This window comes from Lutjanus erythropterus, chromosome 9 (assembly GCF_056507025.1).
Source record: "Lutjanus erythropterus isolate fLutEry1 chromosome 9, fLutEry1.hap2, whole genome shotgun sequence".
Classification (NCBI taxonomy): Eukaryota; Metazoa; Chordata; class Actinopteri; order Lutjaniformes; family Lutjanidae; genus Lutjanus; species Lutjanus erythropterus.
The window spans coordinates 42670275-42742363 of record NC_139325.1 but is presented as its reverse complement, the minus strand read 5'-3'; the positions used below and the strand labels follow the sequence as shown (position 1 = coordinate 42742363).

The 72089-nt window shown below is 40.5% G+C and overlaps 1 protein-coding gene across 1 annotated transcript; it reads right to left on the bottom strand.

Annotated features, from left to right (window-relative positions):
• Nucleotides 1–23679: 23679 nt before the first annotated feature.
• nr2f5 (nuclear receptor subfamily 2, group F, member 5) lies at nt 23680–51757 on the bottom strand. Its single transcript, XM_084727673.1, has 4 exons — nt 50509–51757; nt 33450–33730; nt 31116–31362; nt 23680–24513 (listed from the first exon to the last, which is right to left on the bottom strand). The coding sequence occupies exons 1-4, from the start codon at nt 50873–50875 to the stop codon at nt 24194–24196; spliced, it is 1215 nt and encodes a 404-aa protein (XP_084583799.1). The 5' UTR covers nt 50876–51757; the 3' UTR covers nt 23680–24193.
• Between the last annotated feature and the right edge of the window lie 20332 nt (nt 51758–72089).

Sequence of the window (72089 nt, the reverse complement as noted above, 5' to 3'; positions counted from 1 at the left end):
AAAAAAAATCCCCCTAAATGTATAAAGACTGACTTCCTGTAAGTTACAGAGCTGTTTGCTCTCCTGATTTTGTTTGACAGATTTGATACACTAAGCAAAAGAAACATTTCATAGCAACAGAATCACATTAAACGGCTCCTCTTACGGGACAAAACTGCCCCCTCACCTTCGCCTTTCAGCTGGGGAGTAACCTGACTTTTACATTCAGCCGGTTGGTGAAATAAAGACTTTCCTCTGATGACTTATTCATATCCCGCAGGTACAACGCGAGGAAGAAAAGTGCCAGGAGTGGAAGTCTGTATTTCTACAAATGGACCTTAAAAGGAAATGGTAAGTCAGATGTCAGTGTTAGAGAATTCTTTAACCTTTAACAGCAGCTTTCCGAGCATGCATGCTCATTTTCAGCACCACCGTACCTCACGGTTGTACTTTTACTCACATTCACTCCTGGGAGCTGCTCAGCACAACCGCAGCCTACGACTGCGGGCTGCTGAGCAGCTCCAGACAAGCAGCTGGGGGTCAAGGGCATCTCGACGGTAGCTGTTGAGGGGCAGATTGGCATCTTAGTTATACAAACATTTCTCAGAGGCAGAGCTTCTCTGGAGGCAGAGAAAATGTCCTTGGTTGTGTTAAACCTCAAAGTGCAGAGGCAAGGCAAGTTTATTTGTGCGGCAACTTTCAACAATAGAGCAAATCAAGTGCTTTTCATAAAATACAAAAAAGATATCAAGACAAAACATAACAGAAAAAACAGGGAGATAAAAATATATGAAGAGGAGCGTAAAATAAAGCAGATTATATTAGAAGAAAGGATGACAGTGGAGTGAGATATGAATGAACAGCACCACATTTAATATGATAAAAGGCAGTGACACACAGAAAAGGTTTAACCCTTCCAGTTTAGTGGGATTTGTTCCTGATACGTGGTGCAGAGAGCAGGAACAGCACTCACTTTACTTTGTCCAGTATTTGTGTGAACATGCATTCTCTGTATGTTGATCTGTATGTTACTTCATACATTACTCAGTACATTATTCTGTACAGATATATATATATGTTCTGTTCTAGATATTACTCTGCATATTATGCCATATATTACTCTGTGTATTATTCTGGATAGTACTCCATAAATTACCCCATATGTTGCTCTGTACTGTATGTTACTCCATACTGTACCACTCAGGTTGCTCTGTACATTGTCCCATATATTACTCTATATATTACACCATAGCTTACTCTGCATGTTACTCCGTATGTTACTCCACTGAACTTTCAGAATGGAATACAAATGCAAACAGTCCAGTGGGTCCTCATATATTTGGGAATGGGGAGGTAAAATGCTCTGAACAAATGACGCTCTGGGGGGGTGAAGAAAAGATTTAAATATTAATATTGTAATATTAACATTTTCTCTAATTCAGCACTGCTGATCTGTACACACACACACACACACACACACACATATATATATTTTTGAAGCTGCCATTGACTGAAATTATTTTTTCCCTTTTACCTGAAAAAGGTAGAAAACGTACAGATGAAACGTGACAGTCATTGTATTTCTTAATTATTGTTGTGTCGTGTGGACAGCTGCGTGTCAGTGTGTGTGACAGTTCTGCTTTCAAAAGCTACAAACTGCTGGTGTCTTAAGATAATTCTGTTTCCCTAAATCTATATTGTATTGATTTTTTTTTTTTCATCAGAGAAACCGATGACTTCATGGACTCTTGCAGTCAGTCTGCTGGTATCCAAACCAAAGTTCTTCACTAATGAATTATAATATAATCATAACTTTACATATAAAGCCTCTCATCCTTCATTCACTGATCTATTATTACCTGCTGTCAGGTGTATTGGACGTATATCTGCACGTGCAGGTTTATGAAATATCTGTCCTCACTTATTCTGTCCCCTGTCCCCGTGATGAAAACTTCCCGTTAACCCTCTCCTCTTGCTGCAGTCACTGATCGCCCCTGACTGTGGCGAGTCGTTTATTTTCCTCCAAAGTCATTTCATGTCCTCTATTTCATTGTCAGTCCGACCCTCCGGTGACATGACATTAGCAGCACTCGCTTTTCCCATTTCTTTTCTTTAATTCCACTGCTGACGCTGTTAAAATGACAGATTTTTCCTTTATTTATTTTAATAAAAAATAGAAGATAACAGTATATTCAGTATGTTCATGTGTCTGTGTCCTGAAAGTGAAAAGGAAAAGCTTCAGTATATGTTTGTAAACAATGTTTCTAAGCTAATTATAGAGGTTATTGAGAGGTTAGTGTGTGTGTGTTCTAGTTCTGCGATGTTCCCTTTGATTACTCTGTTCTAGAGACTGACGGTGTTAAATCCATTACTTGAAATGATAAACATAAGTACATTTGCATTTGTGACACGTGCTGGTGGTTATTATAGTAAGACGGCCGTGTGCGATGAAAAGAGGATTTCCGATTGATCCCTTGCTGTTTCATAACTCCGCATTACCACTGTTCCCCTGTAAGGTCACAGGGTGTGTCAGTCAGGGATCACAGGGACACTGTGTGTGTGTGTGTGTGTGTGTGTGTGTGTGTGTGTGTGTGTGTGTGTGTGTCACACATGGACCACATGCTGGTGTCCAGCCTGGAGGGCATCACAGAGTTCTGCCAGAACAAGTTGTGTTACTTGTGCTACCACACACATTGCATGTGAAAAGGTCACAGCGCTGTCCCTGGAGGAATGGCTGGGAGACCCTGTGTGTGTTCATAGACTGACACCGTGTCCCAGTTCTACAATACACAAGACATTAATGTGCTGTACCACTTCGTTAGCGTCCCTACTGTCATCAGTCCTCCGCTTTAAATTTGAAAATGTCAGAAGTAACGAAAAAGACACATTTTGAAGGTTAGTTTTTGTTTTGTGAGCTGTATCACGATGAAAATATTTATTTATTTGATTGCTTCAGTCCACCATTTTTTTCAAGTTTTTTCAGTCGTAGGTAAGACACTTTAAAAATATCAGAGGCTTTGTGGGCTCTATCTTTTTTTCATTGAAGGGACAGTTCACCTCACATTCAAATGGTCTGTAGTGATGTTTATCTATCTAGATTTTTTTGTTGTGAGTTTTGGAGATATCAGATGAAGAAATGTTTGTTTTCTTGCCAATATAATTGAACCAAATAGCTCTAAGCTTGTGTATTTTTGATTTTGGGGTGAACTGTCACTTTAATTTAAGGTAAATGTACAAGTTTTATTTATTCAAGTTCAAAGTTAAAATTTACAAGTATTTAAACACTTTAGAACTAAACATGAGGTCTTTGTCTTGGACGAATGTGCTGCACTGAGTTAAATCATCTCATTAAATTAAACTTCCCAGCATGCATTTGACATTTTAATAAATTCACTGGGGAAGTTTCACATATTGTCTTTGTGTCAATACTGGAGCAAAGTAAGTAAGCAGCCGTACGTTCTTTGTGTGAAATTAAGAACTGACTTTACAAACTGAGAACATGAAAAAGGAAATGAAATTGTAATGTTGGTCAGTGACTGAACAGCTGTTTTCTTCAACTTAATATCTTAAGTACAGCTGATTTAATATCAAGTTTATTTGACTTAATTTTTTTTTAATCATTACAAAATTACCCCAACTTCAACTTTTCAAATTCAGTCAATTTAAGTCAATTTATTTTAAGGCAGCCCTGACACTAACTTTTTTGTAAGTTAAAACAAATAGTTAGTTTTTAAGAGTGTATGTCTTGTGTGTTACATTGTGTTCATGAACACATCAGTGGTTCAAAGCTGTTTTTGCTTGTGACCTCTAAAAGTGAAGCAATATCTACTCGTGATCCATCTTCACAGGGTTTCATTTGTGACCATACCAGAATGTGATTTTACTCTTTACTTCATTTTAAGAGACCTAAAAGAAAAAATGAAAGAAAGAATAAACAAGCATTTGTTATTTGTGTTCTGGACTTTTTTTCTGGTCCTTTTCCTGCTATTTATCTTGTGACTCCTCAAACTGTAGGGATCCCGACCCCGAGTTTGCAAGTTTGCACTGTCCTCCTTCACCACACTTAAACATGAAGCAGCTCTAGTATACATGTCGTCATTATTAAATATACTTAACATATACATATACATAGAGTCGCTCTCCTGCCCCATTGGAAAAAATATTAATGGTAGTCTGAAGTGAGAGAAACAATAGTTTTGATCCTGTTTGCATTGTGCCATGAATTACACAAAAATGACTGTTTGTGGTAACTTTGTCATTGTCTCACACAATATATGTCATCGGCACCAACATCGCTGTCCCATCATCATCCTACCTGAAGGGTTTTATTCAGCGACTCCTGGTCCGTTTATCAGCTGGGAAGTGCAAGAACGACTAAGAAATGCTGTTGTGTGACTACATCCAGGTACGGAAACACACACGCAGCTCATCGTAGCTTCAGCGGCTAATGTTAGCTTTTGGAGGAAGAAAGTCATGATGTGACACAGACGACTTCTCAGTCACAGTTTTGTGACCGGCTGCAAATTTTTTATTTGACAAACGTCATATGTGTAATTCATCATGACACAAAACAAACAGGATGAAACAAATATTTCTACTCCTCATTCAGCGCTATCTCACAAGGTCCTGTTAATGATCACTGAGTGGAAGAATCCATTGAAGCAGAAACACTTCTGTTACAATTACATGTGATGCAACACACTGGAGTAAACAGCTCAGGGACTTCGCTCCCACGGACAACAAAAAGGATAGGTCAGAAAAATGTCACTTTTCTCTGTCTCTCTTTTAAAACATTCTTTGTTTTTTGAACGAATCAAGAAAATCACTTTACCCAAAACAGCCTCTTCCAACACGATAAAAAAAACAAAATAGATACTTAAAATATATGTATCAGTTATTTCTGGACAAATTGGAATATTTTTCTTCATCTTGGCTCGATGTGGAAAATTCTAGTTTACAGAATAAAATAAATGTAGCTTTTATTTCAAAATTTTATTTTCAAGGGGGTCCTCACACACATGACAGCTGAAACAAACTAAATACATAAATTATGGTAAAAAAAAGAAATTATGCAAATTATTCGTCTGATGATGCTTTATATTTAAAAGCACGCCTCTCAATTTCTACATACATTAAAAATAAGGGGGGTGTTGGAACTAAATTGAATTAAAAACTGTTTTAAGTATAAAGTTAATTGGTCACCAGTTAAGTGTTTTCTTTTTAAGTACAGGCAGATTTCTTTTGATGGCATTGACCTGAGTCTGAACTCTGTTGTAGTAAGTAAATTGGCCCAGACGTGGGTCAAATCCCTGTCAATATCCCTTGTTAAAGCCAGGTCCGTAACATAAAGAGGATTAGTCTTCGTCTGGGAAATCACATCTCTATCTCTCAATGAAGGATTCTGGACCGATCATGCTGAACCACTAGAGACCCGGAGCAAAATGTTTCAAGCTTTAAAACTTCCAAATCCTCCCGTGCCGAGGTCTCGCTCCTGCACTATTAGAGGCTGAAAGAGAAAAACAGAATCGGAGGAAAAAAACTGTTACAGTCAGTCAGTGTTCCCTGAGGTCATGACAGGTGGCGGCGTCCCGGGGCTGCGACACTGCAAACAACTGCCACGGAGACCGGGTTGTGGACTCCCAGGCGTAGACTGACAGGTGGTCAGCTGAGGGGGGGGGGCGGTGTCAGCATCACCTATCATGACCTGGGATGAGGTTTCGCCCCGAGGGCCAAACAGAGGTCACTGTCCTCAGGTCCGAGAAGTCAGTCTCTTTCATTGCGTATTATTTTGTTGGTTCCCGGAGTCTGATTTTTCTATCACTTATATAATCACCTGTAGTCTTTTTAACGTGGTCATTAAGCACCTACATTTGGTGGCCAAAGTACATTTTAGTGGCCCAAATGTAAACTTTTTTCTTCTATATTTTGTATATTTCCTATTGATTATATTGCTTGTTTACCAACTTAATTGCTGTTTATTAGTGCTCCTTTCTATTTGACTATCATCTTTGCTGCTGTAACGGCTGATCTTATCTTATCTTACCTTAAAAGACAATTCCATGGAGGTTTGGTTAAAGGTACCCTGTGGAGTTTTTGACCACTAGTGGCGCTATGGAGCTGTTTTTATGTGTCACATCCTGATGGTGGTTCTATACTATTCCACTGAAGCGACGCAGCAACGAAAGAGGTGAAGAAGATGACAACAAGTATTCAAACATGGATTTAAATACTAGTGGGTGATTAAAAATTGTTTTTAAATATTTAAATTGGGGATTGTTCCTGGTGACTAATTTCCTTGTCAATTAAACGCAAAATTTGATTTAGACCAGTTGACAAGTCTAACAGTAAGAAAACACTCAGAATGCAATTTATTAACTGATGATGTTAAACACAGTCTGAAAAATACTGTCTATTAAGAGCCATTTGAATCACAGTCTACATTCACCAAACTGTATTTTAAATGCATGCCTCTTTGCACTATGTGATACAAACATTAACCAACAAAACATGACAGCAAATGCTTTTCAGACCAAAGAGGATCACAGTGTCTTTAGGTAAATGACCTGCAGCTGGCGTTGGCTGCCAGCTTGCTGCAGGTTAATGTCCTAGTCTGTGCTTAATGTTGTCACATGTTGCTCCAGTCAAGTAATTATTTATTCTGTCACAGTCTACATTCAATGTGTTTTTTTTCATTTTCTAGATTGAAACACTGCCAAACCGTGCTGGTTATTAGAGCTGTCATCTGTCTGACTTTGCTGATAAACACATTCGGCGTTGCGTGGGCCATCGGGGCATGCACGCTTACGGCGTATGGCGAGAGGGGCTGCCGTCTGACGGGTCCACAGCTGCAACAAGTGGTGGGTGGCTGCATAACATCTTAGAGGCAACAGTTAACTGGCATTGTGCATGAATACCATATCGACCAACTACTATTTCTGGTGCCAACTAGCAAAGGTGGCTGCATTTAATTGTGTAGTCGACTAATTTTGCATGTCCCTAATCGAGATATCCCAATGTTCCATGACGAAGGTAAAGCAGTCGGCATGTTTAGTAGAATTAAAGGAAAAAGCACTATGAGAAAAAGATATGCACAACCCCGAGGTCCAACGGTTTGGCTGCTGGATCACAGAATATCAAAGCATAAAGAGAAGAAAAGATCCACGCACCAAAAAAGCTCCTGTATGAAAATTTATTGGCATGACTGAGGAAGAGCTGATAGCTTGAAACGCGATGTAGAGGATGACACTGAGACCAGCTGACCTTTATTATGAAGTTGTCACAGGAAATGCAATGTGTTTATGAATAGGCTTAGGAGCCACCACTATCATCTATCAGAGGCATCTATAAAACAAGGCAGATGTTATTTTCTGTGTTTTTCTTTAAAGTTTTTGTAATACAGCAAGGAGTACTGGGACAGTCAGGAGCAGCCGCACTGAGCTGTTAGATGAAGCGCTGCACACCACCGACTTCTCAGTCAGGTAACATTTCCCAGCTCTTCTCACTGTGGTCTGCTGTGTGCAGACTCATGCCATCTATTGTTTGTTTTAGAAAAATCCTGCATAGTATGCCTTTAGATTCATTTGACTTGGCATGTATCCACATTATCCTGGTTTCTCTGATTTGCCACCCACATTTCTGATTCAGTTCATTCTGGCGCCGTTACCATTGATGACTGCTTCCTCACCACTCACAGCTTAGTAACAGACACATAATCTTCCTCCAAAAATAGCTAGCTATGTAGCTATATCAGTAAAATAAAATAGTGTCAGCATAAAGAAACAAAGGAAGCACCGCCTGCACACAAGCCCATTGTTTTGGACGTGTACACATTTGCAGAGGAAGAGCAAATAACAGCTGAATGAGCAAAGTGTCAGAATCCACAGTGACATCTTCTGTTCCCTGCTTATGGGGAAGAGTTGTGAATGTTTCCCACAGTTTACCTGTTTATTTATACCCTTAACCTTAATCCGGAGTGCCCTTCACCGCTGCAAGTGTGACTTCATGCAGAGAGACACTCAGTAGTGAAGTGCAGGTGGAGAGGAAGTAGTTTGGGAAAGAGCCAAGCTGAGATTTGATCTTTTCCTTTACCTGAGAGTCGTGTTTCTCAGTCTGAATACTTATTTTCACCACATCTTAAGAGATAAAGCAGTGATTGTTAGTGGAACAAATTCCTTTCAGTTCTTAGTATTTAAAATCTAATATGCCCAAAAAAAGGCTCTCAGTTTGTGGAGTTGATGTGTTTTTATCTCATGGACAGAAGAGGGAACTCTGGGACAGACGGTCAGTCGCTAACACTAAAAACACTTCATCGGAAACACAAACACTAGCCTGCAGCAAGAGTACACACATTGCTCATGCTGTCCGTACACAACTTGTGTAATTCAGAGAAATTGTTCACAGATTGTACTGTACCCACAGACACACACACTTACACATGTACACACACACACAGCTGCATCACACAGCACCAATTACCACAGCTGTGACCTCACACGTCCGGGTCAGTGATTCTCACAAAATGGACAAAAAGAAACTTGTCCTGGAATCTCGACGCCCAATTACTCTGCACTGAGCTCCCCAGGCGGACAATGCCGCAGGTGAGAAGTTGGACGGGGTCCTGTCACAGCTTGGCAGTCGCACAATGGAGCGCTGTGGCATCGCCTGGAACGGCTGCGAGTCCGAGTGCCGGGACAGAACTTATTTAGAAACAGAATTCTTCAGATGAGATATCTTTATTCTTTGTTTTTTGTCTTCTTATGCTTATTTTAATGTTTATGGTCTACTTGAGATTAAGCCACACAGTCCAGATGGTTCCACTTCATTTAAGCTTTGACAGACTTCACATGTCTTATGTCACTTTCATCGTGTTACGTCGTTACATTAAATGTAGACTCACAAAACAATAGACTCATAAAAATCCCTTTCAGTCGTCATTTATGACCCATCAGAAATGTGTGGTTGTGGCTGTATCTGCAGAGACTCTGCTCTCTGCCTGTATTTCCTGTTTTTCCTCATTGTTTTGTTGTGCTCAGGATGTTTCACCAACCCAAAACGCCTACTGAATCTACCTTTATAGCATCGCATAACATAACATAACATAGTATAGCATAACTTAACATGACATTACATAACATAAAGTTGTATAGTTTTGATATTGATTAAAATGTGTCTAATTATTTAATCAATTCAGTTCAATTCAATCAATTCAATCCAGTTTAAAAGGGGAGAAACCGCAGCAATGGAGCAGGCTCCAGCAACTAGTACTATGGCCACATTCAAGGCATAGCGATCAGCTGCAGGGTTGTGCGGCAGTGTGTGGGGTGTGCGGATGTTACTTTGAACATAACCACTGTGAGACAATCAGGAGGTAATGTCCTATTTTTCTGATTCACTGGATTTCTTGCTACCAGCGCTCCCACACTTCATTCATACTCTACCTTGGTGGACCACAGCTGTGCTCTCTCTCTCTCTCTGAGACCAAACCAAAAGAAGCTTTGCAGCATAAACTGTAAGACAAACCCAGACAACAAAGCTGGGTACACAAAATAATCAAAGCAAGGACACAACCGAGAGATTACCATCGTTTGGTCCATGAAGGCCTGGATAGCACCCACCCACATATTTCAGGCTGACTGTAGAGAGACTCTGATCACTGGCCCATGATTGGTCACCACAGCATGACATCAGTTGACTCTGTTTAAACTTTTCCACCACTGCTGCAGCCTGAACGCACCACCCCTATTCACAGTGAATGAGATGACTGTCATTTAACTGCAACACCTGATTCTGTCTCAATATGGCCGATGGCAGTAATGACACTAACTGCCAGAAGGGGGAGACAAAAGCGCCACACTACAGGTTTAATTCTAAACATATATTCAGTAAATTTATTAAATAACTTTTTGTGTAGATTTGAATAACTTAATCAACACAATTCAAGCTTTAGTACTTTAAAGGGACAGTTCACCCCAGAATCAAAATATACATATCTGTATCATATCCTTGGTGCGCAGATCTACAAAAATATTGAAAAAACTTGAAAAAAAGATCTCTGCACACCTGAATGTGTGACAGGTGTGTCAGAGGAAGATTCACCCTGAGCAAAACTAGAGAAACTCTGCACACTGTCTTGCTTTCTACTGATATGTTTATTAAACATTGACAGTGTGCGGGAGTTTCTCTAGTTTTCTTCAGGTACACAGAGCATGAAAAAATGACAGCCAATCACTGCAATTGGAGGCTCTTCATAAAGAACCATCACAAAAAGGTATCGAAAGAAGTACTCCACTTTACTCACTTTAAGGCTACTGGTATTGTAATGTTTTAAGTGATACCCAGCCCTAACTGCTGATATCTCCAAAAAGTTTTGGTTTGGGGATGAACTGTCCCTCTAAATCTGTTCGATAATATTACCTGTCACTTTATTGCTGCATATATGAACAATCAAATAAGCGAGTCTGAGCTCCTTGAACAGACAGATAGTGTTGCTGTTCCTCTGGTGAATAGTCTCTCAAAAACAGCAACAGTTTTAACAAAAAGGAAGCAAGAGAAATGAGAAAAAAAAAAAAACTTAACTAGTTGTCAGTCAGCTCTGCAGCCAGACAAAAAAACAAGAATACGGGTCTCATTTAGCTGGACAGTGTTTACATAGACAATGGATGAATACAGAAACAAAGCTCTTTACTATGGTGATACATTAATTCTTATTATTCTTATTTATTAACCAGGGAGCTAATCACAAAGTTTCCAATGAGGTCAAAGCCAGAACATCCTGAATAAAATCAGGGAGAAGTAAAATGAGAGAGAGAGAATAGAGGGCTGGGCGGGGACTCTGTGGGAGCGATGTCTTTGGGAAACAGAGCAGTGGTATGTGTTGCAGAGAACGGCTAAGGTCAACAACAGAGCCCTGCATTGATTCCACATATGTGGTGAGGTCAAAAACTATCATGGGACCTTTGTCCCTGGGCAGTTTCCAATCATTCTGTTTCTCATAATCTGTGGAAAACTTGTCTGCTTTTCACAGTTCAATGACCACTCGTCTCTGCAGCAATTACAGTGCCCTCTTTGCACCCTGACAGTTCAATGCCACGTACAAGTGATCTAATGTCATTTAGCTTTCCCGTTGCTTTAAGCACAATGTGAAGTTAAAGAACGGCGGTGCAGGAGGATTATATTCACATTCAATTGATTAGATGTAAGCAACCTAATAAAGAGTTGTAAAAGATTGGTAATTAATGTGCCTTTGATGCACAGATGGCTCCCTAAGGAACTGTATGGTGTTTTAAGAGTTTTAATGGCTTATTGATTGTCTTCTTTTTGGAAAGGAGCAGACAGTGAAAGACCTAACTGATGGGTTGTGGGTAGATTGCAGCCTAGAATAAAGTACATTTAATGTCAAAAACAGCCAGTACATGTTCTGTGTATTGTTGGAAGTGTTAACAGTCAGTTGGCAACCAATTATGATGGCCTCCTTCTGCACACAACACTCAATTGATAAACCCCAGGGGCCATGTGAAGATGACTTAGTGGGTCAAATGCAGCCTGCAGTTATCGCAGATAGTGAGAGAGATGCAGTAACACACACACACACATGCACACACAACGTGCAGAGCATTCACAAAGTGGAAACAGACGGCTCTAAAAATAAACCATCTGAAATATTTAACTTACTGACCCAGAAAACAGCCTGAGCGTAATATGTTTGCACAAGCAGAGGACACCACGGCGACAGAGCCATGATATCATTAGAGCTGACGAAGACGGTAACTCTTAATAAAACACAAGCCGCATACGGAACTGTTTGCCTCAGGTTAATGTGTCAAAGTCACATGCAAATGAGGCACGTGTGTCATAGTTGTTTAGTCAATTATATAAGGATGATAAAACCATGAAAAGAGTGATTAAATCAGGTCATTTGGCATCATGTGTTCTTAAAACAGCACTCCATCAATATATCACTGCATGTTGGTACACTCTGAGAGTCATAAGAGACTATCCTGATTTTTATTCCCTAGTGTCGCCTGTATCCTACATTTCACATGTTACAACCAACAGCATAAAGTGCAAGTACCTAATGACCCAGAGGCGTCTTATATCCTGACTTCTATAGATGATGTAGATATACAGTATAGAAGGTAAGCACTGACGTCTCTTTCCTACTGGAGAATAGTTACATTGAGTGGTAAAACAGCCTGCAAAACTGGGAGTAAAACACACAATTATCTGCTGAAATTACAACACTGACATGTGGCCAGGGATCGGCTTTCCTATCGGTTATTGATTTTGACGCCAGGGAAATACACAAAGCAAAGATGGCGAACAAAAGCCTGCATGCTTGGTTGTAACGTTAATCGAAGACGGGATTTGATGGTGAAATTAAGGTGATGAGGACACCAAAGGATATTCTGGTTGTACATGGACAGTTTTGTACAGATATTTTTATTTTATTATATTTATATGTGTGCAACAGGGTAGACTTTTGCAGTTACATGCAAGAGCATTGTTCATTGAGCATGCTCATGTTATCGGTGAATGGTGAAGTGAATGGATCAGTTTACTACAAAACCCTTGTTCACTCCCGAGGAAGTTGACGGTGCTCATGTCATCAGCTGTTAAAAAAGGGTGATGCAGACTCGCAGCAGAGAGAGAGAGAGGAAGAGAGAGGCAGATCATGAAAATTATAGAAATACAGAAATGTCAACGACACTTAGCCTTAAAGCTTTCTTTGATCATGTAGCATGAAATGTGTGACCTGGGCTACGCTGCAGACTGGTGTCTCTGTTACATGTGACCATCTTCTCTGTCTCGTCTCCCTCTTCATCTCCTTACAGTTCTCATTCACTAAAGGCATTCAGTTTGAACTGGGAAGGTGGAAGTTCTAGATTTCCAGTTGGAAATTTCAACAGTATGTTGATGTTTGCTGTCTGCTGTAGTGTAAAACATACTCAGTTGTATTTGTAACTGTATTGTAAATTGTTAATAACTATAGAAGTTATCCTAGCCGTTCAAAAGTTGTATAACAAACATGAATATTGCGTTCTAATTATTATATATATGTATATATATATATATATATATATATATATTTTTTTTTTTTTAAAGATTATTTTATTATGGCTTTTGCCTTTAATTGGATGGGGACAGCTGAAGATATGACAGGAAAGGGGGGAGAGAGAGGGACCACTGCAGAGGACCAACAGCCTCAACACATGGGGTGAACACTCTAACAACTGAGCTATGGGAGCACCCCAAAATATATCTATTTTTAATGGTAACATGAACTAGTTCATTTTTGACACTGTGAACTTTGCTCAAAATTCAAATTTGTTAACTATTAACGTGAACTAGTTCATTTGAATCTCCGTGAACTGGACTTTGAGCTAGCTCTTACGCACTGCACACGACAGCTCTTTCCCATTTTAGGTGTGTTTTTTGTGTTGCTGAGATATTTCAGTCTGGACCAAAGTGATGGACCGGTCAACCGTAGAAGGAGCAACATTGCCATCTCTAGAGCCGTAGCTAAAAAGACAAAATATATTTTCAACCATCCTTGTCACAGGTAAGACCCATGAAATGATTTGAAAATGATTCTTGATGGAACATCTTTACTCTGACTTGGCCTGTCTGCAGAAAAATTCATTAGAAGAATAACATCAAATGAAGTGAGAGTCAAAGTTCCTCAATGACCCCAGACATGCCCTTCTTGGGTTGGGCAGGTTGACGAAGAGGACACGATGATTGGCATGGCCCCCTGTCCTGCTTGCAGCTAAACAGCCATGTCCATATTCAGCGGTGATATTGGCCTCTAACCCCCAGCCCAGATGCCATTACCATTTTAGAGTCACACCGAGCGTCCGGGCCGGTGCACAACACTATCAATATTAATGTTCTGTGACTGAGGCGGCTTTGGAAGAACTTTCTCCCACATCAATATTGATGGTGTTGCCATACATTGGAGTCAGGGCCCTTTTTAAGGATTTATAAGAGGAACGCTGGTGGGGAGGGGGGGTGCTGTCTGTATGCGAAGGAGGCCAATGCCATTTTTGGTCTGCACCTCAGCGATGTACATTTTCCTGCCGTTCAGAGCAATTTCCGTGGGCGAGGGGTGACTCCAACCCACGCTTGATGAGATCTGAGTGGAGAGGGGTTGTGCAGGGACAGATCCAATTCCCCCGCAATGCTTTGGCGGAGATGATAGTTATGGAAAAATGAACGTTTCATTTCAGGGGATCTGGGAATGCTAAATGGGGGTCTGTTGATTCTGGAGATGGTGGTATTGCTTTTGGGACATCTTCACAAACAGTCCGCTGTTGGGCCACACACGTAGACACAGATCCAATTCATTATAATATTAGCTTTGGAGATGCATTGCTCTATATATCAAGTGTCAAGAGGGCGTGCTTGGTAAAGAGTTTCAGGCCTGGCTCTTTTGTCATGCATTCAGATATAAATCATACAGAGGAAAAAACGAGAAAATTAATGAAACCCAAAATGAACTTTGGCTTTGTCTTGTTCTCATACACCATTTGCAAAGCTCACGCTGTCCAGATTTTCAGCTGCATTTGTCATACTGCATAAATCTGTTTTAAGCTAAAGAAGGACTCTGAGTGTTTTGTAAAGCAGTGACAGCTGCAAAGGAAAAAAAATTGACCTCTTAATTGAAACCATTGAATTTCAATTAAGTCTTTTTTGGCCATTTAGAGACAGTGGAAAAAGCTGTAAACAGAACACTAACACATATTTATAAAGTGGAAATGGTGGATTTTAGCATTTACACAGTGAGCAATATAAACATATATTTGGAAACATGTTTCTGGCCACCTGTCAAATGCAAATCCAATAATCTGACTTCTTTTACTTCTGGTCTAGTCTAAAAGTGCTACTTCATTCATTAGCCAGTTGCTAACTTTAGGCGTGTTTCCATCAGCATATTTTTTATGAGCATTTTAAGATATTGTCCCTGTAGGGATTCTTGAGCTGCACACACAGGGCTGCTTTCAAAATAATAGTTAGAAAACACAAAACAGAACAAACAAGCAAATATAGATAAAGCAGCACATGCTGTAGCAAATCACAACCTCAATTTACACATATTGCACATATTTTGTTATGCTACATATGTCATGAAGCATCACTGAAGGGATTTGCAAGACAAAAGGCATGTGACATGTCAGTCACATGATGCATGTTTACCTTAAAACTTTTAATAAAGTTTTGGTCATAAACACATAAACCCTGGTATCCTGTGTGGTTGTATGAGCCATCCATCCATCCAACCTCCTCCATGTGCGGACCGCTCCCTCTGTATAACCACATCCAAACCCTGGTGCGTCCCATACAGCTGTGGATGGGTTCATATTGATGTCATCTGAAAGCCCAGTGTGTCCCTTTTAGCTGCTAAAGGATACTGTGCGCGTCTCTACGAGCTGCTGAGAGGCGGTGACGAAACGTTGGTATCTGATGAGTTGGGAGTTAAAAACATTAAAACGGGCAGCATTAATTCATATTGCGATCCTGTTTTCCACATTGTTTTTCACCACTGGAGGTTTCGACTGGCCCTGTTTTAATTACATCATCTTGTTGTGCCCTCTTCCTCTGCAATCATATAAAGGGTTTCCACCTGGAGAATTGGCTCCACCTACTGCTTATATCAATGAACCAACATCGCATAATGGTAGTGGATGGAAACAAGCATTCCTTTGCATTCTGCATTGTTTTCTACCAATATACTTTTGTTTTTTGTTTTTTTGTTTGTTTGTTTGTTTTCTTAAAACTGTAAAACAAGTACCTGAAATGTGTTAAAGTGCAGCTTTAATTGGTTTAATATGACAAAAATAATTAAATTCTATATACATGTTATAGAGGAACTGTTTACTTAGTCTTACCAATATTTAGGAAAACCAATACTGTGCAATGATAAGAAACAGAGAAAAATAAGGAACTTCTTTTTACATTTTAATGCTTATTTTTTATACTTGATAAACGACTAAAACAAACATTTTAATTAATGTAGTTTACGTCCAGTAAATGATTGATTATTCGACTTATCATTAAAGCCTCAGATTGCACTGATTCCTCTCACCTCACACCTGCCGCTTTATTCACTCTCACAAATGTGCATTTTTATTTCAGGCTGAACCGAAAGACTCCACAGTCGGTCTGTTTAACATTTAGATAGAATTAAGTAACAACAGCCTGATCACATCTCATCAGGTTATTGATCCTTCAGAGAACAGACTCCATCAGTTGTCCTTCTCTCAGGACGAGCGAGGATGAACATGTTGCAGAACAGAAAGCCCCGCTGCTCCGACAAGACGAGGGTCACCGCTACAACTGTCCAGCCTCCACCCCCTCCCTTTCATTTAATACCCCGCTACGTTTTGATGGTGAGCCAGTAAGCGGGACCTCTTTGGGGAGACAAAGAGTGACCTCAATTCAGTCTGACATCCCACCTATCGATCTGGGCCGCCGTATTCCCCAGAGATGGACGTCTAGCTCGCCCTTGTGCCGCTAACATTCACATTTAGCAACAAGACAAAACATGCCTTTTTATTAAACAAAATCCCTCCACATGTCTCGCCTCCTCTGCCCGAGTCTAAATTACACACAGAGCGACCTGCTTTCACAGGGCTTCCTCCTCCTACATGGGGCACTGTTCATCTTCACTGGGGCCCTTTTGCTAAATTGAAAGTGTGTCATAACAAATAGAGGAGGTGTCTGGCTTAAACACATGTGACTGGCGCCGATGTCATCTCTGTCAAAGGAGCAGCCCTTGTATTTTTAACAGGGGGACAGTGACACGGACCCAGGACAATTACTGTCAGAGCACACGGGGTGATGAATCTGCTCCCTTATTGTGTTTGTCATCTCGACCTCTGGCTGGGACCTGATTGGTACGGTCGCCTACCTACAGACAGCTCAGACGGATGCATTGTTCCCGTCCTGCATGTGTAAATGTGTGCATCTTAGCACTTACACTGCAACCTAATTGACTCTCACTTGTTTGGAATAGGAGTCAAAATGAGTCATCCATTTAGAGACAAAACCAACACCTATGCTGCCAAAATGACCAGCAGCATACATTTTGGCTTTGAATTTAATTTAAAGCGACTACAAGGAGTTTTTAACTGGTTATGAAGCAGTCTAAATTTATTACTGATGCCTCTGTATGACCTACATAAGTTAACAAGACCACCCAGGAGAAGATTGGCTGTTTCTGTATTCCTTGAGAAGGTCACTTTAAAAATATATTCAGATTCCATTATCTAATTCAAGTTACACAATATTAAAATAATGGAACTTGATTACTTTCTGTTACCTTTGGGTTAGTCTGACTCACCAGATGCACACTGCCGCTATAAATCCTGCCACTGGTCGCTCGCTTCGAGCGGCATCTACATTTATCTACATTTATCTACATTTATCTATCTGCATTTTCAAAATCTCCCAAACGTAAACAAGATACCAGCTGTTACCTTTTCTTTTGCAGTGATTTAACCGTTTTAATGCCAGAGTGCTGATGTTCCACAAAAACAAGTTCCCGATCAACACCATTTTGCAGCAGAACAATCACTGCATCCTGGGCTTATAGTGCCGCCCAAGACGTTTGTGATTGGTTTAAAGAAATGCAAACATGACAGGGATTTTTTTCCCAGATAGCAGAACAATAACGTGCAGAGCCAGACCTTTCTCCAGTGCTGAGCGCTGAGAGAGAGTTCATCTTCACTGTGCGAGACTACCTTTGGATTAACCTCATACTAAATATGGTGAAATTATTTAGTGAAATATAGTGTTTCATGTTTGCTGTTTGCCTGTCCAGCTATTCCCTCCTTTGTCATATGTGAATGCACATTTAATTATGCACTTTTCAATGTACTTCTTAAATAATGTTATGCTATTCATACTTTTCTGACTGAAAGACAAAATAATAGTAAAATTTGCACACACTGAAAGTATTTTTTCACATGTAATCCATTACTCCCCAAGCCTGGTTGTTCTTAATGTCTGCCACTGCATCAGATTCTCAGTAAGATCAGATGAAAGCAGCCTGTCTTCACAGTTTCTCAGGTAAAGTTGCAGTGAGTCATACATTAGCTGGTTAAAAAGAAGTAGGAGGGAAGTTTTTATTTCTCTACTTTTGTTTTTGACATTATATTGTGTGGTCATTGTGGCTTTAAAAAGTACTAACACCTTGTACTTCTGGTGTAAGAAATGGGTGTTCATCATAATTAACAGTCCTCAAGGTCGTCTTGCTACAATAATAGCTGAGAATACATTTCCAAAAATAAAAAATGGAGAACATGCAGAAAAATCCCAGATACGATGCTGATTGCTCAAGTGTCCCTCTAAATAAGTTCAAAAACAGGAAATGATTAAAGTATGAGTCACTGTGATTTCAGTGCAAATGATGCCTTTAAAAAAATCACAGATTTTTTTCATCTGTTTACTGTTTTTTAGTATTCCAGATGAACACAGTCTGTTCCAACACAGCAAGAAATCTGTACTAGATTATCATTTTATACTGTACAATGTAGACCTACAATAACAACCACATATTTGTAATATGCAAAGTAATTTACCCACACACACATAACCTGTAATTGCTGCACCTGGCTCGGATATTTACAGGCTCTGATTTGTCTCTTGGAGCAGCGTGTTTTGCTTTTATGGTTTATGCTGAGCCGGGTGTTCGCCATAAATGGCAGGTGTGCAAAATTGAAGTGCAAAAGTAATTCAGCTGCTGCCATTCAAAGGAGCTATGTCAGTTTGATTTACCTGTACACATAAACACGCACACACACACACGCACACACACACCTTTGGGCCACATGTGTTTTTTATATTCATATGGTGGAGGAAAGAAAAAAAAATGCGCGCCTCCAAAATGGAGGTTGAGGGGTCATGGTGTTTGGCCAGGAGTGACAGCTCTGAAATGAAGGCATAAGTCAATCGGCTACTCTTCATACACACACACACACACACACACACACACACACACATACGGGCTGAGGCGGGAGGCAAGGAGGCGGTGGGCGGTCAGGATAGAGGGTGGGTATTGAGGGATTGGGGGAGGTAGCTGAAGGAGGAGGGGAGGTTGGGTGTAAGGGGCACAAGGTTATTGTGGGGGTAGTGTGTGTGTGTGTGTGTGTGTGTGTGTGTGTGTGTGTGTGTGTGTGTGTGTGTGTGTGTGTGTGTGTGAGAGAGGGTGGGAACTTGACATCATGTTTGAGAGTCTAAATGCACAAACCTGTACGTGTCGATGTTCCAGTCTTTCTTTTGTCGTCTCTCCTCTGGTCTGTCTGACTGTGAACACTGAGAGCCATCAGCAGCTTGACCACACAACTATACACACACACACACACACACACACACACACACACACACACACACACACACACACACCTTGTGACACGTCTTGAACCGAGAGGTCAAAGACCATGTGTGTTCTTTCTCTCCCTCTGTGTCTTCCACACACACACGCAGACACACACTAGGTCATGGTGTTTGTTTACCTTGTGTCACACACTGAGCGGGCCTGTATCAACATTTGGGCTGCATCCCAGCGTGAGCGTAGAGAAACCCCCACATGGTTTAAAGTCATTGATTGATCCACAGTATTGACTGACACATGTGCCTTTCTCCCTCACTGAATCAAATCGCTCTTTGGAGAAAGAAATAATCTGCGAACCAGATATAGAATTTCTTATCCTTAATGTGTTTCAGAAGATTAAATTTCAAAATACCCTGCTACTACGGATAGATTGGCAAAAATAATCTCGGCACAGTCAATAGACAAGACGAAGAACAATCAAGAAGAAGAATATTTGCCTTTGGATTGGTCAAAAGGTGTTTAACAAATTTAAAAAAAGTTCAAGTTAAAGCTACGTCAAGGAACTTTCCTACTGTGTTGATTTTGGAGGCCCTGTTAACAAAAGTGGAAGTTTTCATCTGATCCCAAGAAAACTCCAACCTGGTGGCAGACATTAAAGGACTAGTTCACCCAAAAATGAAAATTTAGTCATTATCTACTAGTTCTACTAGTTCACAAAACTCTGCTGGATTTTCACGGGAAAACGTTGTTGCAGAATCTCCCAAACAATGGAAGTGAATGGTGACAAATGTAAAGAAAAAACAAAAAACATAAAATACCTCCATGCTGCTTGTCTGAAATAATTCAAGTCTCCTAAAGTCCCGACACGCTGTTTGCGCACCGTCGCTCCACACACACCCAGTTCAGACAGTGTGCAAGTTCATGTGAATGTGGCTCCAAGCTAAGGATCGATTCGAGCTAAAAACATCATGTAAATAAATTTTTTTTTTAGTGAACTTGACATGTTTTTACTCTTTTATTTGTTGTTGATTAGGAGATTCTGCAACACTGTTATCCTGTGAAACTTTTTGGGTGAACTATCCCTTTAAGAATAGTTAAAAATGACCAGTCCTCTCATGGATGGTCCAGTTTGCTTATAGGTCATACAGAGGCATCATTAATAAACTGAGATTCTTTCAGTCCTTGCAGTGGCTTTGAAAGATTTTATCATTTAATTCTCCTACATCAGGCTTCCTGGTAGCTTCCAGACAGCGAGCGACAGCCGCTGCCTCCTTTGTTTTCAGTGTAAACACAGCAGCGTGGCGATGAGAGGCAGGGTTGCCGCCGTTCTTGTGACACAGCTGTTTGCCGCCACATTCAGAGTTTCTGTTGATTGAACTTTTTCAACTGGTCGCTGCGGCTGACCATGTGGCCATGGCAACCACAGAAACCTCAGCGAGTGAAATGACACAGGAGCTGAGTTACCGGTTCCTTTAACTACTGAAATATTGTATTAGCAAGGATTTTAAGCTTTTTATGCTCACTTGAAGTATTTTTACCTTTTTTGAAAAAGAGTTCATGTGTTTAATGGACATAAAGACAATTTCAGAATATGTTCTGACATAGTGAGAGTTAAACTCACGACTGATGTCGACTGCTCCATGAAAGAATGATGACAACTTACCCAGTTTAAAAAAAATCCTCTCATACTTACATGTTGTCTCTCATATAAGGTGACTGGTTTTGTTTCTTTCTGTCTTCTTCTTCTACTTCTTCTTCTTCTTCTGTCCCTAATTTGCTTTTTCTTTTTTCTTACGTTTGTGCAAAATTTCAAAAGTTCACTTCAAGTTAACTTGACAGTCAGCTGTGAGCAACATCAGCTTCAAAATCTGATTATCTGGTTTTTGGACAATAAATGTTTACCACAGACCTTTGTTCCATCTTTTATCTCTCCTCATGTCCTAACTTCCTCTGTGCTGTCAAAGGAAAAATGACCCTCCCACCAAAATATAATAATAATCGATTAATACAACACTGTCTTAGCTGATCAAACAAGCATATCTTTTAATGACGCACTCCACAGATTTTACCTCAGCTTGGTCTATGTGACCACAAATTCAGAACAGAAAGTCTGTGTTACAAACTGATAGAGTGGAGTTTATGAGGCCGGCTGGGTCTAACAGAGCTGTGAAGTGGGATAAAAGTCCCATTCATTTTCCCATAGACAATGTAACATGACTCACAGTTGGAGAACTTTCGTGGTTTTGGTGGGTTTGAATCATCAGTACAAAAGATGAACACCTGCATCGAATAATATTTGGTTAGAAGTCAAATGTACGAGTCATGACAGTAAGAGAATCAGAAAACCTTCTGTGAACAACAGAATTTTATTTCAATAAATTGATAATCCATATTTCCAAACAAAAGTAGAGGGGATAAAAACAAACTCATAGAAACTTTCTGTGAATTCTTTGATCAACAGGCAGCTTTCTAAGGTCCCAGATGGCTTTTCCAATACCAATACTTGACATTGATACCACAGTGCCATGTTGGAAATTTGAGACAGGTTCTCAAAACAAACTTGCTTCCATCGAGGGGAAGAAAAACAAAACAAAACAGAAAAAAAACCAACTTAAAATAATCCTAAGCTAAGTCACAGTCATAAGTCCAACTGGGAAAATATTGTAACAAAGACTGAGGTTTTCAGAGGTTAGTGATACTTTTCTCTACGGTATCGGTACGATAAGCTCAAATGACATGAGTCGAGGGGGTTTTCCCTACATGACAATATCATCAGGAGGTGGAAAAGAACTCCCATGAGGTCTAAAACATAAAAGTGCTGTTGATGTTAAAGCAGAAACGTTGACATCATCTATTGATGCATTAAAAATCTCTGTATTTTGCGTCGTTTTATGTGCACGTGAATCGTTTTTACATCACGCGAGTTCATTTCCTCCCCTGACAGGACATAATACCTGTTATAACAGGTAACGAGAGATTATGGCACAGTCATAAGATAAATGCTCAGTGACAAAATCTTTGTTCTAAGGCAAGTACAGCTAGTTTTGAAAAATTCTCCCCCCCAAAAGTCCAAAAGGTCCAATATTGACAATCATGACTATAAAACAATAAGGAGGATGATTTGTGTCATTCCTGTGATAACAACATGGAAAGAGTTTTAAAGGGACAGTTCACCCCAAAATCAAAGACACATATTTTTCCTCTTGCCTAGAGTGCGATCTCTTCATCTAGATGTTTTTTGGTGTGAGTTGCAAAGTTTTGGAGATATTGGCTGCCTTCTCTTCAGTATAATGGGACTGAATGATACTTGGCTCGTGGTGCTCAAAGTGCCAAAAACGATTAATTTCAAAATGTCAAAACCAGCGTCTCATTCCAAAAGTCATAACTCAATTACTCAAGATAATGCACAGATGTTGTTGTGAGCAGTTTCATGCAGGACCTACTTTCATTCTGATAGAAAATAAAGTATTTTTGATTAGATTCTACTGCAGAATGAAAGAATGAAAGCATGAAACTACTCACAAGGTGTGTGGATTATCTTGAGTATCTGGCTCATAATTTTTTGGAAAGAGACTCTGGTTTTGAATTTCAAATATAGTTTTTTGTGTTTTAGGCACCACAAGTCGAGTGCCATTCAGTCTCATTATAGTGGAGAGACAGCAGACATCTCTACAGTTGATGTCTCCAAAACCCGCACCAAAAAAATCTAGATGGATGAATAACACTGCATGTCAGGGGGAAAATATTATTTTAAAAAGTACTTTTGATTTTGGGACGAACTGTCCCTTTAAAGCTCCTGTTGAATAAGTAAAAAGGTAGATTGATCACATGGCATAAGGGTAGCAGGAATCTACCAGTGCTGTGGTTTTACAGGAGTGAGTAAGTGTAGCTTCTGACTAGGTTACAATGCAAGTGCCTAAGCTTTCATTTGTATGATTTCTTTTACAAACTCCTTTTCTCCCCCTGAGACCCAAAATAAGTCAAATTATAGACAAACCAAACAGTAAATTTTCATCACCAACACTACCACAAAAATATCCAAACAATATGAACTTTTCCACTTTGGCACCGGCTGCTGAGAAGTGTAAATTCTGCTGGGTTTGTCTTTTCACTCTTGTACTGATATCGGCATGTCTGTCTGTCTGTCTGTCTGTCTGTCTGTCTGTCTGTCCCATTGAACCTGAGCTTTTCCCATTGAACCCTAATCTGCTATAGATGCCTATGAATCAACAATATACTGTACATGTGGACACAATCATGAGTTTTCTCTCCATATAAACAGTGCTAATACAAACACACACACATTAAAACATGTCCTCTGCAAAAGTCCAAGACATTTTGGCATTTGTCTTTTTTTAATGGCTTCTGGCTTTCTTTTTTTAGAAATTGGTAAATATACAACGAGCCCTGTGCTCTTGGTTGTAGAGTCCCAATGGCAAAGCCCTTGCTCAGTATTAGCTGTACTGGGATGCTCGTACACGGCCTCTGTAAATGCAGGCGTAGCACCAACAATAAAGCAAGTGTTTTGTCTTTTGCTGCCCCTGTTTTCATGGGGTTTGAGACTGACATCTGAAGTGAGTCCAACAGACCTGCTGGTGAACTGCTCAATAACCCGTTCCACCAACCTGTCCATCTCGTGCCACGTCTGTAGACTGAACCATCGACTGAAGGACTGCGATGGGCCTGAAATGCCCGTGGTGAATGACTGGCTGGCTTGTGTAACCGGGACGGTAACAGATGATATTGTCAGTTTGGGTTTTTTTGAGAGGAATGGTGAGGAGCTGAGAAGTTGAAAGGAAGGAGGGAAGGAAGGATGGATGAGTAGTCAGATGGACGTTCAGCCTGAATCTGTCCCGCAGCTTCTCCGTCTTCTGCCTCTCCTTCTCAGGGCCCGTTCTCGTTGTAGTGGAGGGAGATGGGCCGCTCGCGCTGCACGGTCGGCATGTAGGGCCAGTTGTAGCTGGAGCCCGACAGCAGCATGTCGCGGAGCAGCGTCTCGATGGGCGTCTTTCCAACCAGGCGTACAAAAAACAGCTGCTCGATGACCGGGGAGGAGACGATGCGCAGGGAGGGCAGGCGGAGGAGGAGACGTCCGAAGCGGTTCGGCTGGCTCGGGTATTGGTTTCTTACGTACTCCTCCAGAGCGCACTGGGACTTCTCCTGGATGCTCTCCACATGGGCAACGTCTGACAGCCCCATAGCATCTAGAGGAGAGGAAGAGCATATGAAGATTTAGAGTTAATCAGTGGATCAAACAGAATCCTTATTACAGTGTCTGACAGGATGCTGCAAGTAAGGAAACAAAATCTGAGTGTTTTCATTAAATTGATGGAGATGCAGACGATGTGGAGGAGACAGCTTACCCACATCCTGAGATCAGGATGACGAGCATTAGGTTTAAATGGATAAATTAGATCTCAACCACATTCTTTGGAAATGAGGGCTGTCACAATTTCAATATTAAATCAAAAATCAATGGAAATGAGCAGAATCTGTGATTCTTCCAACATTTTTTTCTGTTCTTCCCAGCCTACTTGCAGTGTCCAGCACACTTCTGCAGAAAAAAACACTTTAAAGACGACGCAGTGCAGCTTAAGTATCTTTTTAAAGACGAGTTTGAAAATGTGAATGACAGTCATCAGGGCACAATTGAAAACAAATCGAAAAATCGAAAAATTGAAAAATCGTGACTTTAAAACCGAAAGTACAGTCTTGGGCTAAAGTAAAAATCTTGACACAGGGTTCACACTTCATGACCATTACATCAGTTAGCAAGTACATAGCATGTACTTTTACAAACAAGATATTTGAGAAAGTCACTTTTGGCTTTAGGAAACAGAGATCAACACTTTTCACTCATTTCTGGCATTTTGTTGACCAAATAACTGATTGGTTGATTAATCAAGAAAAATAAAGTGAGAATGAAAGTAATCAACAGTTGCAGCCCTGCAGCATGTAGAAAAGTAGTATCTTAACAGCTGATCAAAAGGCGACACTTGTAAAAGATGTATGAAATAACATCCAACTCTTAACAAGTAAACCTTCATCACTGACAATCATTAACAGCCTGTATCAGGCCTGTAAATTTGTACAGCTGCCTTTTGTTTCTATGTGTTACAGGAAGAGAAAAGAAAGAGATTCTGTTCTAAAACCACCCAACGTTACATGTTTAGCATGTAACAAGAGATAAGAACAATTAACACTGGGACACAGGATTAGAACTTGGAAATTTTTGCTAACCCCATCCAAAGTTAGAGAATTTAGAGCTTGCAGTCTGTCATGATCTATGATGGTGAAAAGGTCATTGGCCAGAAGAGGCCGACTTGTGGGATCAGTAAAGTCAACAACCAACTCACTGAGCACATAAAAAATGCTGTCAAACTTGGCGTCATAGACTCTGTGACACGCCACATTGTACAAATCACAAATTGTCGTGTCTGACGTTTATTTTTGTTCCTGTTATCAGGTGATATTGTACTTGGATGGATGCAGATAACTACATTGTGCAAGACTTTAACTTAAAAGTCAACGTGGGTGGCTCGATGTGAAGTCTTGACCTGCACTTGTACTTTAAATCTGCTGCAGTTGAATGAAAGGTACGAATGAGAAAGATGACACAATATAACGTGTCATCCTTTTCAGATTTCTCAGTCCAGAGAAATCTTTCTCAGACTTGAGCAAATCGAGGCTGTCACTGCAGAGATACGTATCTGCTTCACCCCTGTGGTCTGTGTTCACGGCACACTGCAGCGTTCCCTCTCCACCGCGGCTGGAGGTCATGTTCTGCCTCCCGCCTCCTCTCACCTCCCCTCCCGCCGGCCCCCGCCTTGGCAAGAGTCTCGCACAGCCGAGAGAGTGTGTAACACCGCGCGTGATACTTTTCGCACCCTCTGTGTGTAGGGGAGAGCGCGGGGGATTTATCAAACGAGGTCAGAGATGTGTGAACTCAAAACAAAGACACATCTTACTGTACTCCTCCGCCACGTACTGTACATTCAGCGGGAGAGCTCTCTGACTCTGCCCCCCGAGTGAACCCTCATTTGGGCCACAGGTTCTCGATGAGGGCAATTTCTTCTCAAGCGCGTTCTTTTAGTCTAAAAGCGCTGGCCCGTGTGTTTTAACCTGTCACCTTGCATCGCAGGTCCCCTTTGTCACCTCACACTCTGATCTGTCCCCGGTGTAAACCCAGCCCTGCTGAGCCTCGGCTCCGCACAACAAAAAAAATGTAATTTACCTCATATTTTAATTGAGTGTGTCAACCGCTCCCCACCCCCAGCGGACACTATTCTCATCACTCTGAGTGAATAATTGCTCCCACTTTGGCTGTGTTTCCCTCCACGCAGGAGGGCAGATGGACTGCTTTTTTTTTTTTTTGTCCTGCCGCCATTTTGGGTCCTGCGTGACAAGGCAGTCGCTGCCCGTTTGGGATTAGCGAAGCTGTCTATGTGACTGAAACCACTTCGCATGCCGAAGCGACAGCTCTGTGGGCGCCCTTACACGCCAAGCGCCGTGTTCTTTTGTCTGATCCTTGGGCACACACCGGGTCAGTGGGGGTGAGGGATCAGGGTGGCAGGACTGAGATGCCCGTTCTCTGATGTGGCTTGATGGGACTGGGCTTCGTGGGGGGGAGAAGGAGGGAGGGGACTCAGAGGGAGGTGAGAGACGATTGGTGTTTGTCTGAGCTTGTTAGCTCATCCTACCAGGTCTGCAGGAGTCAGGTTTATTAACGGGTCTATCTAGTGTGTGTGTGTGTATGCATGTCTGTCTCCATTAAAGTCACATTTCGGCGTTAATATCCGCACATTTCGCTAAATGTTTTGTCTTCTTTTTGCAGAGACGTGCAGTTTTTGTGTGTAGACATGTGGGTACATCTGCCCACACACAGCCCAGTCACATGGGATGCTCAGGGCTACAGGGGTTATGTAGGTCATGGTTGGGGCTGTGGCGAATCCTCCGTCTCACTGGATCCCACCATACATAATTCAACTCCTGTGGTGGGGGCAGGGGTCCCAGGGCCTGGGCTGGGCTTGGGGTTGAGTTTGGGGGAGCGTGGGGAGGAGGGGTAGATGACTGGTTTCAATAATAGATGGGATCGTGAAGGAGAGATGGCTGATGAAAGCGAGGAAGAGAAGGGAGAGGTGGATTCACAGCCACCAACATACATGGAGGAGAGACGCGAGGCACACGCAGAGTGAACCTGACAGGCCGTGCAAGGGAGAAAAGAGGGAAAATGCAGTGAAACAAAAAAAAAACACGGTCAAGACATCTCAGCGTTGGCTTCTTCACCATCCGCTTCCCCCTGGGTCACAAAGCATGATCTCTCTGTGAAGTTTCCCAGATGTGACAGTATTTTGGCTGGCACTGGAGCCCAGTGACTGTTGGCATAAACCTCAACGGGGTTTGTGTATAAGCAGTATCACAACAATGGGTTTCCTCAAGATGTAAAACTATTATATTTTGATTCAGTCTCGTCTGCAGCTCAGTGGGAGAGTGCAACATCGTGAGGGTGTTCGGCTCAAGACATGTTCTTCCTTTTAAAGGATGCAAAGAGCTATAACAGCTGTATCTATGCCAGCATGAAGTCATTTTCTTTGTCTAAATCTGACTGAAGAAGGTGGTCTAATTCATGTAAAAAAAAGAAAATAATATATATATATACATATATATATATATATATATATATAAACCCTCAAGAACTCAGTATCAGTTTAAGGATACACTATATCAATAATATTTGTAACAATTTACTTTGCAACAGCTTTTTGTGAAGGGAAACCACCATCACATAAGCAAAATACAAGTTCTGCACACCAACCAAACTCCATATGCAAAATCAGTCATTTTATCTTGCAGAACAAGGGAGATGCTGGTCTACCACTGCCTCCATCTGTTAGTTTGTTTGTGTCATTTTGTGACTTGGGTGTTTTAAAAGAATAGTTTGGATTCACTGAAGTCACACAATAACACAAACTAACTAACAGATGGAGGCAGTGGTAGACCAGCATCTCCACAACAAAATTACTGATTTCACCTATGGAGTTTGGTTGGTTTAGAGAGAGCAATACTTGGCTGACATAACACATATTCCCATCAGAAAAGGTAAAGTAAAAGCAGTGAAAATATTCTAAATATAGTGTACAATTACACTGATATTCATTTTTTTTAGGTGGGCCTTCTTTTAGGGAACTAAAATACAATTTGCTGCTGACCCTGGTCACAGCAGTTAATTTCTTAGCACCCATGCTGGTACTCCTTTCTGCTTCTCCAAACACCAAAGTACCTCAAACACGCCCATGTCAAATAATCCAATCCAATAATCCATTTTCTTCACAATGTCACAAAAACAATGATTGGTGGGCTCAGATGTGATAATGGATCTGACTCTAATTAAACTCTGTTTTGGTGTGATGTAAGTTAAGTAAGTCATTTACTTATCTATCAGTCTTTCCCTGAGATTGATGGGGACATTTTGCTACATGGAAATCAAAATGTAGTTTAGTCTGACAAGCACAAAGATAAATTCAAAGCTAAAAGCTTGTGGCTACCTCCAGCAAAAAAAGTGAATTAAATGAGGCACAAGCAGCTACTCTGTGGGTCAACTGCAGCTTTTTACAGTATGAGATAGAGAGCGATCAAATTACAGTGAAATTCATGGAGGGCAGAGACCATGACTGACTAGTGGGAGGACTGCAGCAGCAGCATTTACATATGGAGCCTGCGAGACAATATCTGCTGCAGCATTAGAGGTCACGTCTCGGTCAGGAGGTGAAAAGGTTGTGGGTTAAGTACAGGTGAAGTCAGGTTCATGCGTCTGGAAGCTCAGACTGGACTGCAACACAGCAGAGGGATGAAATGTTTCTCAGCACGAAGACATTTGACAAGACATTTGATTTCTTTGTGTCAAACAGAGGGAGGTCCTTTTCAAAACAGAGAAAAAAGAACAGGCTTCCAAGACTTATAATAATGCTGCTGGTTGGCTTTTTAGACATTAGTATGTAACATTGCTGACTTCATATATGCATTAAAAGCCTTTGTGTCATTGATACATAGGTGTCTGTCATATAAATGCCATTATGTTTTCTCACAAGCTGCATTACTGATTGATTTTAAAGTTTATTTTGGCATCAAAGCCTTCATATAAAATAATAAAAAATGCTCCAACAAAATCTTCAATTTGATTAAAGTGATTCATCTGATTACATAAATGTAGTTTATGGTAGTCGACCAGCCTGTTAACCCAGGCGTGTGCCTCCCTTTGTGTGCAGCAAGCAGGAAAGCAAACAGCTTTTTGAGCACAGTGAGAATGTTGTTTTCGAAAGGCCAAATCAGGGCTAAACAGTAAGGATTGCAGCTTGTGAGGGGCAAGTAAAATGCCATGTCCGGCAAATAAATCTGGCAACTCATTTGTATGACTGGACAAGGGTTAAACAACTCTTAAAATATCTTGATAATCGATTGTTGTTAAAGTGACTCTTCAGGAGTTATTGTGAATGTTTGGACCACATGAAGAGGAAACAATCCTACACATCCACCGCTGGAATCTAATTCTATAAATAATATACCGGTAATACTAATAATCTTAGTTTAGCCTAATATTTGCAGCTGTGCCAAAATACAGTGTTTAAGTAGAATTAATAGACATAATGGATACGACATAAATACTATATAATATTTTATGCTTTCATTTTATTAGATATTTCTGTTTGTGTAAACCAAGATGTTAAGTTGGATGTTAACATTAACTTCTGCTTGCTCACATTCTGTATATATGTAAAGCATTTTGCAGGATATTCATGCATGTCCTTTCATGCATTCAACATGATTGAATATCTCCTTGACAACTTCATTTGTGTTGTTTCCTTTTATTCATCTGTTACAGTGTTCTTGATAAGGCAGTGCAACATCTGCATTTCACCTTCTGCTGCTGCAGCCTTTACGTCAGTCTGACCCAGTTCAGACTTGAGACCAACATGTTAAATTGCCTTCAGATTTGTGTTCATTCAAAATGCAACGATGAATCAAAGTTGCTCTTTATGAATAACTTTGAGCCTGAATCTTTTTTCCAGAGTTTGTGTTCTTAGTTTTTACTTTTCTATATATTAAACATTTATCTACATTTATTATTTATTATTAAATTCAATGGTTGTCATCCTTATAAATATGTAATTTTATTACCAGCAGGCGTGTACCATGGCTATGTTTAGATGCATAGAAAAACGCACCCATTGACCATTTCTCAAACTCATTTTAAGCCGTTGACATGTACTTTGATACCCTGTGATTAAGTGTCCTCGCTGACATGAATAAACCAATTAACAGAATGTTCCTGCGCCAACGGAAGTCAGATCACCCGCCGGCTAATTCCTCCCGTTCTGCCTGAGCTGTAGTAACGTTATGCACAGGAGTAAGGTTGTGTTTTTGTTGACGAGGATCTACCCATAATCCTCTGTGAGAGGAAGTGAAAGGACAGTCTCCTGTTGAAGATGTGTTTCTTTAACTGTCTCCTCTCAGCTGAAGGTCAATCAACAAAGTTAGTCTCACGAAATACTTGATGTTGTTACTATGAACTGTTACTGTCTGTACTGTTCTTCAGCACTGATTGCATCGTCTGCATCGTTTGGCAGGTTAGTCCCTTTAAATCCTCAGATTTCTCCTCTTCTTTTTTAATGTCTAAGTTCTTTTCTTTTCTTTTCTTAGAGAAGTTGAACTGGGTCAGGAACCTTTACGTTACAGACCCATGACACCATTGATATTTCATGCAGTTTCCCCGCTGTTTACTGTCAACACGTTCTTCATTCAAACTCACCAGAAGTGAAGAGCACGATGGACTTGAGGCAGGAATATTCAGCCGTGTCGACCTGCAGGGCCTTCAGCTTCTCCACCTGCTCCTGGAAGACGCGGATGTGGTCCATGAAAGCCACCACGCGCTCCGCTGACATGGGCGAAGCATGCAGGCCTGCCGCTGCCAACAGGGGGGCCACGTGAAGCGGCATGGAGCACTGGGCGGCGTTGAGGACGAAGAGCTCACTCCATGACATGCGCAACAGCGCCACCTATGACACAAGTAATAGAGAGTTGTTATTATTGTAAAGAAATTATTTTTACACCTGCCCTTCTGTCAGCCAGTTATCTCAAAAACATAAAATCAGATTTAAATCATCTGTGGACGACAGATCTTGAGATTTCTACCCATTTCTACCTGTCATTAACAGGAGCCAAACTGTATTTGAATAGTACAAATACACCATTATAATAAGTGCAGATGTTTTGAAAGTCAAATAATCCAAACCACCTTCATATATGATCAGAATCTGGTCACATTATCAGCAGCAAACTGCAGTGAACACAGGACAGGAGCTTCATTCATGCACAAATTCATCCTAACAAGTGATATATTCATTGACTGAAGGAAAGAGGAAGCACACACAAAGCAGGCCCAGAGAATAAAGCACACAGAGCGCCTGTCAGAGGATGAATCAATGTGATGAAGTGTTTATTGTTAGATTTAAAGGTCATAATTCCAAGAGGATGTGATAAACTGTGTTATTACAGGAAGAAATATCTTTTAATATGAGGTGAGATGAACAACTAACCACAGCTAAAGAGGGTCATCATGAGTCCAGAGCTTATTAGCATTGTCTGTCTTCTTTAAGATAATTAAGAAGCAGCAGTTCAGTACACAGAATGCCTTTTTAAAGTGAATAAAGAATTCCCAAACTGCTCCAAAGCTGGAAAATTAGTTAGAAGACACTTGTTGATGGCAGGTGTAAACAGGGTCTCTGATAGCAGAAAAAACAAAAAGAATCAAGAACCAAAAGTGCCTTTATAGAAACACAGAACTAAACAGTACAATAGTAAAGCACTTACTAAGAGAAAAAGGACAGATATATTCCACGTTGATGTGACGTTAATGATATATTAATAATCTGGTGCAGCTACAGTTCGACATATTCGTGATGACTATATCTGCCCAAGGTGCATGTGAATATTTATAGGTCAGACAGACCGTTGCTCCGTGCCAAGACTTTACAGCCGGTATAAATCTACATGTGCAAATGTGGATTGATTATTGATGTCAGGAGAAATCATATTGAACATCATGAGTGCCTGTTTCTGCCCTCAGCGAACAATAACACAACACATTTCTTTTTATTTGCCACTAAGTGATCATTAACAAATATGAAAAAAGACTTAAAGGCTCGATTCTTTTGAGTATAAGCAGAGAATGACATGTTATAAATGATCTGTTTATAGATCATACTTACAGCTTTCTTTGCCTTGATTAAGTAGAATTTAATTATTTTTGTGGCATCAAATCGTTTTACTTGCTTTCCATTTTCTATAAAGGCAGACATGAACTGAAAAATGTTGCAAAGTTTGGGGTTGATCTTAAATAAAGGCTCCCAGTATATTGTGTAATGTATAAATGGGCAGATCTGTCTGTACACTAAGTATGCAGTCACAAGAATCAGATAATTAGCTTAGCTTAGCTTAGGACAAAGACAGAAAACACGATGAAACAGCTCGTCTTGCTCTGCCTCTGATGAGGTCAGGTACAGTAACATCCAACAGTCATAAAGTGTCCAGCACATGAATCCAAAACCAAAATGTACCTTCCATTATGCTAAGCTAAGCTAACCGGCTGCTGGCCTAACTGTTGGCAAGAAAGCAAATAAGTGTATCTCAAACATGAAGGTCAAACCATTCCTTTAAAGTTGTTAGCAGGATATTTTAAAGGTAGAAAATGCAGGACTGTTTGTAAATGCATGTTTCAAAGTCGGCCCCTCCTCCACGGCTCAGCAAACGAGAGAGAGGGAGAGAGTGAACGAAGAAAGAAAGTGGCGTTAGCGAGAATGAAGCAGTGATTCAGAGAAAAGAAATGTTTCACAGTGATTTTGTTTTAAAACACAAATAAACACACACACACCTCTTCACAATGCTGGATTTTGTGTGAATGCAGCTGAAGCAATCCTCAGTTTGTGTTTGTATGTGTGCATATCTCTGTCTGCAGCTCTCACAGTTAGACAGCAGGTTTACAGGATTATGTTTATGATCCATAGAGTCTATACATTGTTTTTTGTAGGAAAACGCTACATAATATGCCTTTAATTAAACTCAGTCATCAAAGTGGCTGCCTCACCTGATCCATGAGCTGCAGGTCAGGGAAAAAGGGGATGTTCTTGGCCCACTCAACAGCACTGAAGAGCAGCCTGGCTGCCAGCTCGCAGATGTTCTCAATGCCCATCAGGTTGTTTCCCTGCATGCACTGGGCCCCATAGCGGGATGTGGGGTAGGGCTCTGCACGCAGCAGCAGAGAGATGAAGCCGGATAGGTAGGGCTGGCCGTTGTACGGGTCAGTGCCGTTGGTCAGGTACTGTCCTGGGCTGCTCTGAGAGTTCGATGTTCGTCCTCGTTGTACAGCTGATGGAAAACAAGACAAGTGACGATGAGAATTCAGCCACATAAATCTCAACATTTTTTGCATTTTTTTCCCCCTTTGCATATGTCTTCATCTCAGCCGAGCCAACAACTTTTAACAGCTGTTAAATATTTGTCATCACATTATTATTTCACTTTTATGATTTAGGAGGCCTGCTAACAGTACGCCATGCAAATCTGGTCTATATCTGACTGACCTCTGTCTGCATGGCCTGCATGTAAAGTGAAGTGAAAACTAAAATCCTGCAGGAGACACAGAGGGGAGAGGAGACGAAGACAGAAAAGAAAGAGTGAAATTGGGCATGTCAAATGAGTCGGGTGGGGGGTTTACAGAATGGGGTCAAAGGGGGCGAAAAGTGTGGAGACGGGAACATTTCTCTGACTCTTAAATATGTCAGCGCTCGTCTCTTTGGTGCAGCGGTGGAAAGCGGCCGGGCCAAGGCCACTCTGCACCGCTGTTGTGCATCAATGAGTAATGACAAGCAGCAGCTGGTAAAGATATAACACTTTTTCACACCTACATATGTTATGCACCCACAAATGCACACACACATGCACACACCACACATGAATACATACGCTAACATCTCACCCCTCCCTCTGCTGGCAAATGGCTCAGCCTGAGGCGAAAAGGGCACGCAGAGGCCAAGTGTTCGTACACGCACACACACACCCCTGTGGCGCGATGATGATGCAGCGAGTGCTCAAAGGCCCATTTGGAAAACACCTGTTCAGTCAACCCCACTGTCTGACTAATAACTCCATCTACTGTTACACAGAGAGGAGAGGGAGGAGAGAGGCGATGGAAATGCAAAGGGGGAGGGGCACATGTGAGGGAAAGAATGAGGTAAAAGGGTGAAATGGTGAGATAAGGTGGAGAAGGAGAGTGTGAGAGGTGATAAGTTGAGAGAAGGGAGATAGAGGGCAGGGGGAGGGGAGAAAGAAAGAAAAGGTGTGGACTTCAGTATGTTTGAATAGGGGCCGAGGCGAGGCTCCAAATCACTGGTGGAGAAAAAAAAATGAAGCAGAAGTGCCCTCTTTGATGCCCCTAGGGTATAACATTGTAAAGTGCCCTTGAGAGTGCACTGCCAGCAGACAAAGAAGATAAGGTGCACCTAGGGTGGCCTTCCAGTGGAGAAAACGGGATTAAGTGCCTTCTACTATGTGCTTTTCCAGTGGACAAAGTGATAAAGTGTCCTCTAACGTGCCCTTCTAGTGGACAGAATGGGATACAGTGCATCACAACCTTCTGGAGCCCTTTTCACAGTATTTTTTTTTTGTCCCTGTCCCTCAGACAGCCTGAGTCCACCACTGCTCCAGATAGAGTGCAGTGGTTTACATAAAGAGACAGGTGGAGGCGGGAGGCAGCGAGAGGGGGTGAAAGAAAAGGGGTAAGGAGGGGTTTGGAAAATGCTTTTCAACTGTGCATCACCTGTCGCCTCACATGCAGCAGCTGTGTCAATTGAACGCACCGTGGCACGTCTGAAAAACGAGAGGTCAAATCACTCAAGAGTGTTATAAAAATGCCTTTAATTCTAGCCTGTCCTCCGAGCAGAAAAAAATACCTCTGCACAAAAGGTGTTGACCTCAGACTGCTAGTCTTCCCTGCGTACTTGTGTCAACCCGTGTTCCCGGAAAAGAATGTGGTCTCCTTTGGCAAACAGCGCAGTCTCGCTCGACTGAGCTATGAAGAGGTGTTGCATGTCACAAAGAAATTGCACAATGGGACATTCCTCGTCAGTCGCACTCCGGCAAACTTGTGTCTCGCTTTGCAAAAAGACGGCTGTCAGATTAGCCGCACGTGTCTGTCTCTGCTGGAATTCACAAACCAAAGACGACAAAACACTGCTTTGAGCTGCAGGGTGAAAGTAGTCCCAGAGCTTGGTGCTCCGAATTCCACAAAGTTTACCTGGTCAGACATGTTTTAGGTCACTCTGAGGCGCTTTGAGCAAGAAGTGAGAGATGGTTAGATCACACAGTGATGCAAGTTTGTGAAAGACTGAAGTCCTCAACGTACAGAAGCATTTACAAATCACTGTTGAACAGAGGTGTCATGATAGCAGAATTTTAAACTTCGATACAATAACAATGCTCTATACCTTTTTCAGTACCATGGCAAAATGAAAACATAAAATAGGATTTTTTTTTGCATTAATAAGCTGCACACAGTGCTGGTATGAAAAGAGTGACACTGTCGGTCGAAGTTTGTGTTAAAATACACACTTGAAGTTAGGAAACCTGTGTTCTTGTGGTTACAATAATAGATTTGTGGTTATGGTTGTGGTCATGATTAAAGGGTGGGTGCATCATTTTTGTTCGGTTGTTGACATTTCTATATCATTCTGTAGCTTCCCAGTAGTGTTCCATATATGTTCAAATCCGAACAATCAAAGTTTGGTCGGAGTACGTATGTTTTGTACGTCAAAATGTAGGTTTATATGGAAACAAATTACTGTCAGACCAGAAAAAGAAAAACACATCATTATTACATGACATCATGGTTATAGCAAGATATTGTCATGTTATAACAAGACATTCTCACATTATTACAACATTCAAACTAATGACATCATAACAAGAAACTTTTTCTTGTTACAACATAAAGTGTTTCATGTTATAACAATATAAGTTAGCATGTTGTAATGAGAAACTTTCACATTATAACACGTATTTACTCGTGTTCATAACATGATATGTTTGTATGTAATAATAACATGAAAGTATCTTGTTACAACGTAAAAAACATCTTGTTATAGGATGCTGATCTGTTTTACTCTGTCTGCTGTAGGTTTGTGCACGCTGACGATGCCTACGTTTATTTGTAGCAGTGTAGGTGAGGACAACATCAGCGCTGTAACTTATGTCACTGCTTTTTGCTAATGGCTGAGTCTGGGTTTCCATTAGAAAAACCTGGAAAAGAACGCAGATGGGGTCATGCTGACATTTTATTTCCCGACCTACTCCCTACACAAACTTTGCCCCTCAATAATAACATAGCTCATCCTTTGTGTTTAACAGACGACAGCCACAGTTTTTGCTCCCGCTAGAGGGCTTTCTTTGTCGCTTCAATGTGAGCATATGTCATTTTGGGTCACTTGCTGAAAGGACTGATTCTGTCTCGAACAACTCCTCCCCGACTGTCCATATCTAAGTCGGAGCACTTCCATAACCTAAAACTGTCACTCTGCTCTGGCTTGATGATGCATTTCACCTAAAAAAAAAAATCTCCTCTACAGGGGTGAATAACCTGGTTTCTGTTTATTTTGAGCCTCTTGCTGATGCATTGAACAAGTTGTGAAACACACTGTCCCTGACTTTCACATGTGGAATTTATCAGATTAATCAAAATTCAATTGCTCCACAACTTTGACCTGTTCTGACCATCTCATGCCTCTGATATGTGAATTCACAGCTATTAATCTGCTCTCATATCGATTAGCGGTTAATTTTGCAGATGGTGGCGAATCTACTTGATCCACTTGACTTTTCAAAAGCCTCATTGTGGGGTCACTCGTGGCTGAGAGGCAGAGCACTCGAGTGCTTCTGACGGAGACACATCGCTCTCTGTTTGTTCCTCGCCCACAGCTGGCCAATGACAGCGAGGAACAGAAAGGGAAAGAAAAGGGAGAGAGGGGTGATTATGGAGAGGTCCAAAGGAATAGAGAGAAAGACAGACAAGTGTAGAGACAGAGAGATGTAGTATCTTGACGTAGAGGAGGGCAGCGAGAGAGCGGGAGAGACAGAAATGACATTAGAGAGAAACAGATGCCTGAGGATAAAAAAGGGAACGCAGGGTCACAGACGGAGAGATGGAGAAGGGGGTGGGGGGGGGGGGGGGGGGGGTATGAAGTCAGATTTGGGTGATTGCGATGAGCTATTTCCTGCTTTTCAAAGGAATCTGTAATATATTTACTTCCATGATTTGTCAACAGTGATGCTGCAGCGTTCTCTGTTTAGAGTTCAAATTAATGCAGAATGTTTACCAAATGAACAAATGTCTGTTTATGAGTTGCAACAAATCATTAATAATATTTTAGAAGGAGTAGATGTTTGTAATGCTTAAATTAAGCAATATTTTAATTCTCGAAATATCATGATCCTTTGTTTTTTTTACAATTCCTGAACTGATTATTTTTATCACATAATTGAACTAGCATTTAATCAGTTAGCTAACATGCTAACATATAATGAGAATTCCTATTGACACGCTAATAGAAATTAGCATCATATTATCTTAACAAAGGTATCCATTTTACTTCACATACTTTACATAAAATGATGTGTGTTTAGATTTTCAAGCATGTATTTCCTCTAGTCTGCTGACTTTATCTGTTACTCTGGCTTCCACACCAACCAGCTACAGCAACCTACAAGGGTCAAAACTCAAACTTCTATTCATTTTCATGTGGCACTAGCCTGATGAGCAGGTATAGTTAAATGGAGCACTTTACTTCAAAAAGCATTTGATTTACTACTTTTATATGCTGTAAAGCAATGAAGTTGCTGAATTAAACTCAAAGACTGACTGACATGTGACCTGTGATGTGCATTGTTTTTGGAAATATCTTTGATGGTGTCAAGAAGTGGATTCAAATGCAATATCAAACTGTTATACTTGTAGAATCATCTTGTGCTCCTGCAGCCTGCCAGAGCCTCCTGGAGTCTGGGGAGATGGGGGTTGGGGAATATTAAATAGCCTATTTAAAATACACTCTATGGCTCCAGCTCACTATTTGGACTGCAGTACTTGTTTCTGGACAAGTGTTACATTTTGCTCTTTTAATTGTGGCTCTGGGCTTATCATCTGACAGTGAAAGGAGAAAAAACTTAATGATATACAGTCTGATATCAAATTTAGGGCATAAAAAGCACTAAAAAGACCCACAAATCCCTAAAACCCCAAACAAAACAGCATCCCGTGTAGGTAGGGCATAAATTGAGGGCAGGAGAACGAGGCAGAGGAGAAAAGTGCACGCAAACAGAGGTACCACGGGACATTTCAGCTGCGACTTTCAAAATGCCACTTCAGCGAATGGCAGCTGGCAGAGTGCACAGTTCGCTGCCTGGCTGCCCTGGATTAGCCTCTGGGTCAGACTGTTAGTGGAATTACAGCAGCTAAATACAATTAAGGCCTATCAACATTTGGACTAAAAGGTCACGGTGCCAGGGCAACACAGACGCATTATAGATTTGGCTCAGTCTAACAGTTGCGTTTAATAAGTAGCTTTTCCATTTCTAAAGCTTCCACTGGCGAGTGAAAAATAAACACATTACCCTGGATGAACCCGCGCCTGTGTCTATGCGTCACATCTTGCCACAGCTGGGTGAGTATGTGAGTGTGTGTGTGTGTGTGTGTGTGTGTGTGTGTGTGTGTGTGTGTGTGTGTGTGTGAAAGAGCACACAAGAAAATCAGCAAAATATCAAAACACATGGTTGTAAGGCTGAAAAGAGTAGTTTTATCTGCTGAAAAGACATCTGGAAGATAAAAAAGAGATTTATTTCTGTATTTATAGAGGTAATTTTAAGTATATGCTTCAGTGCATATGTCTCTATGTGTCAGTGCGAGCTCAGGTAAAAGTACATGTGTGTGATCGAGTTCAGAGGGCAGTGTGTGATGTGACACTTGGCTCTCGTAGTTTTATTTTGGCCCTGAACTTTGACCTGCAGGTCAGCGCTCTGCAGCAGGCCAAAGCCCCCAAAGAACACCCGACAGGAGCAGAGAGGAGCTAATGTGTAAACCAGGAGAGAGTCGGAGATAAAGAGAGAAAGAGACGAGACAAACACCATGAGAAGTTGAGAGATATCGTTTGGCTAACAGCTCTAGCAGCCATCAGATTGTTATTAAGATACATAAAAAAAACACGTTTTAATATCTTAATCTACAGAAATAGACAATACCCTTTTTGCAAATACTGTTAATTTAAGTTCTGCTTTTGTCTAATAACAACAAAACTGTCATGACACCTTAAAATGAGCCATAAGTCTTTAAGTTTCAGTTTATCTTATATAAATGTAGACGCTGAAATGTAAGGTGATGATAAAAATCCATCTGACATGCCACAGACGAGGTAATATTTAAGTTTAAATTATGTTGTTTAGTCACGTTCGCCCGTCTTTCCTCACTCTCTAAAATATCCAGTGGATCCCGTGTTTTCCCATAAGTTATAGTAAGTAGTAGCTAATAGGAAACACAACATTATCTTGAATAAATTAAGGATTTCTCTGGGTTTGCCAGTTGTTGGAAACTAGAGATGTCTCCATAACATTTTTTCCCTTCCCAATACCAATAGCAGTATCAGAAAAACTCTTTTACACATTTAGGATCATGTAAATACACAAATCAATAAAACATATAGGAAATGTCTAGCATTTTTAGACATTTTAGTGCAGAAGTGTTACATATTACAGCTTTAAGTAGTCCTTGTTTCTATGTGTATATGAAGTAAAGTCTGGTTGAGTCCATGGTCCACAGTATTTGACTCGTTGTGCAAAAGTGACCAAGTTCTTCTTCTGTTTATTCTATAGAAACATTTTGTGCTGCCAGAAAAAAAAACATTTAAAAATAATTACAGCTCCATTAAAGCTGCTATGATCAATAATTTTATATTAACAATAGATCACGTGACTATTTGCATGTGAAAGTGACTGTGACTAAACTTAAAGACCCTTTAGCATCTTTCTGTTCTTTTGTTGTTGTTGTTGTTGTTGTTGTTGTTGTTGTTGTTTTCTGGTCCCAGTCCACTGTGGTGAACATAGTGGGACATTTAGCAGCTGAAGAGCCAGACATTTCCCTCAGGAAATGATGGAAAGCAAAGGCTGCTTTGTCAGATAAGACAAAAGGTTTGCTAACAAGTTCACTATAGCAACTTTTTAAGGAGATAATCTGTCAGCGTTGTGTTTACAGCTTGTGGTGTTAATACTAATATAAAAGTAACTGAATGCTGGTCTGGGAATGTTTGAGGAGAAAACACTGGAAGAGTAGCATTAAATACAAGTTTAAAGGTATAGAAGATGAAGAAAACACTAACTGAAACACTTGACAGAGAAAAAAATAAAAATTAATCAACAACTGATCCTTTCTAAGTTCCGCCCCTTTTTGCTCTGTGCTCCCACAACAGTTGAGGAAGCTCAGCCATCTTTCTCCTTTCCTGTACTTACATACATGCTATGCTATGCTAAGCTCATCTATGTTGAAAAAAAACACATCTTGAAGATGGTTAAAAGATTTTCCTGAGGGACCTGCAAGAGCAAAAAAATAGCTGCATCTTAAGTTAGCAAATGTTAGCAAAATTCTAGCTAACTAGCTTCTGATTAATGTCAATTAGCTAAGTAGTTAGCTAGCATTTCGCTAACATTAGCTAATTTAAGATTGGGTTTTCTTTTCAACATAGACAAACCTAGCACATAGCAGATCTCTGCAGGAAACGGGAAAGGAGAAAGTTGGCTGAGGTATCAAAGGGGGCGGGACTTTGGAAGGGTCAGTTGTTAATTGATTAATTGAGAAACACACCATTAAAAAAACAGATAAATAGAAGTTAAAATTTGCAGGGTTTTTTTTTTTTGTATTTTCAGTCTTATTTTAAGTTGTTCAGCTGTATATGCAGGTCTATATTCTGCTGGTAAAACCACAGTTCTTCTGTTTATGTACAGTTTTCTTTTGTTCACACTTGCTTTGGAAATGTAAACATTTGTCATTGAAGCCTGTGTGGACTGAACTGATAGATAAGGCATAGCAAAACAGATATTTACTCTCTTCCACACATTTTCTGAGAAATTACTGACAACAAGGCGCCTGCACATGTGAAAGAGGACCGACCTCGGCTCTGTGCGTGGAACATGAAACAGCAGAGGTATGCAGGCGGAGACGCAGCAGAACGGGAGAGCAGAAGAACCGGAGGCAGCGCAGGATCAGGAGGGGAGGCAGTGACACAGACAGAGAGAGACAGAGACATGGAGGGCAGAGGAGCTTTGCGTGAGGAACTTTGGCTGCTCTGCTGTCTGGATGCTGTTGCCTCAATCTCTCTCTCTCCCTCTGTGTCTCAGACTTTGATGAAGCAGTTCCTGCATTAATTAGTAAACTCAATTCACCCCACACTCAGGGACTCTGATTCACGCTGTCCTTATTCACACTTACACCTTCTCCTCCCACTCTCATCTTGTCTTTTTTACCACACTGTCCACAGCAGGACTGGCTTCATGTCATTTATGTATCAAGCAGTGTGTGTTCTTTATAACAGCTATAGTTTTTCATTTTGTGTTATGATGATCATCCAGTGAAATTCAGGGACTTTGATTTGAATTTTAAGTCGTGCTGGTGTTTACTTTACTTTCCCACATATTTTTTTTCCAGTGAGAGTGGTGATACATTTAAAGGACCAGCTCACCCAAAAACATATATCCCCACGTTTCCCTCATGATATCCAGTCATGCATGTATATTTTTAGAAGTGAGATATCAGCCGCTGCTGCAACACTATTACAGTGGAAGTGAAAGGATTTTAGTTTTAGCATTTATATGCATGCATTAGCAGTAAGCATTACTTTAGGGCTGCAACTAACAATCGCTTTCATTATCGATCAGTCTGTTGATGATTTTCTCAATTAAGCAATTAGTTGTTTGGTTTGTAAAATGTCAGAAAATGGTGAAAAATGTTGATCAGTGTTTCCCAAACGCCCAGGGTGAAAATACTCACATTTGAGAAGCTTAAGTCAGAGAATTACATTTTTTTCTTTAAAAAATGAGTTATGATAGATGACAACTAAACGATTAATCAATTAATCTTTGCAGCTTTAGTAAAGAAACTAGAAGATATTAATATTAATACATATATAAATAATAAATATTAATATTTGAGGAGCTGAAGTTTTTTGTTAAAAATGACAAAACATGATTAATTGATTAACAGAATTGTTGCTGATTAATTTAATAGTTGACAACTAACTGTTCAATCAACTAAATGTTGCAGCTCTACTAAAGAAACTAGAAAATATCCACATTTAAGAAGCTGAAATCAGAGAATCTGGATGTTAAAAAATTATATTATCAAAACACTTGGCGGTTAATTTTTATTTAACTTTTTTTGCTGTTGTATTAAGATGGTGACACCTTAGAAAATAAAAATGAAACAGATAAAACGTGTCTGCCCGGCTGGAAACTACGAGGGGTTAAGTGGGGAGTTATGTATTTTAGGGAGGAATTTGAGTGAGATTACTCTTTAATAATATAATAGCAGGCAGAGAGCAAACTCCATCTTATTAAGTGGAAAACATGACTCGCTAATATCCCTTATTTATTAAAATATAATATAAAACTGTTGATTCCAGTTGGGGACAAACAAGAAAAGTTGCAGCTGTTATGATGCATTCTTCTGTTTCTTCTCAACTACAGTCCTTCTTTCAAGTAAGTTGGGAAGCTGCGTAAAATGTAAATAAAAACAGAACGCAATCATTTGCAAACATTTTATGAAGTATTTCCAGGCCTGTGTAGTAATATCCATACTGTTTACTGTGAAATGTTCCATACAGGTGCTTTTTTTGGAGCATTTTCTCACTCTTTTGTTGCCCCTGACTCAACTTGTATGAAATGTGTTTCTGGCATCGAATTCAGAATCCACATATATTTGCAAAAATCAAAGTTGTTGAGGTCAAAATTAAATATATTGTCATTGTATCGTCGTCAATTGAGTATATGTCAAAAAGCACTGCCACAGTATCATATTCTTATATATTACTTATGGCTTACATGGCGTCCCAGCGTTTTTGGAGCCGAGGTCGTACTGCTACCCTTCACCACAGAGAGCATAGATAAGATCATAAACCGAATGCCTGAAATATAAATGTGCGCAGGTTCCCCGCAGCGCTATATCAGAGAATGCGTGGCAGGCAGACTGAAGGAGGAGAGACTCGTCGGGGGTTAAATGTTCCTGACAGCGACAAGTGACCCGAGTGACGCAAAAACAGGTCGAGCTACTTAAGTCACAAGCAAAACAGTCCAGAGTGAGTCAGTAGGTTAGAGTGATTGACTGCACACACCTGAGAAGGTCACATTACGTTTACCTTTGGCACGTTAGTGATATTGTGGGACGTGAGGGGAAAAAAGGCCGGAGTGTGTCATATTGTGACACGAAGCTTCCTCACCTCGATGCATCCAAAAGCGTTCAAAAAAACAGAATCATTCATCTACTCATGTCTTTATGTAATATTAATATTAGGAGTGCTTTAGTGGAGGCTGGCCAGAGCTGAATGAAACATCAGTGGGAGCCATTTTCCTCTGAGGGCCCTCAGACTTAGCCTGCGAGTGTGGTGACAGGGGTTAAGTATTTGAATTTGTCAATAGCTAAATTACTGGGATAAGTAAAGGTTTTCAGAGCCAAAGGAGGCCAGGCTGCAGTGTTTTTGGTGCTAAATTGCCCGCTGTTACAAGCCCACTGTGGAGTATGGATTAGTCAATACACGCTGTCTGTTAGACTTTAGTGCACCAGTGGGGTATTTACTCACTGGCCGGTTCACACATTTGGACTTTGACTCGAGCTTGTCTGTTATTAATGTTTTAGTTTTGGTTGACCTATATTCTCTGCTGCTGTTTTTTTTTTTTTTCTTCGTCAGAGAGCAATATGGGTCAGAGGAGGCAGCGGCTTCCTGCTACGGTGTGTTCAGAGTGCGTACGACACATCAGATGGATGTTGAGACCTTCTCATCACACTCTTAGAAATAGTGGGTTCCAAAAGAGTTATTCCTGAAGGGCTTTTTAAAAAAAAGGGTTTGTCAAGAGTTCTAAGAACCCTTTTCATCCAAAGAATGCTTCTTTTAGAAAAATGAGTTCTTCAAAGGTTGTTGGGATCCTTGAAGGAGTCTTTTGTCCAGGGTTTTTTGTACATATATATAAAATGTTTCGTAGTAGAACCCCTTGAGTCTGTTCTAGACGGTTCTTGGTAAAACAACCTAGTGCATTCTAGATAAAAACCCTTGCAGTGTAGAGAGGTTGAGGACGTTCTTGATAAAACTCATGGACTACAAAAAGGTTCTCTGTGGAACCACATGAGCGTGTTCTAGATAAAACCCTTGCAATATAAAGAGGTTCTCAACAGATCCCACTGGGTGTTTTCTTGATAAAACTCGTGGAATATAAAATGGTTCCCAGTAGAACCTCCTGAGTGTGTTCTAGATACAACCCTTAGAATATAAAAAGGTTCTCGGCAGAACTCCCTGAGTTTGTTCTACATAACCCCCTTGGAAAATTAAATAGCTCTGTAGCACCCCCTGGGTGTGTCCTGCATAGAACCCATGGTTCTCAGTAAAACACCCTAGTGTGTTCTGGATTAAGCCCTTGGAAAAATTAAACAGTTCTCAATAGAACCCCCTGTGTGTGTTCCAGATAAAACCCTTGCAATGTAAAGAGGTTCTTGGTTGAAGCTCTGAGTGTTTTCTTGATAAAACCCATGGACTATGTAGGGTCACATGAGTGTGTTCTAGATAAAACCCTTGCTATATAAAGAGGTCCTCAGCAGAACCCCCTTCGTGTGTTCGTGTGGGCATTGTGGTTCAGGTTCTATGTAGACGCCCTCATGAAACCATTCACACAATGTTTTAGTTATAACCTATTATGTTGGGTAATGGGTAGAACTCTCTTGAAGGGTTTGAAGCGGGAACCTTTATAAAATGTTCTAGCAGGAAGTGTTCTCCTATAAGCTGCAGAACCCTTTCTGGTTCTCTATAGCCTCTTTGATGTGTACCACGACACTTGAACTCCAGCGTCTGCGTGTATTTCTCGTGCTGGTATCTGCCCAGGTGTGCGACTGATGACACAACAGACAAGCTGACATTATCATTGTCTCCGGCACACTAAACTACCACACGTCTATTTCAGTGGCTCGTCCTTGTGGGCTGTTTCAAAATTAAAACATTCACTCCAGTTCAAAGGAGCTGTCAGGCTGATTCTCTCTGCCTCCCCGCTTCCCATTCAGCCCAGAGAGCGCGCTGACAGAGAAACAAGCCGAGGTTCTGTGTAGCTGCGTGGTGAGACAATGACACTAACGCTGCCAAGGTTTCGGGGCTTTGACTCCCACTGAGGCCAGCGCAGAAATGTTGGCTGTCACGGTGCTGAAAGGTGCTCTGGATAAAAGTCTCCAACAAATGATATTATGTTCTACGCAGCAGTCTGCAGAAAGAGGTCAAACGTCCCCTTTGGGAGGAGAAAAAAAAGCAACACTCAGTACAGCGAAGAAGTTCTAAATGTGACGCGTTGTCCGCTCATGAAACTTTTAGCACGTCTCCTCAGCAAGATAAATATTAACTTAGTCTAAACAGCAAAGTCATGCAGCAGCGTTAGTGATATTAAATGACACTGTAATTTTTTTAGAACTGATGCAAAACATATGAATTTTTTGTTATTGTACTGAAGCAGAGGTCTCAAGTATCTGTACTTTACTTGAGTGTTTATTTTTCTGACAACTTTTTACTTTTACTCCCAACATATTAACACAAATATCTGTACTTTCTACTTTTTTAAACAGGCTTTTACTTTTGTTTTAATGCATTTTATTGATTATTTGATTTTGCATTACACAGCTTTGTCAAATGCTTTCTGATTCATCAATTAAGGCATTGTGAGATCTGTTATTTTTGAGTAACCCACTGTTGCTATGAAGAACATGGACGCAGCTCTTATCATGTACTAAAAATCATTCTTAAACCAATACAATAATTTTTGAATTAATATTTTGTGTAAAATTACTGATTTTTTTAAGTAGCTGTGTAATACGCAGAATAATGTATAATAAGTGTGTCATTATTGCAAAATATTTTGCATTTGCTCAATGTACATTTTCCCAAAGTCTGGTTTTACACATTGAAATCAGTTGCAGGTTGTCAGTTGCATGAAACATAGTTTACATTCAGCTTGACAGTAACATGAAGCAATTTAAAAGCAATCTGAGCTCATGCAACACACGTTAACAGCTCCTATACGCAAGCTATATTGGTAACTTTTTAATAATAATTGTTTTTTCCCTATATTACATAGTGGGAAGTGTCATTGTAGCTATTAATTTGCATCTTTGTATCTTATTTTGTAGTGTTTTCTCGTTGAATAATATAAATTTTGAGGTTTTGTGAAAGTTTCACTGTGTAAAGCCGGTCATCAAGTCTGAATAGATGGAACAATAACACACAGAACAGATGATTCCACGACAGACACAACAAGATGAACACGATGGAAAAGATGCATAAAGTTGAAACAGATAACACTCAGTTAGCTTTGCACAGAGAAAACTAGTAGACCTTCAGAGGGAAACTTTTTACATTTATACTCTGAGTTCATTTCAGAGCCTGAACTTTTTCACTTTTACTGCAGTAAAGAAGTTGAATCAGTACTTCTACTTTTACTCACACTTTTTTAAACGCAAGTATCTGTACTTCTACCTGAGTAAAGAATACGTGTACTTTTGCCACCTCTGCTGACGTTCTGTATGAGGAAACGGTGGCGTTATATGAAGTGGTTCATCACTGACTGCTCTGCTATCCAAAAACATGATCTTTACATGGTCTAATATACTTAATTTGGGAACAAAACAACAACATAACAAAATATAATAAGTTGTTCCAATACTTTCCTCAGACTTACTTCTTACTTTGTTGAAGTGTGAAGTACATTATGACCTATATGCTATGATGGAGTACATTTAGTAAGCAAGTAAAAAGCCTTCTAAATAATTAAAAGCTGCCAAACTCTTTCAGCTCAACAAACTGCATTTTCACTTCGTCCAGATCTTCTGCTGCGTTTTGACAGTAACTTTTCAGAAACTTTTTGAATTTTGTCAGAAAGGGAAAACGGAATCTTTAAGTGCGTATTTCACCTGGATCATAACCGTGAAAACACGTCCCCTTGGAAACCTTGGGTGAACCTGTTGAATAATGTAGAGTAAAACATGACTTATGTATGACCTCTGGAGAGGACGGTCCTTTAACAGTCCTGCCACTTTTCAGCTGACGGCCTCAATCTTTGCATTTCACGATGCAGCAGCGTTTCATTTACTGTAGATGTTACAATAAAATAATGCTCCAGATATTCATGAATATTTATACTTAAACAACATTTCTTTGTTGTGATTTGCAGCTTATAAATTCTGAGTCATAATTAAATAACTGAAGACAACTGAATGTTACTTAATTTCAAGTGCAGATGGATGGTATTTATAATTTACTATTATTCTAACCTTTAACACTGTTTAAGTATTCATGACAATAAATTCTGCTTTTCCAAATTGTCTTAACAGAAATTGTCCTAAGTAGACAAATGATCTGATAAACAGAAGTCAGCCGACAAAGAGGATTTAAGGACACCGTTTAATCCAGCTGACCTCAAATGCACCAACAGATGAGCTCAGCCAGTGTAAGTTGACCTGCTCCACATTTAATCCTTTTGCGCACAACTAAAAGCCAGCAATACAAAAAAATGTCTTAATTTAGAAGTCAGCTGACAGTGAGTTTAAATTTTTATTTTCTTTTAAAACATTTTGACATAATTTACACTCTTTTAATCTGCTTTTTTAAAACAATTTCCTTCAGTCAGCTGATCTGGACTTTGGATAAATTTAAAAAAAAGAATCAGTTTCAAACAATTTCAGTCAAATTGCCTTTTTTAAAATGTATTTTTGATAAATCGACAGATTAACTTACTTTTAAGATTAACATTTTTGCAGTGTCTACAGCCTGTGAGCACAGCATCATGATATTATCTCATCTAAAGAGCAAGACTAATTCCTTTTCTAGCCTGTAAGATGGGCACTTCAATAAATTGTATTTTTAACTTAAAATTTACTGAAAAAAAAACAAAAACAAAACAAAACAAACAAACAAAACCCCTAAATACCAGGAACTTTTATCTTCAGGTTACATTAAAGAAAGAGAAGTAAAACTTATATTTTGCAAAATAACTTTTCAGGTATTTCACTGAGTGTGTTTACCAAAATAAAACAAATGAGATGGTTTGATCTGATAGAAACTAGAGAGGAAAATCTCTCCTCGAATAAATCTTTTCGTACCTTTGAATGTAAGAATTTTATGTCTGATTTCACGGATATTTTTGAAGAAAGGACTTCCTCGCGTTCATTCAGTCGGAAAGCAGCACGACCGAGTCGGTGTGTGGCGTGCGGGTATATTACATGAGGTAAGACTGTGTACAGTGCACACACACACACACACACACACACACACACACACACACACACACACACACACACACACACACACACACACACAGAGTCAGAAAGGCATGGCAGCGCACTAGCGGGAACCCTTGAGGGATCATCTCATCTCAGGCTCTGAGGAGGAGGAGGAGGAGGAGGAGGAGGAGGAGGAGGAGGAAGGGTATTTCCACTGTGTGTCTGTGTATTTACGTTTTGGCTCAGGAGGAGAACAAAGGGCGTCGGGGTCGTTGTGTTTGTCCTTCAGCATCCCTCTGCCGAAGTGTCCTTGGGCAATAAGACTCACTGAGATGCTATTCTGTCCTCTGAGAGAGGAAATAAAAGGTGACATCTCCATCACACGTTTTTGAGGGGCGCATAACTCACTGTTTTTGCACTTATAAGACAATTAAAGCTTTATTACCTGTGGCTCACCTGCGTTAAGGTGCGTCAAAGTTATTTATCAGGTTACCAAAGATATTACACAGAAAAAATAAATCTAGCTAAAGACTCTCGCTGCTTTTTGATCATTTAAATCATGAGATTCTCTACGTGATGAATTGGTGGCAAAAACAAACGCACAAAAATTCTTCGTATCGCTGCCAACAGTGATGTTTAAGATGCACCATCACAGCAGCTCGCCTGAATGGGACGTCGACGCTGTATGATAATTATTAATGGAAGCGCCCCTCTCCACCAACACGTTTCCACTGCCCCTCTTTGACACTAACTGACCCGTTGTTAATCCGACACAATACAACAAATGTAGCGGCATCCTCTTATAGCGGCTCCGGGTGTCGGTGAGCAAACAGCATAATTAAAAGAGGGGGACAAAGGAGGGATTTCACAGCGCGCCACGGTGAATGGTTTAGATTTGGTAAATGAATGTGAAATCAGCATTGTGGTGCCGCAGGTGGTGACTGATTATTTACCCATAACAACAGCGACTGTGGTCTAAACTGGATCACTATTGGATCAACAGGCGACACGAAACAAGACGCGTTTTACGCGCAAAATCTCCCACTTTGACGAGTCAACATAAGTGATTTGGTCAGAATTTTTGACGGATTTATATGTTGTTCATATTATCTGCTGCTATAATGGTTAATTTTCGGGACTAATATGATTCGGGACAGCTACTTGTAATTCGGGACTCTCCCGCATTTTTCAGGACATCTGATCACCCTAGACACGTGAGAATGAAAAAAAAAAAGTTTTATTTTGGGAGAAAATACATCTATGTGGTGAAATAACTGTCTGCAATCCAAATCTGTTTGTGTCCAGAATTTTCTGAAATGGTGTCTTGCAACAAAAAGGTGATCTGCGCTTTCATAGTGTGTTGCAGATATTATTTTCAGAAAGGCAATGAATTAAGAGAAACAGAGTTGGAGACAACAGCCCCAGCCAATGTGTTTTTAAAACAGTAAAATCTTTTACGGCTCAGTTTCAGCCTTAATGGCCTGTTAAAGACTGATATTTAGAATTACGCACAGGTTTACGCACAGAAATACGTTTAGTAAACAAACGTTTCACGCTGACATCCATCACACACCCACAGCGCACAGCTCTCCGGCCTTACCTTCTCTCCTCATGCCCACTTTGAGGCACTTCTTCAGCCGGCAGTACTGACACTGGTTCCGGTGGTGCTGGTCGATGGGACAGTCTCGGTTCCCCCGGCAGGTGTACGACAGGTTCCGCCTCACCGAGCGCTTAAAGAAGCTTTTGCATCCCTCGCAGGTGAACTGGCCGTAATGCTTCCCGCTGGACTTGTCCCCGCACACCATGCAGTCCACGTTGGGGATCTTGTCCCCGGAAAGTCCGTCGTTCCCCGGGGTGGACCCGTTTGGAGTCCCAGGCGCGCCGCCGGGCTCCTGGCCGCAAATCTGGAGCTGAGACCCCGGATCTGCCGAAATGTTCTCTGGCCACTGGTTTACTACCATTGCCATGCTATCCCCAAACACTTTGGTCTTTGTTTAAATCACAGAAGGAGAGTCCGACTCAGTGATACAGATCCGTCCTGACGTCTTGAGAGAAAACCCCGAGGAGGGAGGGCGAAGAGGGCGCTTCCCACTTCCTCCAGAGGTCAGTCTAAGCTGATCTGAGCTTTTTTTATTTAAAATTTTCTATATGAATAAGTTCTGTCCGTAAACATCTATCAAAGTTTACAGGAACAGCGAGGTATCGACATGATCGATGCACGAGCGCGTAGCCTACAACTCCCGGTGTTCCTCGCTGCGCAGCAATCCATAAACACGTTGTTCTGCAGAGTGGAACCTCTTGGAAAAGTCAGTCCAGTAAGTCGGCATGCAGGCTGCGAAAACACAACGTTTTCTTTCTTGTTTTATTGTCTTTTTAGATTATTCAGAGTGGGAAATACACGGGATGTAACAGGCAACAATATTTCGCCTCCCAGCCTCGCCTCTTCGCTCCAGTCTATCCCACGCGTTCAACGCCGCAATTAGATTGAGTCAGGATCGATTCTGCCTCCTGGATGACAGCTGGATTCAGTACCGACCACGTTTCGTGTTAATATTCGGTGTTTAGTCCCAGAAAGCTCCTGGAATCAGCCGCATGTAAAGCGTCGTCCCAAGGATTCGGCGACCCTCGTTCCTCCTGCTGTTGCGGTGAGTTTTTGGAAAGCGACGTCAGTCAGCGCGCGATATGTATTTACCCAAAGCACAGCGGGCAGGGAGGTGTATCCTCAGTGATCGTCTGCGTGTGACAGATACAACACCGACGGAACAATGTTTGCCGCTGGAGTGTCTCGCGTCACCCTCCGACTGTCTGTGCGTCCCTCCGCCGAGAGGCAAAGCTACGATTTGGGGAAAGTGTCACCAGCAGGCTGCCTCGTACGGCTGCCCCCCTGGCGGCGCTCCATATACGGTCATAACTGCCAAATAAGGTCATATCCCCTCCCCTCAGCAGGAGAGGTGGAAAAAGAAGGACCGGCAGGGATTGGCCCCAAAAGTCTGTTAAAAAGTAAGGGGCGTTCTGATTGGACGTCCGTCGATTAGGATGGTTCTGACTGACAGGAGCGGTTGTTGTGATACGAGTACTTTAAAGTGTCCCACTGAAAATTAAATATTGTGCATCCACACCAGCAATAACAAACCTGCTGTTAAGATGTATACAACTAAACAATAACACCACACTAATAAATCATCTATAAACGGGTTGTAATTATCTTATTAATTAGGTTGTAAACACTTTATAAGTCATCAATAAATAATTATAATAGATTATAACACAGTGGTACCACTTTGCAATAAGATTGACGTTATACATAATTTATAAATGTTTATAATTAAATGATTAATGCTGTAAACATTTTATAAGTCAATAATAAACAATTATAAAGAAGTTGTAACAGAGTTCTTAATACAGCAGTGTGGGCTCACTATTTGGCAAGGTCCAGTTACTGCTGATTAATCTTAATAATGCGTTATAAGCATTTATAACTGGCAAAGGGAGCGTTAATGTAAAATATAAAATACATAGCACCACATTACACTAAGATTTCCTTTATAAATGGTTTCTAATTAGGCTGCAAACACTTTATAAATCATTAATAGGTTACAACACATTAGAGTTAAAAAGGGCAACAATGACCTGTTGCTTGTCAAATAGTGAGCCCTCATTGATCTCCTTGCTTACTTAGTTTACTGTGTCCTCTTCATCAGCAGCGTTTATATCTGTCAGCTTCATCACATATCTGTTAATAAGTGACTCACATTTAAGGTTAAGAGTTTCATTTGGGATCAGATTAACATTTCAAATTACCAGATTCATACACTAAGGCTTGTTTTTACCTTGATATTTTCAATATGATGAAGCTGACAGGTATAAAGATCTTATAAAGATATCTATAAAGATATGAGATCTGAGGCTTAACAGTACAGATAAATGTGGGCTCAGTATTTTGCAAGCAACAGGTCATTGTTTGCCTGTTTTATCTGTTGTAACAGCTCATTAATGATTTATAAAGTGCTAACAACCTAATTATGAACATTCATAAATCATTTATTAGGGCAGTCTTATTGTAAAGTGGAACAGAAATGAGTTTAAAATTTTAAATAAGCTCTGAAAACTGGCTGTGTCGAACACTTATGTTCTAATGAAACATTTTTATCTCAAATGTGTGTTTTGCTTTTTTGTTGCTTCATTTGTATGTTTGACGTCACTGTGCAGAATGATGGAGGCTGTTTTCACATTCATACTCTGCAGGATGAACGTTTACATCTCAGCTTGACTCGAGCATGATTTTGCCACAACACATCTAATTTAGAAACCAATAATCATCACTTTACAAAAATATGATGTGGACACTTTAAACCTCAGGTGCACAAACAGCTGCAGGATTTTTCAGTGACATCTTGTGTCCAGAGCTGTTAAACTTCAGCATTCACATGTCCATTCTTTTTCAATGAGGGACGAGGAGAAGACATAATTTTGAGAAGTAATTTTGTTTTTGTGGAGAATATATCATTCAAACCAGAGTATTTTCTAATATGTCTTGAAATTGTGGCTCCTTGGGTGGATTGTAGTGGCTCCCCAGCAAAAGAGGGGAATATTTAACTTTAATCATAATTTTTTCCTTTTTTCTTTTTTGGAAGTTTGAGAAGGAAAGAAATAAGCTTGACTGTTCTGATGTACTGTAATTTATAGTGATCCTTATTTGATCATTAATTGACTTTATTATCTTCACACCTAAAAATTAAATATAAAACAAAGTTTCAGAAACACTGACTTAAAACATGTCTTGAGGATTCTGCAAAATATTTTAGGGGTATTTTCATGACATGAACTAAACATTAATATTCAGAAAATATGATGTCTTGTTTGTTTATTTGTTGTTTTGCTCTCTGATCAACGACTGGAGGTCATAGTTTAGCAGACGTTTTATCCACCATGCAGCACTGCCTTGTAATCAATCTTATGCCAGCTGTCAAGTGTATGTGATCTCGCTGATGTCCTAAAATCATATTTTTCCCACCTAAATCTTTAAATATTGTAGCTTAAACTGTGCCAAAACAACAACAACAACAAAAATCACGCAAGGTGATAAATGAATATTTTCAATATTCCAGAAAGCTCACATATCACGTGGACAAAGACGCCTCTCAGCTGCTCAAAGCTAACAATAACAAAAGGTGCCAAACTTCTCACCGGGCCGTACAAGCTCCCTAAATGGTTTACCAGTCGGGAAAGTGTTGATTTTGTGGGTTTGTTGTGTCATACAGCCTCTGCCAGCGCACAAAAGGCCATTGCGGTAATTGACAGTGACAGTGTTGTTCTCTAATGGGTTTTTTTCCACGCCGAGAGCAGCGGGGACCTGATTATTTTCCCAGATAGGCTCTTGATTTGTCATGTGAAGGTAATTCCAACAACACCGCTGCCAGGGGGCCGAGAGTCCCCCCACCGCCCCGTGCTGCATGGGAGCAAAACTCCGAGGAGTGATAATCTGTTTAGACACGCTCTCACACTTCCCCTCAGTCATCTATCTATCTATCTATCTATCTATCTATCTATCTATCTATCTATCTATCTATCTATCTATCTATCTGTGAAAAAGAAACTGTGAAAAAGAAATGCACATTGCTAAAGTAAATGCAAAATAAAAACCAAGAAAAATGCACAGATATATAACAAATGTGGTTTGGCTCTTAGAAATATTTGTATAGATAGAATTAAAATAAAATCGAAAAATGTAGATTTTCTTATATCTTTCTATTTAGTTTTACACGTTTTACAATCTGAAATATTTGTTAATAATGATAATAACAACAACAATAATAATAATAATAATAATAATAATAATAATAATAATAATAATAACAAAAGTAGCCTATATTCAGTGGAGGGACGGAAGGATAAAGAGTGCGATAAATGAGAATTAAATTAATTAATAACTGAACTGATAAATGATTCAACCATTTCAAATCTAAATAAACAATAAACACCATAATAAACACGAACTGCAGTTGTTATTCAGTTAAACTGAATTGTTTGTGTTTTTAAACTAGCAGTGACTGTCCATCATTGGAGCGAAGCAGGGCTTCTTGACAAGTCTAACAAGTTCTAAAAGTAATTCTTATTATTAATCAACCTACCTGACTGAAGGAAAAGTGAAAGAAAAGCGATCAGTAAGTCATATTTCGGCTAACTAGAGCGCAACAAAAGCAGCTCAATACAAAACAACAGGCACTCAAAGGCTACTTACATAATCCTCTCCGTCTATTGACAAAAAACGGGAACTGTAATTCCCAACTTTGTTTCCCCACAGAGGAAAAAAAAGCGCTAAAAAAAAAAAACCTCTCCCCTTGTGTGAGAGGTCCTGAGCGCTCGGCTCGCCGGGTTCGCCCGAGGCGCTTGGCCCTGCGCTCGGCTTTAATTGCTGTCACATGTAACCTTACCTGTCTCCCAATTAGCCCTGTGACTCGCTATTAGGAGACTCCATGAGCTGTAGGCCAGTGACCAAGGGCACCTCAGGGTTTGGAGCCTAATAATTAGAGTGTAATTCTATACAGCTGAGGCTTATGATGAATTTGACCAGCAGGATTTCAGTAAGGAAAAAAAAAGAGGGGGGATAATTAAATGAGGATCAACTTAAGGTTTGTGTGTGATGTCCACCTCCTTTAATCCCTCAATAAAGACAATACCCACTCTGACATGTATGTGGTCACTCTTTGTTTTTGGACATTTTTTTTTCTTCACAATTCTTCCTAGAAAAGGAAGCAAAAGAATCAAATGACAAATATCTTAGATTTTATTCAAGCAGAAAGTTGTTTAGAGATTTTATATCAGTACTGTAGTATAGCAACATTTTCCCAAGAGATTAAAATATGAGCAAGCATTTGTTTGAAACACACTGTATTTTTTTTTTTTTTGTAAAATATTGTTTTCAGACTTAGGAAAAATCCATATAGGCTATTACAATTTTTTGATCTGTTTATTATTTTATTTTACAGCAGAATAAGAGAATGACACCTGGAATAGCCTTCAGTTGAACATTTTCACACAGAGGGAGGGCAGTGGATTTTGTCCACCTTCACTTACAGTACATTTGTATTATGGGTTCTCCTGGTGGCCAGTATGGACACGAGCAATAATTACAGCAACCAATCTGAGCCCGTACTTCATGAGATTTTGTAAAGAAAAATATTTGAAGATGTAAATATTTGTTTTGTCAAATTAAAGATCAGAACCTCCTGTTTACACCTGGTACTAACATGCGTCTTGGGTGATCCAATCAGAAGTGGACAGCTCTAAGAACATGTGTGAATGAACCTGAGACACATTGAGGACATCGCTCAGACCACATTGGGATACAGTGATCATTTTAACCCAAACCATGATCTTCCCCTAACCCAAGTGTTTGTTTCCCCTCAACCTAACCCAGGTACCAGTTTCACAAAAACAGACTCTGACCCTATTTTGACCATTTTGAGAGTTACTGACTGAGGAGAAACTGAATTAACTTTGTGTGTCGCCTTCATGTAATTTCAACATTAAGTGCAATATATTAAAAACCATGTCATGTAGTCTGAAGTGTGTCGACCTGCCAACATTTGGCAGCTGGTATTTGAACACACTGTTTGACTTCACTACTGACACTAAAGTTATGAAAGAGGACAGCATTATATTGACAGTTAACATGTTAAATTGTACAAATACAGTAAACAGGAGCCTAACCAATATATTAATAATTAATTAATATCATATACCACTATATTCAATATAATTTGAATTCATGCGTCTTTGATGGCTGTGGAGAAAGTGACAAGTTTGAGATATAAGAACCTTAATAAACAGCCTTCTTGTGAATTCAGCATTAAATGCAATATGTTCAGTTGTTTCTTTCCTTAAACTGATGTCATGTTGTTGCAGAATCACTGTACATCTTTCCTGCCAACATTTAGCAGCTGCTTGAACTTTAGAAACTTTGTGAAACACTGTTTTTTTTATTTGGAAAATGCTATATATCATATAATTATTTCTTTCTTTGTGTAAAAAAAACATTGCGTTCATTTGTTTCAGGTTTGTTACTGGTTAAAAAACAACGCATTTGGTCTTTGTAGTTTCATTTGTATGTTTGCATACAGAGCAGCAAAGTGAGATCAGGTCACATGAGGTCACCTGAGATGCATTTGGAGGCACATTCTAGTGCCAGGTGTTACTGTAACAGACGTACTTAGAGCTGTCCACTTGTGATCGGATCAGACAAGGCACATTTAATGCCAGGTGTAAACAGGTCCTCTGTGTGCCAAGCGGACCTGGGTCAAACAGCACTTGGAAGTTTTATTTCGTCCTACATCAAGGCTTGATGTGTCCAAGACCACACAGCACCGCAGAAATGCTCCAGGGACTCCAAACAATTAGAAGAAAGTGGACATTAACATCTTTTCTGACCTTGAATTGTGTAATAATAGCAAAATTTGTCCTATCATACCTAACAGCAAACAAATGCACAGAATAGTTTGCCACTTGTATTCGATGCCCAGTGATGGATGGCTGGACCAACTGGTTGCAGGAGGCTCTGACACACAAGGGTGTCAGGATCGGGGCAAGGGGTGGTAAACATGACCGCACCGGATGGCCTAGGAAATGCAGAGGCCACCGGTTTTCTTGTTAATTTATGGCCTGCCTGACAACACCAGATCCCACAAAGCAACGCTCCGCTCCAGCCGCTGCTAAATATGATCCTATTGAGGAAAGGAGCCATCAAGTGACCAGGTATGCAACCTGAGCGTGTTACCGAAATAGAAATTCAAAGCTAAGAATGACATGTTTGTTAGGGGGTCTTACGTCTGCAGCCCGTGTCTTGCATGACCCATGAACAGATACGATCTGGATGCTCTTATTCCTGCAGAAGGTTAATCGCTGATGCACTGTTCTATAAGGGCTCGCTGATGGACTGACAAAGACCAGAAAGACATCATGTGAGGAGGTGAATGACTGGTGACGAGGACGCAGATCTCACTGCAACTTAGAGGGGGAACACAAACATGGGATTTTCTGGAGGGCACATCAATAACATCACCAACGTATATCACATTATCTGCTTTAACAGACACAGCCAGTAACAGCAGAGGTGGCAAAAGTGCACTGATTCTTTACTCAAGTAGAAGAAGCACAGACTCTGGTAAAAGTTGAAGTGCTGATTCAACTCCTTTGCTCAAGTAAAAGTGAAAAGTTCAGGCCCTGAAATGTACTCAAGATATAAAAGTAATAAGAAGCCCTCTGAAGGACATTTCCACCAGCTGTTTTTGTGCAAAGCTATCTGAATCTCACCTTTTCACTGCAGTCGAGTCGCCCTCACTTGTCTTTTTCATCTTGTTGCGTCTGTCATGCACTGATGGATACACGAAGGATACACTTCTTTTTTCAATGTTATAGTCTCATCCATGTAGGTTGAAATAAGTCTTTATGCTGGATAGGTGGTGTGCAGTGATTCAAATTAAAAATAATCAATAAAACTAAAGTAATGAATCCGTTTTGAAAATGTAAAGAGTAGAAAGTGCAGATGTTTGTGTAAAAATAGCGTAAAAGTAAAGAAGTTAGTTGGCCTATAGATATTTCCCACCTCTGATTAGTAGTAGGGGAGAGGATGTGCATCAGCATGTGGCCAGTATTGTACTAAACATCCCCGCAACACATCAACAGGATTCGTCGGGAAATGGCGGTTAGAAAACCTGTTTAGCACAAATTAAGTAAAACTTATGATCCAAGTTGGGTTTTTTTATATAAAGCTGTGTTTGTATGATGTGAAGCTAAAATGTCTGCATGTATCTGTTCTTCATCAGTTAGCATAGTTTTCATGTCATGCGTGCCACGTCTGGTCCATAAGGAACGCCAAAGCATGAGCACAACCAGCAGCTCATTAGTAACACAGTCAGTGTGCAATTACAAAGGGTCTCCTCAAAAAGCATGAGTCTTATTGGCCAACAGGCTACTTTGTGTTTATTAGCATGTTGTTCAATTCTATTCTAAATCAGATTAGGGTTGTATTGTACTTTTATAACCTCCAGCAATCAAATTGGTGAACTGTGTAGGTGGAATCTATGTATTTACCGGTAAGGAAGGACATGAATGCTGGTATAGCAGGTAAATTTAAATAATATTATTATGTATTATACATTATCTGATCACATCCTTGGTATGAAATGAATGTAAAAACATTTACTTGACTGAAATATTGTTGATTTGCCATGAAAACTGTTTGTTTAATGCTGTTTTTTTAACCATCTTACAACAGTAGCTCACAACTGAGACAACGGGCAGCGTCCATCTTCAGTTTAATCTCCTTGACTTGTTTTCTCCGTTGAAAACTTTAAGTGATTTATCATAGCAGACACATGTAGGTAGTTTTCCTGAACATATTAAATATGTAGGTTCAAAAGAAATTCTTTAAATAAAGCGTATATTAATGAATTACTTTTACACCATCATGCCAATTAAAGGCGCCTTGAGAAACTGATAGAATAAGTTCACAGCAGCTGGCACACATTTAAAAAGCTAAGTAACTTGAATGTTTATGTTAGCTAGACAATTGTAACCACAAAACATGTAGTTCCTCCACCTAGATCTTAAAGACTCACCTGCAGAAAGTGGAATGAACCATAAAGATAATTAATAATTAATATCATTAGATTATAAACACCTGTCTTCAAACTTCACAGGTATGATCAGTAACATTAGCTAACATGTTAGCTAGCAAGCTCACTAAACCAGCTAGCTAGTTTAGCTAGCTTGTACTCTCTCTTATGCTCCTGGGTCTGTGTCCAGGTAAACCAAATTGTAGCATCAGAGACACTGATGATGAACTTCCTTATTTTTAAAGCACGTTGTAATTAAATTCTCATTATGCAGGAGTGAATGACCCCACATTTCTATACACACACTCTGAGTTACACTGTGCAAATGTGTGAGGGTGTTTACTCTCTGCAGAGACACAGTGCTGATGGTTTTTTGAAAGTCAGCGCTGTTTCCTTTGGCCGATTGGGGTTGATTAAGAGGTTAACTGCAGGGAGAGGCTTGGCGTCTTTAAGGGAGATTTATCTGTTCCTGCTCTGACCCCTCGGGGGTAGCTTCCCTCACCCCCAGTGTCCCCAGGATTTATTTAGTTATTTGTTTATCTGTTGGAAAGGGGTCACCCTTTTCTCTGCACTACATCCCAGCCCTGTTTGTGCATCTCAAGCCCATTTTTCATCCCGTTTCGTGTGGGATCAGGGCGCTGGTTCCATTTGCTGACTAAGCGAAGAGGACACGAGCGAAGGCCCCGCAGAGTCTCGTGGCCTTTGACATTTGGCAGCGATGCACTCCCAAAATTGGTTATTTTCATTTAACACATATTTTGCTATCTGTTCAACTTTGGCCCCCATTTGGAGGAATTATGGTGTTTTCCTAATTGCTTCCTGACAGTTTTAATTCAGCTCCACTTTGATTTATGGCCCTTTATTTCCTATTTTTGCATTATTTCATTGAATTGCTTGCGTGCTACACAAAGGCAGTGAACCATAGCTTACAGTCCTGACAGATGAAACTTCAGCTTATCATTTCACACAGGAACATGTACAACCTTCCCAGATTGTATTTTAAAAAAAAAAACATCATCAATACACATCACTGATTTATTACTGCAACCCAGCAACTTATGTTTATTTATTTTGCTATTTAGATTCATCACAGTGTCAGAACATCGAATGCAATTTCCAAGAAGTGAAACATATTTATTTATTTGTATATTTACTTATTTACTGCAATGTCAGATCAGTTTTACTGTAAGAAACATGTCAGCAAGTCTTTCAAAACTTAAAATGTTTATATTTGCAAACACAGCTGTTCAGGGGCAGTCGCCATCCGGGGTGTGGTCGTTCAGGAGAGGTGGAAGTAACTAATTACAACCCCTCAAATTACTGTAACTAAGTAGAATTTTTGGTGGGGGTACTTGTACTTTTATGTGGATTTTTTCAAGACTATAATTTTACTCTTACTTAAGTATGCACTACACTATGTAATCTGCTTAGTTACTTTTAAATAAATTTAAATCATAATTCACAGGCCTAAAATTTGAATTAATATCTAAAGTTTTCATCAGCATTTTTATAGACAATTAAGCTATTAGATCACAAACGGGCCAATGGAAGCCAGGACAAGCAGATGAAAACAAATGACATGACATGACAACTGGACTCTACCAAGTCCAGCTGCCTGTGACAGCCTTTTCTACAAGAAACAGAAACCTTTCAATTGAATGCCTGACAGTAGTTGAGTAATTTAATAAAAAAGAGTCTGGATCAGCTCTGTCTCTCTGTCCCCTTGGTGCTTGATCTTGGTGGGAAGTATTTGGTCTCTGTAAATAATATTATACAGATAAAACTGACTTGATTTCAGAAATGTGACAGTGCTTCTACTTGAGTACAGATTTTCGGTGGCGTTCGGAGCCGTGCCCGGTCGACAGCGGCTGATCACTTGGCACCCAGAACTGCAGCTCGCAGCTTTGTCAAGAACCGCCGCACTCCGCTGAGTCCTCAGCAGTCCACCCGTCAAGCATGAAGTCAGCTGGCTTCTGAGACTTAAGATTCAAAAGTCCAGGCTGAAAGGTAAAGTTCGTTGTTACAGGGCCACTATTTGGCCAATGAGCACCAAATTCAACACTGCACTCCTCTGGATATTTGTCCAAAAGATGTATTTTGAATATCTTGTTGCACGTTGAAAAGACGTTCCTTAGTCCTTGTCAGTTTGGTCGAATCTGTGAACACAACAAGCATAAGGAGGCAGGGGTTATTGAGACTGAGATGTCTACATGATCAACCATAGAAGAAAAAAAAAACTAAAACTAATGCAGCAAAACTAAAAGTTTAGGTTTTAAACAATTACAACTAAATTAATTAAGCTAAACTAATGAAAAATAAAAAACTACGAAAAGTCTGCATGTTACTAGCTTAGACAGATACATAATTTTAGTGTTAAAATTTTACCATAGTTGTCAGACAACAAACCAAAACCACTTTCAGCGACGTAAAATCCTCAAGTGTTTGCTAGAACTCACTACCTCTCAAAATGTCACACACACGCTTACTCAACCGCACACACTCTCACACCTCTTGTGTAAGGGGGTTTGTCACTGCTAAGAGGCAGTGGGCCTTTTGCCGGGGGTGAAGGGGAGGCAGGGTGGGGCGGTGGGGGGGCTATACAGGGAATGCTATGTGGCTTGCATGACCTGACATGTCTCTGAAGCTGGAGGGGGTCTCGACCTTTGACCCAGGGCTCCAAAACTAGGAAGATGAAAAAAGGGGATAGGGTGGGAGGGTTTCGCCTCTAAACAAGGGCTTCTGTTTCGACCACTCCAGGAATGTCAGTTCCATAAAAAGATGCCTACAGAGAGAAAGAGACAGAAGGGAAGAAAGAAGACAGAGAGGAAGAAAGAAGAAGAAATCTATCTATCTATCTATCTATCTATCTATCTATCTGTCTATCTATCAATCTATCTATCTATCTATCTATCTATCTATCTATCTATCTATCTATCTATCTATCTGTTTTGGTCAGTTGTGCTCAGACAGCCTTGATTATAAACTGCCAGGCATTCAGACTGTGACCAATGCACTTAACCAAGCGGTGTTCTCTGCAGGCAGACTCTGATTCTCCACCCTTCCTCCACCTTCATAATGCAACGTTTACTGCCATTTTTTACTCCAAACTGCGGTCATGCGATCAGGCAATAAATTAACCTCTGGACCCTGGCTGAAGGCTGAGCCCTTGTGACTCGCCGGCCGAGGCGAGCCTCTGCAGAACGGTGTTGACGCTGCACTGCAGGGGTTGAGTCAGGAGATAACCTTGTTTTTCACAATGTCTTCCTGGTCGTGGAGTGAAGTCTGGATGAGTGCCCGACACGACCCAGAGAAAGCCTGTGTAATCTGTTCCCCCGCAGAGAAAAGCCTGACATGGCGACTGCTGTGTGTCTCGGAGAGTGTGCGTCTCCGGACAGATGTCATCTTTGTGTGTGTGCTCAACTTGTGATAAGGAGGCCAGTAAAAATTAGGCAACAAGAGAGCTGAGAGCAGAGAGGCTGGAGATAGTGAAGGCAGGTTTGATTCATCTTCAAGTGGCTCCTGAGTTGGTCTCCACATCTCTCTGGAGTCAGTCCAAGTATTCTCCTAGATATTATGTGTATACACGACTAATACACAGCAAATACAGTTTGAGGGAAACATAATCCCGGCAAAAAAAATGTTTTATTTTAACATCATGAGGAAACGTTGATAATTAATGTGCCTGGCAAGTTGCAAAAATGTTGATACTGAAAATATGAAGTTCGATCATTGTGACTACAGCATTATGTATTATTAACCGAAGTGCTTTTATTGCTTAAGCCTACGCAAAATCACAATATTCTCCCACCTTAACCAAAGCACTTTTGTTGGAAGAGTCTGGGTGTCCTGCACTTTGTACACCTGCCATCTATTCCTACCACCTCTGCAGATGTGTGTTATATAAACTGTTTCAAAGAAACATCTGTGAACATAATTCAGGTAGAAATTACTTTGTCAACACTGTGTAATTATGAAAACAAACATTTAGTAATAAGTAATAATTTAGCAATATACAAATTTACAATGTCACAGAATACTCTCATACCCAGCTCAAACAAATACAATGTTTTGTCAGTGCCCGACTCCTACAGAAGCACAAATGACTTCAGTGTAAAGTCGTCTGCGGCTGAATGAGATGCCCAAGCTTTTCACAAAATATGAAGAGAGAGTCTGCATCTGCAGGAGAACAAACACTTCCATCCAGGGTTCGTGTCCAATGTAAAACCAAAAGGTTATTAAAAGTTTTAAGGTACATAACATTACATGTGTGACATGACTTGCACCATGTGACTTTCACCTTGTGACGTGCTTCACTGACAACACGTGATGCACATAACGTAACATATTTCCTAAACCTAACCTTTACCCGTTAACCCATTTACACCGTTAACGGTGTGTAGCAGTAGTAGTCATCGAACTGGGATGAGAACATGTTGAATTCCAAGGAGACACAAAGTGTATTTTTATATGTAGTGCTTAAACTATTACTTTATCACTTGATTAAAATTGCATCTAATCTGTCTCCCTATGTATCTATTAATATGAATAAGTTTAACTGTTGCTCAGTGTATTTGTGCTGGAGGTTTCACGTGTTTCAGCTGCAAATTGAACCAGGATTTGCTTCCAAACTAGATGTGATGTCACAAAATCCTGCTTTTACAGACATGATCTCGGGATTGGTTTGTCCTTGAGGCGCCACTAGTCAAATCTGAACCGGGAAAAAAAGCCTTAGCGCCTGGAATAAGTTCCAGGAGACTGCTAAGTTAAATGCCTTTGTCTCCTTGGGCACATTCAAAAATTTGTTACATGAGCTTGATGTCGAGGTATGTGAATGCTTTACTTAGGATTTAACATGTCCTTTAACTGAAATTAATGATCGATATGCTAACATTGATGGTGGGTGTTCAAGTACTGATGTTTTACTGCCTTCTTTTTGCTTGATTAAAAAAATGCTTTATTGTTTGTATTGTTCCATGATTATAAAATGTTTTGTATGTAACCAGGGCACCACTGAAAGTGAGACCTCGGTCTCAGTGGGTTTCCCATTGGGCCAATGGCCTAAATAAGGGTTTAATAAATAAATAAATGTCTTAATTTCAGATTAGTTCATGTGTGTGATTCATGGAGCTTTATTAGCAGAATATGGCAGAAATAGAAGATAATATTTATTGTATTATATATCTTAGAATTGACCTTAAATTGAGCCATTTAGCTCTAACAGAGGGCACAGGTCCTATTCCATGGAGGCCGCCATGTTGCACCACCATGTTTCTACAGGAGCCCAGAGTTTTGCATGAGTTTCGTTTTGCATGAGTTTTGCATATGAGCTCCTACATGCACATAAATCATTCTGCAGAGTAAAGGTCAAACGTCTAAGAGAAGTACCAATAAAAAAAATGAACAAAGTAAATTAATCACCTTGGGCTCTTGGAAACTGTGATGGCACGTTCCTACAATTTCTACACATTTTATAATATGAAAGTGATCTGAAGTTTCAGCCCCCTTCTCCTATCTTTGACTGTGAAAGTGCATCCGTTGCCTGCAGTACAGGTGAGATTGACAAGTGGTCAGCAAGCATCTTGATAGTGATTTCGATGAAAGGTCAGAGGAGCTAACTTGTTCCTACAGGTTCTATTTGTGGATCATGAATCCCTATTGACTGTGCCAGCAACTAATCAGAGGCTCATATAGGGTTTTCAGACTTGCCTCGGACCGATCGTAACCTCTGATTGGATCAGTGCTAATCCTCCAGTCTGACGTCCCTCTGATGGAATTTCCACAGGCCTACTATCCGACGGTAATTACGTGACCCAAGAGATCTCCGATACCCTGAATAAGCGATGCATGTGACGTGAGGATATTCTCTCAACTTTGCTGTCTGGTTGCCGTGCAGCACCAGTCAACACGCAGTATACAATCCCCCCAAAAATCATGCGTCAAAGTTGAAATGACCCTGCGGTGCCCAGGGGCGTCACTTCACTTAACTTCTCTGCACTTCAGCGTGCATACAGGTCTCCTCAGAGCCTGTCCTCTAACTGCTAAACGTGTGTAGGGGTGGAAAAAGGCCAAATTCCCCTCCCTGCAGTTAAAATCTCAGACGGTGGTCTTTAACGCATACTCCCACTCCCGCTCCCTCCCTCCTGCACTCCCAATAAAAACCTCTGACCAACAGTTGACCTTTTGCATGCCCCCCTTCTCCCCTCTTCTCTCCGCTCTCCTCCTCTCCGTCCATTCCTCCTTTTCCCTCCGCCACAGCGGCCCTCGGCGGGCCAACGGGAACCAGCAGCTGCAGGAGGAGAGAGGGTTGGGGTTTTTGAGGGGGGTGTCAGGGTCAAGGGGGGTCACAGTACTGGTAAAGTCATCGCGGGGGCTCTGCTGCGGGGGCATCACTTCCCCCTTCAAAGGCTGCGCGGTGACGTCCGTACACCCCTTGCACCCCTTCTCCTCTTCCAACCCCCTCCCCACCTCTCACTCCCTCGCGGCCCCCTTTGGCCCTGCTGTTCCTCGGCTCTCAGAGGTCAAGACAGCCGAGGGTTAATAAAGTGATACCAGGTGTTGGCCAGAGAGGAGCGTTTTTTTCTCCCCCCTTCTTCTCCAGCAACAAACTGAGGGCCCCCCATTTCACACCGCTGAATCCTGCTGGGAGCCCGAGAGTGAGCCCACTGGAAGGGGTGGCCGCGCATGTCAAAGCAAAAACAAGCCTCAGGTAGCATGCAGGACATGCCCTCTCTGTGTTTGTGTGCATGTGTAAGTGTCACCCGCTTCCTGAATGTGTGTTTGCACATGTACGTGTTGCACAAAGCTGCCAAAGCAAGCGGAGGAGGGGGGAGACACCAGCAAGCTGAATGGCATCAGAGCTCTAAGGGGCCTCCGGGACAATACGGGGGGTTAACCGACCCAACAAAGTGGCCGATTATGTCTCAGCAGAGGAACCTCGGATGCAAAAAGACCCCAAATCCTACCACTGTCATTGCCCTGGATCAGTGGACACACAAACACACGCACGGGGGCTGGGAGGGGGAGGAGGGGGTACGGTTGGCTGTAGGGCTGTGCAAAGAGTCGAGGTGGAATGGTGGTTACTTCTCCTGACCACTGAAAAGAGAGGAGGCTGAATAGCAGCAAAGATCAAACCCAGTGAAAGGGAGTCATTGTGGCGAGAGCAAATGGCCTCTGACAACGAGCGAAGAACAAACAGAAGGAAGCCGTCAGCGTACGAGTGTGAGCACCGACAGAGGTGGGAAGTAACTAAGCACAAATACCTCATTACTGTACCTCAGTTCAGGACTTTACTTGACTGTTTGTTTTTTTGACAGCTTTTTACCTTAACTCCCTACATTTTAAGACATTTTCTTCCCCTCACCTTTTCAAAAGAGACCCTTTACTTTAGTTTTAATGTATTTGAGGGAAATTATCAGAAATGGCAAAAGTTCACACATTCTATACTCAAGTAGAAGTACAGATACTTGTGGAAAAAAAGACTTAAAAGTAGAAGTGTTGATTCAACTTATTTACTCAAGTAAAAGTGAAAAAGTTGAGGCTCTGAAATGTTTTAGTATACAAGTAAAAAATGGCCCTGTGAGCTGTTTATGTGCAGAGACAACCCAACCTCACCTTCTCTCCATGTTTAATTCTCCCTCCCTGTCTGTTCTGTCTTGCTTTGTGGTTTTTGTCTTTCATGTCATTTTCGTCTTGTAATGTTACATTGTTTTTGTTTTGATAGGTCTTTTACTTCATTTTCAGATTGTTACATCTTACATCATGTTCATCTTGTTTACATTTTTTACACCATTAAAATCTTGTTATGTCTTTTACCTCGTTTTCATTTTGTTATGTTGTTTTTATCTTGTTCTTTTATGTCATTTGCATCTTTCACGTCTAGTAACGTGACTTTCGTCTTGTTATGTCATTTTTGGAGTGTTACATCCTGTCACGTCTTATTTGTCCTGTTATGTCTTTTATGTCATTTTCATCTTGTTGTTGTTTTCATCTTAACATCTTTTACATCATATTCCTGTTGTCACGTCTTTTACGTTATTTTCATCCTATTACAACTTGTTACATCTTGTTAATGTCTTTTACATCATTTATGTCTTGTTAACGTCTTTCACGTAATTTTTGTCTTGCTAAGTTTTGTTATGTCGTATTCATCTTATTACACCTTTTAAACCGATTTTCGTCTTGTTGCATCTTTTCTGTTTTCATGCCATTTTTGCCTTGTTACAACTTTTTCTTACTTGTTTCAACTTGTTGCGTCTTTTACACCGTTTTCATCATGTTACATCTTTTTATGCAAGGAGTAGAAAGTACAGATATTTGTGTTAAAATATAGGGAGCGAAAATAAAATGAAATACAGATACTGAAAAATATACTTAAATGCAGTAATTAAGTATTTTTACTCAGTTACTTACCATCTCTGTGTGCTGCCTTCCCAACATCAAGATGTATCCATCACTGGATATCACACACAAGCATGACAGATGTAATGAGGCAAAAACAAAGTAAAGGATGTAAAAGGGAGACTCGACCACAGACAGATGGCGTCTGGTCGATCTGTCAGCTGCCTTTGAGAGACGTATGAGCACTGCAGGACTGATTTTTAGACCCAGAAGGACACGTCTTGATTCAAAGGAGTAGTCCTGTCGAGATGATTGAATTTATAAGAAAAGAAAAAAAGACTTAATTAGACCCGAGGTGAACTGATCATAATGCTTCATGCTTCTGTTGCTGACATTTAAAACTGATGTGAACATATAAGCGATTGTTTTCATTTTTTTTTTTACTGCTGCGAGGAACTTTCATGTTGTGTTGATTTTGGAGCCCCCTGTGGACAAAAGCGGTAGTGTTTCTGCTGCAATAAACACGAAATACAACATCAAATCATAAAATTATTCAAAGAAAACCCTCTTCCTGTGTACAATTCACTCTAAGTCTGCTTGGGAAAATGCAAACAGAGGCTCATTTCATCTGATTTCAAGGAGAATCTGAAGAACAGTTACACAGAAATAGCCGATCTTCTCACTGATGGTCTCATTAACTTATGTAGGCCATATATAATAAATTAGGACTATTTATAACTGTTAAAAACTCCTTGTGGAGGCTTTAATTTTATTTGAAGTTAGGATGGCTTAATAGTTTTCAAAGTATATTAATATGACATGAGGTTCAGTTAACTTTGCTTTGTACTTCTAATTCAATAGAAAAATGTGTGTACTTTTGCCACGCCTGAGCACCAAAGAAATGCTGAGATTAACAAAAAGTGTGCATGAGAATTCAACCATGTGTGCACAAACATGCGCCAGGACATTTGCAAAAACACCGGCAGCTCACCCTCTACCTTTCAATCCAACCTGCTAAATGAAGGGGGTCCTAATTAACGCTAATTAACATCAACGACAAGTTGGGGCCATTAGTCCGGCTAATCCCCCGTTTACATTTTCCCCTCTCGCAGGAACCCTGCTGGCCAATTCTTACCCCGTCACAGAAAGGACGCATTGTTAACGGGCTCGGCATCAAAGATACGAGACCCCTCGAAATGAGCTGCCTCCATTAGAGCCTGAGAGTCGGTCCTGATCCGAACACTCAGCTCAAACAGCCCGGGGAGTGGAAGGAGGGAGGGAGGGAGGGGCGGGGGAGGTCAAGCCCCACGTTTAGACTGCTCCATCCGATCCATCAATGACTCGTTTGCACTCTTTCATGATCCCTGGTCATGTAAAAGAAAAAAAAAGAGGAAAAACTACAGCAAACCGTGAAAAGGCCAGTAAAGGATCTGATTCTGTAAAAAGACTTGAGTGTGCAGGCTTTTTAAAAAAAAGTGTCAGCTTCCCATGTAGAAGAAGAAGTAAAGGAAGTGGAGTGTGTGTGAGCGTGTAAGTGAATAACTTGCTAATGTTATCCACTTGTGTGTGCAACAGTGCAGTAGCAACTGTGAAACAAAAGCCCTGCTAGTTTTAGACGTGTTAAACTGATGGAGATTGTGATTGTTGAAGTCTTAAATATATCTGCATCTGCACACACATGTATGTACAGACGCACATCACGCACACAAGGACAGGCCATTGTGTGATATATTTATTCTAAGATCAACAAGAGGAATTTTTAACCCCTAAACACACAGTTTTCTTTTCTTGTTTCCCCTTAAAGGGGCATTCCACCATGTTTATGCATAAAGGTTACTTGTCATGGTTGGTACTACTCTAACTGCTAAAACAGCTGTATAAAGTCCTCTGGGGCTCTGCAGGAGCTTTCCAAAGTAGAATAAAATAACCCTGATGATGACATCAGGCCAAATATTTGTCAGAAAACTGGAGTTATGATCTGGGGGGTGTGGAGTTTGAAACATTATTTGGCAGGCAGGGGAAAGTCTAAAGACCCCATTGAGTTACATTGTTTGAAATATACAATGGCCGAGTTGGGAAGTTGTTATTTCCAACTTTGATGTGTTTGTGAGGTTTTGTAATATGGAAACAATACGGACATCACTCAGACTTGTTATCAGGGTTAATGCTAATACTTTTCTAACTAAGTCAGGTCACTGTGTGTGGACAGCAACTAAAGGTTACTCGATTGCGAGTCTGCACACGATCTTTTATTTTGAAAACTGATCTAATGCTCTAAGCTGTTTCTGTTTCTGACTTCCTGCCTTATCGATCTGCTCTGTGCAGCTTGACATCCGTCAAAAACAGACTTGGCACATATTCTCTGTGTGTTCCTCTGGTTGAATCATAAGCATTGTATAAATTTGCCGTAATCAGATCCGGTAGCCACGACACAGTCGTAACAAAATGCAGCCACGCCCGGTCGAATTAAGCTGTAGTACCATATTACAAATGACATGTGAGTGTTTCTGTGTCTATGATGTCAACAGACAACAATTTGGCAACTCATGTAACAAAATTTTCTCCAGACTGTCCAAGTTGTTGTTCTGACTTGGTCCAATATCTACGTGTATTTTTCCAGTTGGGGACTAATTTTTTCTGATTATTCTGACACCACATGAATGCAGGATTTTACGAGAGACCAAGGCTTTGTTCTGACTGTCAGCCCAAATCCAGATTGTATCCAGATTTATTTTAGAAAGTCTGGACAGCAAAAAAAAACCCCACATGAAATGCAATTTTTTTTCACTTCCAACCACATCTAGAGGCGGCTTGGAAGGTGTTTGCAATCAGATTTCTACAGATGCATCTTAGTCTGGCTCTGGCCATGCAAATCAGATTTCAAAGTGTTTTTTGCATCACTCGCAAAGCGACGCAATGTCAAAACCAGAGTGATGGAAGTGCATCAGAGTGGCTGAACATTGCAACGTATACCAGCCTTCTTCTGCCAACTTCTGCACGGTGACTTGAGCACGATTGTTTAGAGGACAAGATGATGGATCTCCATTCCCCAGTATTCCATGTTGGAAAGCTACTTCGCCAGCATACGTACTTACTGATGCCTAAGTCGTTGCCACACAGATTAGTGCAGATATTTTGGTGATGTCTGGACGCCCAAACCTGATTTGATCCCTTGCAATTAACGGTGCAGACAGTCTGTCTTAAAGACCTGAACTGAGACATAAATCTAATTTTCCTGCTGCTTGAACAAACCCTAAACATCAGGACATGTTAATTTTCTTCTCACTGTTCAACCAAATTCAGTAAACAAAGGAGCTCTTCTTCCTGCTGTCATAAGGTCACCATCTTGTTTTCTAGTGCTCATGTGTGGAACACGTCTACATACATGACTGTAATATGTCTAGACGCACATGCAAGTCCACAGCTGTCCATGCCCATATTGAAGCATGAACAAACCTTAAACCTTGTTAAAGCTGTCTTACTCCATACTGTGGAAACAGTGTCATACATATTCTGTATCAGTGTCCAGCTCTTCACTGAGTTTTTAAGATGTTTCGGGGAGATTTGGGAGGGTTGAAAACCTTAGTTACCCAGAAAATCTTAACTTGAGTTTTTTTTTTTTTTATGGCTTCACCTTTCAGTCAAATGAAATATTCTAGAAGACTTGTACATCATTTTACATGTTTCCCTCAAATTCAGCCGAACATATTTAGTATCTTCGTAAACGTCGGATGTTTGTAATGACTTGTGTCCACCGGCTGGGTTGCTATGGGGTTAAATTAATTTGCATACACTACTTGCATACAATATTTGTTCTGTGTGATTTGACTGACTCTTTGACCCTGGTTTCTCTCCTGACAACAGTGAACGAGGCAGAGAGAGGGCTGCTTGTTCTGGAAGCTGCTGTCATTGCACAGTCAAAGTACGGCACTTCCTCTGCCCACCACAAAAACCACAAAAACTGCAAAGTGCCAAAGGCGTGAATCCACAATTCCCATATTGTGGAGCAGCATATAAGTCAAAGCAAGTGTCATGAGCGAGTTGGCCGGTTTTCTTTGTCACATTAAAACAGCTGACAAAGAGCTTCTATTGTGATTTCTGTAATGTATAGCTTTCGTCAGACATGCTTTGCAGTTCACTGATCTGCTGCAGATGGTAGATGTGTTGTATTGGACATGGATTTTACTGTGCAGCGTTTCCTCTTATTTTAAAGGAGATGCTGTTTGCA

Coding starts and splice junctions, on each gene's coding strand:
- nr2f5 (XM_084727673.1), bottom strand. CDS start 50,875: ATGGCAATGGTAGTAAACCAGTGGCCAGAGAACATTTCGGCAGATCCG. Junction 33,731..50,508: donor AGTGGGCATGAGGAGAGAAG/GTAAGGCCGGAG, acceptor GTTTTCCATCAG/CTGTACAACGAGGACGAACA. Junction 24,514..31,115: donor CATCGTGCTCTTCACTTCTG/GTGAGTTTGAAT, acceptor CCTCTCCTCTAG/ATGCTATGGGGCTGTCAGAC.